The sequence below is a fragment of the Nicotiana tabacum genome, chromosome 17 (assembly GCF_000715075.1).
Source record: "Nicotiana tabacum cultivar K326 chromosome 17, ASM71507v2, whole genome shotgun sequence".
NCBI classification, from domain to species: domain Eukaryota; kingdom Viridiplantae; phylum Streptophyta; class Magnoliopsida; order Solanales; family Solanaceae; genus Nicotiana; species Nicotiana tabacum.
This window is the reverse complement of record NC_134096.1, coordinates 89,940,035-90,003,296: the sequence shown is the minus strand read 5'-3', so window position 1 is coordinate 90,003,296 and position 63,262 is coordinate 89,940,035. Positions and strand designations below refer to the sequence as shown.

The 63,262-nt window shown below is 39.4% G+C and overlaps 2 protein-coding genes and 1 pseudogene across 3 annotated transcripts; 2 read left to right on the top strand and 1 right to left on the bottom strand.

Moving 5' to 3' along the window:
- The first annotated feature begins 6,131 nt into the window (after positions 1-6,131).
- LOC142171965 (secreted RxLR effector protein 161-like) lies at positions 6,132-6,497 on the top strand. Its single transcript, XM_075235696.1, has one exon. It carries the CDS (start codon positions 6,132-6,134, stop codon positions 6,495-6,497), a length of 366 nt encoding a protein of 121 aa, XP_075091797.1.
- Positions 6,498-12,530: 6,033 nt separating this feature from the next.
- Positions 12,531-41,646, bottom strand: LOC107787958 (uncharacterized). 2 transcript variants are annotated; one of them, XR_012701324.1, is made up of 7 exons: positions 41,219-41,645; positions 39,144-39,306; positions 37,259-37,435; positions 36,993-37,076; positions 36,578-36,663; positions 22,699-22,920; positions 12,531-12,708 (listed from the first exon to the last, which is right to left on the bottom strand). XR_012701324.1 is itself a non-coding variant. In XM_016609582.2 (6 exons), the coding sequence occupies exons 2-6, from the start codon at positions 39,213-39,215 to the stop codon at positions 34,320-34,322; spliced, it is 459 nt and encodes a 152-aa protein (XP_016465068.2). In that variant the 5' UTR covers positions 39,216-39,306; positions 41,219-41,646; the 3' UTR covers positions 31,879-34,319. The 2 variants fall into 2 exon arrangements, 1 of the variants encoding a protein (XP_016465068.2); XM_016609582.2 differs by lacking the exons at positions 12,531-12,708; positions 22,699-22,920 and adding an exon at positions 31,879-34,359 and having other exon boundaries at positions 41,219-41,646.
- On the top strand, positions 17,707-22,607 carry LOC107806458 (uncharacterized; annotated as a pseudogene).
- Positions 41,647-63,262: the final 21,616 nt, after the last annotated feature.

The following is a 63,262-nucleotide window of genomic DNA, read 5'->3' as shown; positions in this document are numbered from 1 at the left end:
ATATAATTTACTAAGTACAACTTAGTTGTTTTTATTTTCAATTAAATGCACGAATTGTATTAAAAAGGACAGTATAATTTACCATGTTTACTAGTTTTACTTATTATTATGGATAGTTGTGTGTAGTTATTAGTTAGTTGATCTTAACTAGCAAGTGTATAAATTAAGGTAAAAATGATTCATATGTTATGAATAGAATTGTACTTAGAGTGAATGTCTATCTTTTAGAGAGTTTGTTATTTTGTGGCTAAGTCATTATTCCCCCTATAAATAGAGGGGCTTTACCCCATTGTAAATCATCTGAAATTCAATAAGAATTACCTCTCTCTTTTCCTTGCAATATTCTCCTTTTCTTGATTGTTTTATTCCACGTTATCAGCACGAGACTCTACCGTCTCAAGAAACTCTTTGAGAAGATTAAGCAAATATGGATATCTCACAAAGCAAACTCGGATCAAAGTTCAATTGTAAAAATATTTGTGATAAGTTCTATGTATCCCTGTTGTTATATGTATCCATATTATATTTTGATGATCTAACAAACTTAATGCTAAGAACCAGATAAGGAACCTGTTACACATTCTCAAGTGCTTAAGATCAACAAGTCTCAAAGTCGGGGTTATCATTCAACTCTTCAGAGTCAGAGAAAAAGCAGGGGGAATAGATGGACATCTGTTCCCTTGGTCACCGTACTAGTCAACTTCCCAACAGCTGTAAAGTTATTGTCTGCACACGCAACAGTACAACACAGTGCATCAGTCAACTTCATTGGGAATGCTCTTATACCAAACATGCTTGCATCATTCAAGTGTTATCACCAATATTATATTAACATTAAGCCAAAGACAAAATATTACTTGAACTTTTGAAGAACCCATCAAGCACTCTCGGTAATGATTAATCAATCTGGCAAGTGATTCTCAAGAGCATCAAGAACAAAGAACAACATAACAACGGACCAGTTCTATGTATTGAGTTATTACATGTCCTTAGTTGTATTGCATCTTTGTTAAAGTTCTTTACTTGTAATTCCTACTTAGCTTAGTTAGAAGCATTGTGTAGGAAACCTTTAAAAATTATAAACCCTTGTATTTGTGTCTAGGCTAGGTTTAGTCGAGTTATAAGTCTTTGTAATAGAGTTATTACAAAGTGGCTTGTAACAGAAGTGTTACAAGTTAGTGAGGGATTAAGAGATTAATTCCTGGGTTACAATAGGTTGTAATCTAAAGTTTGCTCAGTAGTAAAGTTGAAATCCTACAAGGGTAGGTCGTGGTTTTTAATCCCGTGAGCTGGGAGTTTTCCACGTAAAACTTCTTTGCGTCATTTACTTACTGAAGTGTGCGTGTGTTCTGTGGGAACTAATACGAACCTGGTTCTCTATATAGTTTGGTGGACCCTTAAATTCTATCAATTAGTATCAGTGCGGGTTCTTTCTATCAGGCTAACACCTAGAAAGGATCCTCATAGCTGCTCCACCAAACTTTGAAGAAGGTCAATCTACCTACAGGCCACCAAGATTTAATGGCCAATACTATGGATGGTGGAAGATAAGAATGCACCACTTCATAATGGCTGAAGACTCAGAGCTCTGGGACGTCATCTGCGATGGAACCTTCATCCCTACAAAAGCCAGTGGTGACTAAGCAGTAACAGTTCCCAAAATAAGAAAAAAATTCAATGATGTTGATCGTAAGGCCATAGAGAAAAACTTTCGAGCAAAGAAAATTCTTGTCTGTGGTATTGGTCCTGATGAATACAACAGGATCTCGGCATGCCAATTTGCTAAGAAAATCTGGGAAGCTCTCCAAACAGCTCATGAAGGGACAACCCAGGTTAAGCAATCAAAGATTGACATGCTTACCACAGAATATGAGTTTTTCAAGATGAAAGACGATGAGTCTATCTAGGACATGCATAATCGGTTCACCTTCATCATCAATGAGCTTCATTCTCTGGGAGAAATCATTCCAAGAAACAAACTTGTCAGGAAAATACTTAGTATTTTACCCAGTTCCTGAGAAAGCAAAGTGAATGTTATCACGGAGGCAAAGGATTTGCAGAAGCTAACCATTGATGAACTTATTGGTTATCTGAAAACTTATGAAATGAAGAAGAAGAAGAAGCATAATGAGAGAAGAGAGCCCAAAAGGTAGAAGAACCTGGTCCTCAAGACGGACAACAATGATTCAGGTGGTAAGGATGCTGATATGGCATACCTGACAAAAAGATTCCAGAAAATGGTTCGCAGAAATGGAGGTTTTCCAAAGAAGGCCAGCTCCAGCAAGCCAAGAGGTTATGACCTATGTCACAAGTGTGGTAAGCTAGGACATTTCATCAAGGATTGTCCCCCCCCCCCCAAGCAAGATCAATACAAACATAACACAGACAAAGCAACGAAGAGGAACCTGGTTCTTGACAAACGTTTCAAGAGGAAAAATATCGCTGGTAATATTGTGAAACAAGCTCTTGCTGCATGGGAGACTCCTCCAGCGAATTCGAAGATGATGATGATCAAGGTGATAGCTCCATGATGGCAGTGGAAAGTGAAGCAGCTGAGTATGTTCTATCTTCGCCTTGATGGCACAGTCTGATGATGATGAAGATAACGACGATGATGATGAGGTAAACTTTCTAGATATTCAAAGAAATATGAAGTCGTATTCTCCTAAAAAACGTATGTCATTTGCAAATGTTTTAATTGATGCCTATCACAGTCTTATATATGATAAAGATGCATTAATTGTGGAACTAGGTGAAGCAGAACAATCGAGAGATGACCTAGTAGTCGTTGTGGTAGATTTAAAGTAAATCATTGAGAGTTTGAAGAAAGAAAAATATGCCTTAACTGAAAAAATTGCAAACATAGAACATGAGAGAGATGATCTAGTAGTTGTTATGGTCGATTTAAAAGAGACCATTGAATATGTTGAAAGAGAAAAAGAAGTCTTAACCGAAAAGATTGCTAACATAGAGCTTGAGAGAGATGACCTATTAGTAGTAGTTGTAGATCTGAAGGATACAATTGAGGAACTAAAAGGAGAAGGTAGGCTTGAGATTCTTCAAAAAGGAAATAAAGTTGCGAATGAAACACATCTTAGGCTTGAAGATAAGATAAAATCAGTGAAATCTAGTTTGTGTGCCGAATTCGAGAAAAACAAATAACTTCAGGAAGAACTAGGTAGAGTCAAGAGTGATCTTGAAAAATCACTCAAGTGGACCGGGTCCTCTGATGCTATCACTGCCATGTACAGGAACAATGGGGGAACATAGGCAGGAAATCGGGTTCCAAAGGGAAAAAACTCCCTACAATCCTCATAACAAGTACGTTACTGTACTTGACAACTGCCTCTGCACTCACTGTAGTAATACTGGGCACTTTAAGGAAACATGTAAGGCCAAGTTTCAATCTCAACAGAAAAATAAAGTTTTTGCTAAAAAGGTAACTACTGCTAGAGAATCTGGTCCCTCGTATAAAAGACGCATAATGCATGCTTGGACCAAAAGAACCCTCATTCATCCCTTTCCTCATTACAAGGGACCCAAACTTGTTTGGGTTTCTAAGTCTAACCCTTAATTTTCTTATACAGGGAGCAGTGAAGAGGAGCAACCAACAATGGTACATGGATAGTGGTTGCTCAAAGCACATAACTGGAAGGACAAACGATTTCCTTTAACTGAAGGCCCTGCAAGGAGGGAGTGTATCCTTTGGAAATGGCAAGAAGGGATACATTATGGGAGTTGGAAGGATTGGGAAGTCTTTTTCTCACTCTATTGAAAATGTGTACTATGTTAAGGGATTCAAGTACAGCTTGCTGAGTATTTCCCAAATATGTGACAAGGAAAACAAAGTGAAATTTGTGTCAAAGATATGCACAGTCACTAATCTTGTGACTGGTAAAGTGGTGTTAGTAGCGAAAAGATATAAAAATATCTATGTTGCTGATTTTGAATCCTTGTAGAGTGGTGATCTCAGATGTCTAAGTATTATTGATGATGATGATGAATTATGGCATAGAAGGCTGGGTCATGCAAGTTTTACGTTGCTGAACAAATTAGTCAAGAAGGACCTGGTTCGTGGTCTGCCCAAGTCAAGCTTCAAGGATCACAAGGTGTGTGATGCATGTGCAAAAGGAAAGCATGTTAGATCTTCTTTCAAGCCTAAAAAGGAAGTGAGTACCTCAAGGCCACTTCATCTTCTCCACATGGATCTATGTGGACCTATGAGGGTGCCAAGTAGATGAGGAAAGAGGTACATCTTCGTTATAGTGGACGACTATTCCAGATTCACCTGGACTCTGTTTCTCAAAACCAAGAATGAAACCTTCCAAGTGTTTGTTGCATTTGTCAAGAAGATCCAGGTGAAGATGAGTAATAATGCAGTATGTATCAGGTCTGGCCATGGGACAGAATTTGATAATGCCAAATTCGACGAATTCTGTGTTGAAAATGGCATCACTCACAATTTTTCAGCTCCAAGAACACCTCAACAAAATGGTGTTGTGGAGAGGGAGAATAGGACTCTTGAATACATGGCAAGGACAATGTTTATTGATAGTGAGATTGCAAAAATTTTATGGGCAGAAACGGTCAACATTGCATGCTACTTGATAAACGGGTGCATGATCAGGTCCCTTCTGAACAAAACACCATATGAACTGTTGAACGGAAGGAAGCCCAAGCTGATAAATTTGAGGACTTTTGGGTGTAAATGTTTTGTTCTCAACAATGGCAAGGAAGCGCTTGGGAAATTTGATACCAAAAGAGATGAAGGAATCTTTCTGGGATATTCATCACAAAGCAAAGCCTACAAAGTATACAACAAAAGAACTCAATGTGTTGAGGAAAGCATACATGTGATCTTTGATGAATCTCACCACTCATGTGAAAAGGACTTGCATGATAGGAATAATCAAGACGGAGAACATTCAATTGTCCTTGGTGAAGTCATTGACATGGCAAATAGAAAGACTGACATGATGAGTCACGTCAAGGAGTCTAATGAGGATGGCGCAACTATATCTCCAACTGATGGAGAGGAACCTGGTCCCGCAATTACAACAATTGAAGCTGAGAACAAAGTTGTCGATGTTGTTCGAGGCACCCCACATGCTGAGATGAGAAGCAGCCAAGGACCACAGTCAAAAATACCTGGATCATCTATCAATGAGATCCAGGTGTCAAATTGGAAGCACAAAGGTTCACACCCTCTTGAAAACACAATCACTCCTCTTGATTCAGGAATTCAAACCAGATCAAAGGCTAGAAACTCACTTGCCTTCTCAGCCTTTCTCTCTCAAATAGATCCCAAAAATATCAAAGAAGCACTAAAAGATGCAGACTGGATTACAGCTATGCAAGAAGAGCTCCATCAATTTGAGAGAAACAAGGTATGGCACCTGGTTCCACGACCTGTGGATCACACTGTTATAGGAACCAGATGGGTATTCAGGAACAAACTTGATGAGTTTGGAAACACAACTAGGAACAAGGCAAGGCTAGTAGTTCAAGGCTACAATCACGAAGAAGAGATTAACTATGACGAAACTTTTGCTATAGTTGTTCGAATGGAGGCAATCAGAATTCTTATTGCCTTTGCATCATATATGGAATTCAAATTATTCCAAATGGATGTCAAAAGTGCATTTCTGAATGGTTATCTAAAAGAAGAAGTCTTCGCCAAGCAACCACCTGGATTTGAAAATCATGAGCATCCTGAGCACGTCTTTAAACTTGACAAGGCTTTATATGGGCTAAAGTAAGCTCCTCGAGCTTAGTATGAAAGGTTATCAAAATTTCTTCTAGAAAATGGCTTTACAAGAGGAAAAATTGACAACACACTTTTTCTAAAGAAACAAGGGAGGAACCTACTCATTATGCAAGTCTATGTTGATGACATCATTTTTGGAGCAACAATCAACTCTGTGTGTGAGGAATTTGCAAAACTCATGGGAAGTGAGTTTGAAATAAGCATGATAGGGGAATTGAATTTCTTCCTAGGATTACAAGTGAAGCAAATTCACAAGGGGAAAATGATAAGCCAACAGAAGTACATTAAGGAGCGGCTGAAGAGATTTGACATGGAAGCATAAAAAATTATTGATACTCCCATTGCCATAACCACTCGACTGGACATGGATGAACCTGGTTCCTCTATGAATGAGACCATGTATAGAGCTATCATAGGTTCACTCTTGTATCTCACAGCAAGTATACCAGATATTGTCTTTAATATGGGTCTTTGTGCCAGGTTCCAATCGAATCCAAAGGAATCTCATCTGAAGGCAGCCAAAAGAATCCTCAGATATCTCAAAGGAACACAGGGCCTAGTTCTCCATTATCCCTCGGGAGATAATTTTGATTTAGTCGGGTATGTTGATGCTGACTATGCAGGGTATCTGGTGGATAGGAAAAGCACTTCTGGCTGCTACCTCTCAACTGTAGAAGCTAAATACGTGGTTGCTACCTCTTGTTGTACTCAACTACTGTGGATTAAGTAACAGCTAGAAGACTTTGGAGTGTTCTCTGATTGCGTACCCTTACTGTGTGACAATACCAGTGCACTCAACATGGCCAAGAATCCAGTTCAACATAAGAGAATAAAGCACATCGATGTGCGACACCATTTTCTCAGAGACAATGTTGAAAAAGGGCTCATCTGTTTAAAATTTTGCAGCACAGAAGATCAAATTGCAGACATATTCACCAAAGCACTGAGCAGAGAACACTTTGAAAGAATCGCTTAGAGCTAGGGTTGATAAAACCAAGCCGAGGACCTGATCCCTCGATGATTGGCTATGAAAGAAATTTATAGGTAAATTAGCTAAAAAGTATTTTCTGGCAAAGTCTAACTCATCTCTATACCGTTATAGGTAGACACGCATGATGATTACAGAGCAAACAAGTAGCTAATGCATTGCACGTTGATCAAAGGATGAAGATTATATTTTGAACTTTTTTTTCATGGAACCTGGTTCCCTCGACACAGGTTAGTAGTTTCTATGCACTCTCATGCATAATTTTTTAAAACAGTTGAAACGGTGCCACGTCATTACGCTGTCAGTTTCTTTTCTTTCCCGATTTGTGAACCCAAACGTCTCACCTGTTATGAAGCGACCCAACTACCTAAATTGCCACCTATTCCTAACCGGTCCCTCACCCCTCGTAAATGCACCCTTTTACAATCATTTTCATCACTGTTTACATCAAAAAATCTAAAATTTCCCTTTTTCTTTCTTCAAACCAAAATCTCTCCTCTTCAACTCACTGGACTCTACCATGTCTGAACACCAGGAAACACAAGATGTTCCTAGTGTCATCCCCACTGAGTCCTCACCTGTTGAAACGCCAGTGATAGAACCCACACACTCAACTTCGACCAGTCCACACCCTAAGATAGAGTCACAACCACCCTCTGCTTCCTCTCCAACCTAATCGAGTACTGGTTCTCATCAGAGTCGCAAAATTTCGACTCCCAAGAAGTTTGTGGTTGTGACCTCTCCTTCTGCCTCGCCGAAAAAAATGGTTGAAGAAGATATAGTAGAAGAAGAAAAGAATCAAGAAATTTCCAATCCACCAATGGAAGAAAGCTCTGGCAAAGATCAAGATGTTGGTCATATCCATGATGAATCGATAATGACAGCCCCTGGCCTTGAGTCTACATGTAATACTCCTCCTACTTTTGGGTTTACCATAGGGTTACAAAAACAAGAGGCCATAGAAAATATATTGTCAATAGCTGCTGAGGGATGTGTTATTGAGGATGGCAAAGGTGTGTCTGAGTCTTAGGGGGAAGAAAATAGTACACTAGTGGAGAATAGGGAACTTGTGCCTGTTGAATCATCAGCACCGGCCAGTACTATTGGGGCACCAACTGAGGGACCTGATCCCTCTAGCCAAGAGGAGCCAACCCTTGGTTCCTCGCAGACAACCCAGGTTAGTACTGACCCTGCTCCCTTTCCTCACTTTTACGTTGAGCCCTTGTCCATGATTGTTCCTGAAATAAGATCTTTATCTTAAGAAGAAAAATGAGGATAATGAAGATGATTATGATAATGTGGCTATTGCTAGCTTTATCAAGGTTAGGAGTAGATATGCTACTACTCAAGTGCCAACTCTTAAGAGACCTACCACTAGGTTGCAAAAGAAGGAGGCCCTTGAGTCTGTTATTAAGAAAAGCCAATAACAACGAAAAAGGAGAAGATTGGTGAAGGATGGGAAGGTTGTGAGTGAGAAAGTAGTGATTGTTGTCAATGTTGATGATGAAGTGGATAAGGAACCTGGTTCCTTAACTCACAAGTTCTCACAGAAGCACGTTTTCCCCAAGTCAAAAAAGGGGGTCCTCTATGAGTACGAAGAGTTTTTCAAAGTTGAAGGTGACAACTCTGGTAAAAAGGTAGTTGGGGAATCTGGAGAAAAAGTGACAGAAGAATCAGTTGAAAAAGTGTCTAAGAAGAGGATGTTTGGGAAATCTGTTGAGAAAGGAAAGAGTGCTCGCAAATCATTAAAAAGGAAGGGTGATGCCAGTGAGGAACCTGGTTCCTCCAAAAAGGCCAAGGTTGATGATACCCAGGATGCTGATAAGGAAAAATTAAAAAATCAAAAGGTGTTGTGGGGACGTACATTTGCCCTGATATTCTGGATTTGGCTGGCATGCGCCAATTGGTAGAGATCTGTGAATTCCAACAGTGGACACACCTGTTCACAGATGATAATCCCAAAGTTTATGAGGAAGAAATGCACAGTTTTTATGCCGATTTCTTTACAGTTGATGATGATCATATTTGTATGATGATAAATGATGTTAATTTTATGATGGACTTTGTTATGCTGGGAACTATTTTGGGAGTGCCTGCTAAGGGTTTGTCTTCTGTTCAGGGAATCTGCTTTTCAAACTTTAGAAATGCTATCTTGAAGGATAAGGTTGTTCAACAAGGGGAACGGGTACACAAGAAGGCCCTCCTTCCTATGTATCAATTGCTGTTTGAATTGGTGAACAAGGTTTTGCTCCCTCGTGCAGAGAGAAGGTCCATTACATATCGAGCAGACCTGGTTCTCATGGAAGCACTAGATGGCTACACAACTATCAACAACCTTCCTGGCATTATGATAGAACACACGCAGAAGGTGGCAGGGTTCAAGGATGGTAATTATGGGTAACCTTACGGATTTCTCCTTACTAAGATTTTTGAGTTCTTCAAAGTCCCTTTGGGAAAACTAAAGTAAGTACTCGTAAGCAAACCTTCTCCAAGACCACCCTCGAGGAATGTGAGTGCATTGATAAGGTTAGAGGGATTGGCAGCACTTCTACTATCTCCCAATTGATCAGCGCCCAAAACAATGCCACTGATGAGATAAGGAAACTGAAGGCAAAGAATGCCATTCTTGAGGGTCAGCTAAGTCAGCTTCAGGAAACACCGGGTTCCAGCAGTTCTCAAAGCACAGAGGTTGCCCGTCTGATCAAGGAAAATATCGACCTCAGGAAACAGGTTGAGGACCTGAAGGAGAAACTGCTCAATGAGCAGATGTCAGCCAATGCTCGAATGGGCATCATTCTTAAAACCCTTGCATCTACATATAAGCCTTCCCCTTCCAGTGCTCCCTAAAAAGTATTCCCTTTCCAGATTCAAGTCTTAGTGTATGTCCCTTGTTTTAGTAATGATGATGTTTATGACTGATACTTGTGTTTTTACTGTTTTTACTTTGTGGATGTGTTAGTACAATGGAACTGCTCCCTGCTTAATATCCAAATGTTAATGAAAGCTTCCTAATTTTGTTATGTATGCCTTGCTCTTATGTTCTGTCTTTAGTCATGATTGTGTGCACATATGTGGCATGAGTTAACCAAGATGGACTTCTTTTTGCTTATTGCTTGATGCTAATCTTTCTATGATGCCAAAAGTGGGAATAATAAACTGAAGGGAACAAGATAGGGAACATATTTAGGGGGAATACAGGTTATGCGTATGTCATTCTGGTTCTCAGAAGAAATTTCAATTATGAGTTTGTCATCATCAAAAATGGGAAAATTGATAAGTTCTATGTATCCCTATTGTTATATGTATCCATGTTATATTTTGATGATCTAACAAACTTAATGCTAAGAACCAGATAAGGAACCTATTACACATTCTCAAGTACTTAAGATCAACAAGTCTCAAAGTCGGGTTATCATTCAACTCTTCAGAGTTAGAGAAATAGCAGGGGGAATAGATGGACATCTGTTCCCTTGGTCACCATACTAGTCAACTTCCCAACAGCTGTAAAGTTGTTGTCTGCACATGCAACAGTATAACACAGTGCATCAGTCAACTTCATTGGGAATGCTCATGTACCAAACATGCTTGCATGATTCAAGTGTTGTCACCAATGTTATATTAACATTAAGCCAAAGACAAAACATTACTGAACTTTTGAAGAATCTATCAAGCACCCTCGGCAGTGATTAATCAATCTGGCAAGCGATTCTCAAGAGCATCAAGAACAAAGAACAACATAACAACGGACCAGTTCTCTGTATTGAGTTATTACATGTCCTTAGTTGTGTTGCATATTTGTTAAAGTTCTTTACTTGTAATTCATACTTAACTTAGTTAGAAGCATTGTGTAGGAAACCTTTGAAAATCATAAACCCTTGTGTTTGTGTCTTGGCTTGGTTTAGTCGTGTTGTAAGTTTTTGTAATAGAGTTATTATAAAGTGGCTTGTAATAGAAGTGTTACAAGTTAGTGAGAGATTAAGAGATTAATTCATAGGTTACAATAGATTGTAATCTAAAGTTTGCTCAGTAGTAAAGTTGAAATCCTACAAGGGTAGGTCATGGTTTTTAATTCCACGAGCTGGGAGTTTTTCACGTAAAACTTCTTTACGTCATTTACTTACTGCAGTGTGCGTGTGTTATGTGGGAACTAATAGCGAACCTGGTTCTCTACATAGTTTGATGGACCCACACAAGGCTCGATCTCAAACAGACTATGTGTTTACTTGTGGAGGCACTGTCGTATCTTGGTAATCGACTAAGCAATCAATCATGGCTATTTCATCTAATCATGCTGAGATAATTGTTATTCACGAAGCAAGTTGAGAATGTGTGTGGTTGAGGTCTATAATACACCTTATTCGAGACAAATATTTTTTGAAATATGACAAACTACCCACGATTTTGTATGAAGACAGTGCAACATGCATAACCCAATTGAAGGGAGGATTCATAAAAGGAGATAGTACAAAGCACATTTCACCGAAGTTATTTTTCACACACGAGCTTCAGAAGAATGATGATATCAATGTGCAACAGATTCGTTAAAGTGATAATATGGTTGATTTGTTCACCAAATCTATACCGACGTCAACCTTCAAGAAATTGGTTTACAAGATTGAGATGCAAAGGCTCAAGGATGTGAATTGATGTTCTCATCAAGGAGAGTTAATACACGTTGTACTCTTTTTCCCTTACAAGGTTTTGTCCCACTGAGTTTTATTTTAGTTAAGATTTTAACGAGGCACACTATCTATTGAGTAGACATTCAAGGGGAGTGTTATGAATAGAATTGTACTTAGAGTGAGTTTCTATTTTTTAAAAAATTTGTTACTTTGTGGCTAAGTCATTATTCCTCTATAAATAGAGGGGATTTACTCCATCGTAAATCATCCGATTCAATAAGAATTACCTCTCTCTTTTCCTTGCAATATTCTCCTTTTCTTTATTGTTTTATTTCATCTTATAAATATACCTCTTCAATCTCGAGTTCGTTACGTTTTACAAGTGCTAATGTATTCATAATGCATAAAAATTCTTAAGGTAAAAAAAACATTAATTATAGTTATAATTTTGTCCAATATATTCTTTTTTTTAAGGATAAAGATGATCTCAATATTACACTTTTTCTCTTTTCTAGAAAAAGAGAAGATCAAATAGTTATATTATGTCGCCAATTTACACAATCACATTTACAAAAAAACAAAAACAAATTAAGCGAAAATGGTTTCAAATTTCAACCATCAAATCCACACGCACTATCCGAGCAACATAACAAATAAATGCCACTGCCAATTCAAGAAAATAATTAAAAATTCAAGGCCTTCGTTTTGCTGCTCCAACGCCAGGCAGTGATAAGACTAGGCTCTTGCGCGAGAATGTTGACGAGTACAAAGGCCTTGGTGATGCTAATTGATTCCATTGTTGAAGGATTAATAAAGAGAGTTGCTGAGATTATGTAAACAAAAATGGATTTTTAAGAGAAAAGGAGATAAAAAAGGAAACAAAAAGAGGCGCTCTGGTGATTTGCACGGATAAGCTATGTTCGTGTCGGTATTTGAAAATTATCCACAAATTTGACACATGCGGAAAAAACTTCCACCGAAAGCATGCGGAAGTGTCACGACCCAAAATCCACCGGTCGTGATGACACTTAATCAATCATGCTAGTTAAGTCAACTAATAATGATTCAATTTCAATAATATTAATAAGACAATTAAACAACGAAATTATCTGAATCTTTACATTTCCCAAGTATTGGTAGTACAAATTATGAGCTTCTAAGAATAGAGTTTACAAAGCAGAAATGAAATAAATACATCGTCTGTTTGAAAAGTACATAAACAGAGTTTTATAGATCTAAGGCTACCATGAACAAGAGACAGCTACAACCGAGACGCAGGTACATCTTCAAATCCAGCTACCATCGAATACAACAACATCAACGGCCAACATCTGCACGCAAGGTGCAAAAGTGTAGTATGAGTATAACCGACCCCATGTACTCAATAAGTAACAAACCTAACCTTAGGTTGAAAGTAGTGACGAGCTAACAGAAAAGTCGGGTCCAATACCAATATCCCACAACAGTTCATAACAGCATAAAACACGTAACAAAAGAGTATCTCGGAATTTAAAAGGCTCAGTCCGTTCACAGTTCCAGAAAATAGGCATTTCTTTTCAAGTATCTCCGTGAAAATTAAAATCTTTTACCGAAAAAGCCAAAATACGAGTAAGTTTGAAAACTGTGATTTTTTTCCAAAATGCCTTTCAACAAATAGTAAGATGTTTTATTTTTAGATAGCATGAGGAAAGTACTTCTCTATGCCTACATACAAATGTCCCCAAAACTGGGTAGTAGAAGAAAATGCACCTCTATGCATGTATCTCAAGTACGCATGTCAAATGCAATGCATCTCGATGATGAGCTCATGTATTCACACTCCCAGAGTACTCAATCTCACTGTCTCACATTCTCTCTTATTATGCTCAGCACACTCAATCATACAACGCTGTATCATACAGTAGGTACCTGCACCAACTAGGGGTGTACAGACTCCGGAGGGGCTCCTACAACCCAAGCGTTATAATTCGCACGGACAACTCACGTGCTGCACGGACAACTCACGTGCCATAATATCAATATCTGGAATCGCATGGACAACTCACGTACCGCACGGATAACTCACGTGCTATAATATCAACATCTGGAATAGCACTGACAACTCACGTGCTATAGTGACAACATCCTCACAAACAGGCCCCTGACCTCACTGAGTCATCAATCTCTCCAATCTCACTCACGGACTCACAGTGTCATGAAACTAGCCCGACAATAATGACATGATGTATCGATAAATAACTCAGACCGAGATATGATACGAAAGCAAGAATATGACTGAGTACGAAATATCAATGAAATCAGTGAGATGACAGTAAGAAACGACCACTATGGGTCCAAACGAGTACGCATGTTGCGCATGTAATCGGTCTCAATGAGTAATATTTTTAAGGAATTATATAAATATTCTATTAAAATACTTTTGCAATTATCGACTTGTTACCTAATTAAAATAAGGACTTTCATGGGCGTTTTGGTCTTTCAACCAAATCCTCCAATTTCCCTCAATATGATTCTGAGGTGCGGATCCCATGCTCACTTTTAACCTTTTTTCAAATTTAATTTATTTTTATCTGCAAGTATTCTTTTTCTAACCTCATTCTATGGGTATTCATGTTTTTCCTCCTAGACACTTGATTCTTATGAAACAGATTAGAAACCCTTTCTGTCTCTTTTCCATAAAATTTTCAACCGTTGGTCCAAAACAGCTGAAGAACTTGATTACCTTCAAAAGAATTTGCTATGTATATATATAACTTGCATAAAAATTACCGGTACCGGCTCTGATACCAGTAATTTAATATATACTACAAAAAATAAAAAGGTAAATTCGTAAGTCGGTAAATATTTAATGTTTTAGAAATTTATTATAAAATCTATCTCTATAATTAATTACTTATATTTTATATTATTGCACTAATTTTTATTTGATTGATATTAATAAGATATTTTATTCTTGTATTTAATGCCTATTTATTTATTATTTAATTTTAACATTATATATGATTGATTATCATTTTTTACTTTTTTATTTTTTTAAAAAAAATACTTTCACTATAGATAGATATATAACATAGATTAAGAAAAAAATTGTGATACTAAAAAAGTAAACAAAAAAAATCTAGACCAAGACTGATAAGATCGAGGATAAATTATGTATTTTAAAAATATAATTGAGTTCGAAGGAGTAGAATGTCTATTGTTTAATGTTGGAAGATGAGTTTGATTTTTAAGACGAAGTTAGGGATCAAAATAATTTTCATCCATATTCTAACATAAAATAATCGATTTTAATGAAAATTTATCTATTGTCGTAAACATCTCTCTTATCCATCGACCTTGATAATTTATTATTTAATTTTTTAATTATCCTGATTTTACAAAAATAAAAAAGTGAATAAAGGTATTTACCTATTTTACTAAAATCTCTCAAACCCATGACTTAGGTTTCTTTCTCGGTTCTACTCTCTTAGCCTCTCCCCGTCTCTCTTCCGCCGCTTACGACTCTACTTTCACATGTAATTTCCTCTATTTGATTTTCCTTCATTTTGAGTTAATTTTAGTGTTACTTTCACAGTTAATTCATGAGTTTCTTTGATAATGTTCATTTTATTAAGAAACATTGAATATATATAAAGGATTCATTTAGCGGAGCAAAACAAGTTTTGGATTAAGCCGTAGTTGATTGATGTATGCTCTACTTAACTGAAAACTCGCCTTGTTGTTTTGTTTTGTATGTGTTCTCTCTATTTTTCATTATGCTCCTTAAGACACAATACTTTATTTTAGCTACTTTAGGTCCAATATCTGTTAGGAGTCTCTTGATTAGAGAAATTATTGAATATTGGACTGCGACCATTCTAAATGGAGCAACATGGGTAGTGAGAGTTCATATAGCTGACCCCAAATAACTTGGAGTTGAGATGTGTGAGCATCTAATTTTTGCCCCACATAGGAATTTACTCCTAAAAATAGTCCAGAATATTTTTAATTGCTTTTATAGTATTTTAGGAACTTTTCTTTTATTTGTTTTGTATTTATTTCCATAAAAGGTCATTCATGTTTTAGAGTTGATTCCATAGAAGGTCATTCATGTTTTATAAATTTCTCACTAAAATTACTTATGTGTTTCCATGGCCACAACTTCAGTTATTTGAGAGAATTGTTCTAGTTCCCATATACAGATTTAACTATAAATACTCCTTCTGTTGTATATATATATATATATATATATATATATATATATATATATATATATTATCGGCTATTATTTTTAGAAGCGGCTAAAATATACTTATATTTCTTCTATTTTAATTGGGTAGTTATTTATTAGACTGAAATAAAAAATAAAAAAACGTAAAATTGTTAATTTTAACCAATTTTTAGAGCTAGCATTTCAGCTTTAATATGACAATCTGTAAATATTTTTTTATATAACCAATTTATCATATATATCTCCTAATAAAACAATAATATTTCTTTTCTTTTGCCAGTAGTATTCTATAACAATATACAACATACCCTAAACCCAGTAGTATTCTAAGAATCCATGTAAGTGACTTTTGCATTCGTTTTCTTCGTCTTTTTTGTTTCCAGCTTCTTCGCCGTCTTGTCTTCTCTTAGGTTCTTTTTTTTCTTTGTCCGTATAGGCTTTACTCTTAGTTATTTATACATTGATTTAAATATCATGTATTTATCTTCTTCTTTTTTGATACAGGAAGTATCCGCAATCAAAATTGTGGGGTCGATCTACTTGATTGCACCTCTTATAATAATGTTGCTCATATTAATTGTGTTCCAGATCTCAAAAAGAATCAAGGAAGACATGTTTATTCTTCTTGTGACCATTAAAGAAGCCCAAGAGTCACCTAATGCGGTGGCTCCTTACAAACATCCTCTTTGCTTGGAACCCAAGAATCCAATTAAACGTTTTCATAAATTTTATCTAACAGGAAAATCCCCTAAAACGGATGTGGCTTTTTATTAGCTGGTGTTTCTTTTTTGCTTATTAGCTGATGTTCCTTTTTGCTCCAACTCAAATCTTTCATGTTTATGTTAGATTCAGTTGAAAATATCATGCAACTTGTATGTCATGCATGATAATGAAACACAGTTACATGGAACATAATAAGGTGGCTCACATGCTAGCAATGGAATGAGCAAAAACTAATTTTTTGAGAAGAACAACAATGCTGAAAGTTCCTCCGGTGTTTGCAAATGAAACCTTTTGGGCAGACATCCTAGGAACTATAGTACCTAGAACTATTTTGGATTATAATAGTGATAGTTCGGAATAATTTATGTGGGGAAAACCAGTACCCCCTAACAATCACAACTCTGTTTACTTATTATTAATATATGATAATCTCTTTTTAAAAATTACTTTCACTATAGATAAATATATAACATAGATTAAGAAAAATATTGTGATACTAAAAAAGTAAACAAAAAAAAATATAGATATTTTAAAAATATAATTGAATTTGAAGGAGCAAAATGTCTATTGTTTAATATTGGAAGAGGAGTTTGATTTTTAAGACGAAGTTAGGGGATCAAAATGATTTTCACCCATATTCTAACATAAAATAATCGATTTTAATGAAAATTTGTCTATTGTTGTAAATATTTCTCTTATCCATCGACCTTGATAATTTATTATTTAATTTTTTAATTATTAATACTTTATTTTAGCTACTTTAGGTCCAATATCTTTTAGGAGTCTCTTGATTAGAGAAATTATTGAATATTGGATTGCGACCATTCTAAATGGAGCAACATGAATAGTGAGAGTTCATATAGGTGACCCCAAATAGCTTGAAATTGAGATGTGTGAGCACTTAATTTTTGCCCCACATATGAATGTACTCCTAAAAATAGTCCAAAATATTTTTAATTGATTTTATAGAATTTTAGAAACTTTTCTTTAATTTGTTTTGCATTTATTTGCATTGTTCATGCATATTTAGGAATGTTTGAAATTATAAAAAAATCATCAAAAATAATTTTTATCTTTCATTTAGTGTATTAATTGCATTTGAGAATTAATCATAGGTTAAAAGGATGAGTAAAACAAAAATCACAAAAAAAATATATACATTAGCTTTGATCAATTAGTTTAATTAATTAGTTAAAATGCTAATTAGGTCGTTTTGGCAAAACAAATTCAATTAGTAGTAATGTGGCTACTTTTGAAAGATCAAATAAAAGAGGAACAAGGTCTTTTGCTTCTTGTTCTAAATTGGCCCAATTCCGGCAGCCCAAAAACCCACCTGCCCGACCCGTCTGGCCCAACCGGATCCCCCTTCTTCGTTAAAACATCCCAGATTCCCCAAAACCTAGACAGAAACGGATACCCCCTTGACTAAACCCTAGCCTCCTCCTCCTCCTCCTCTTTCACTCTCTCAAGAACAAAATTCCCCTCACACCCAAAGAACCCTAGGAGCCTTCTCTTCTTCCTCAACACACGCACACACGAAAAAGAAAAAAAAAATAACAGAGAACGGAAAAGGGAAAAAAGGCTGAAAAAACATAGGGAAAAAGGCAAAGAAACCTTAGAGCTAGAGGTCTTAAAATTTACCGGCAGAAGCCCCAAAAATTCCTTCTTCTTCACCTTAGTTTAGCCTAATGTTCACCACCCATTTTCCTCAATGGAAGCACCCACAAACCTTTTCTAAAACACCTGAAACTACTGCAATACTCAGCTGAAACAAACGCAGCAAAACAGCTTCATCTCAACCCACAAAACACTATTGTGATTTGGAGGTCGCATTCGAGGTCCCGGAGCCGCTGCGCTTCTGTTAGTCGAACTGCGGTTAGCATTTTTGGCTCCGGAATTGTTGTCGGCTTTGGTCGTTGCTAGCTGAACAGTCATCGTTTCTGTACCAAACTTTGCTCGGAAGTTTTCTGTTAAGTAAAGTTTAGTTTGAGGCACTTACAAAGGTCTGTTTCTTTATCTACTGTTTCAATGGTATTATGTTTGCTTTAGTTGGTATCGCTTTAATTAAATGCTTGATTTGTTTTTCTGTTTAGTTTCTTGTAGATATTTTCCTTTTAGCTTTGTGTATTTTATCTGCGTTCAGCTTCATTATTTCTGAGTGCCTTATGTTTGGTTCGTCATTTTCGCTTGGTGTTGTCTCATGTTTGTTACTGCATCTTCTCGTTAATCATGGAAATTGCAAAGATTAATTGAATAATGAGGGGATTAGTAATAATGGGCCATGTGTTTGCTTGTTAGAAATTAAAAGGTTGTGGGGTATAAGTTGATTGTAACGTTATTGGATTGTGGGTGCTGGATAGAGCTAATTGGAATGTGTTAAGTTTGATTATTAATGGGCCGCGGAGTTTAGTTGAAATCTGGAGGTAATCTGGCCATTTATTTGGCCTGACATGAGTGAGTTGGACCATGCTCCTTTCATCCTAACAGATAAGTATCAAACGCTAGCATGTAGTCAACCAAATACACAAGTTTGTCAAAATTATCGACAATCATACATCTTTCTCCACAATAATATTTGATCCATAAGTCATGGCCTCACAATAATCTCAAAGTAGAAAAAAATAATCCATGAATGCGTTAGAATGCTTTAGGTACGCTTTTTTTTTAATTAATCAAATTATCGTGATCATGTATACGTTCACGTGACATAATTACGGGTTACAAAATTAAGATCAAAGTATGCATTCACGCAACTTTGAGCGAAACAATCTTAATAATTAATAAAGCGTGATTAATTGTGTACACATACGCGTGACATGATTTTAGCGCCCCAAATAAAACGGATTTACACACGTGATCCGTTTCAAAGATAAATTCATAAACGCCATAATTAAAAGCGATAAAAGGTAAAAAAACACACAGGTTTTAAAACACATAATTAAACAAATTAATTAAGCCAGGTATGATTAAGCGACCATGCTAAAATCACGGAACCCGGGAATGCCCAACACCTTCTCCCGGGTTAACAGAATTCCTTACCTGATCTTTTGGTTTTCGCGGACTTTAAAACAGAGTCAAATTTCCTCGATTTGGGATTTAAAATAAACCGGTGACTTGGGACACCATATAATTATTCCAAGTGACGACTCTAATTAAATAAATATCCCCATTTCAGATGTCACTTTGATTGGAAAAACTCTCTATTCTTCGGGAAAAAGGTGTGACAAGATGTAGTGTTGTTGTTTGATAACTGAGAAATCCATGGTTTCTAGTTTCAGAACACTGTGGATAATGAGCGTGTCCCTTTATCCTCTCCACGTAAATACCCGTCATGATTTAAAGTTGCAATGTGCGAGTACTATACATATCACATTGTATTACCTTTTCTGTTGGACCAAAGCCTTGTGGCTATTTTTTGTCCCCTGAAACCCATTTTAGGTATGATATCGAAATCTATGCAGCTGGTGGTTATATTTAGGATCAGCCCAAACCATTGCTGTATAATTTGGGTGATACTGGAATTTCATTTAGCATTTGGATAAAGTACTGAAGGTGGCACTTTTTCTTTTTGGCTTTTGAGGTACTAGAACAAAGACGTCGACCTATGTGTGTTGCTGGAGCTTTCAGAACAAGAAATGCTATTATTTGTTTGTTTTTTCTAAAAGAATGCACTTACATGTGTTTGTATATTTACGTGGCCTCAATTTCGAAATGAATGGTTGAACTAAAAAGGAAAGATATTTGGTTCTATCTACGTACAATTTTCTGATGAAGGTTTTCTTTTTTTTCTAAAACAAAGTGAAAAGGAAACATAAAGTTAGATCCTTTTTTACAGCCATAATCACGGTTTTCTCCTTTTTATCTTAAGCTGTTGTCTAAGGAAAGATAGATGATATTAATTAATGGGGAATCTAAAATGTAGGTGATGTTTGAAGTTTTATCTGGTTTTAATTTAAATCTGTTCAAGAAGTGCACTTATTTGTGCTTCTTCTATCCTTGGACTAAAGCCTAAAGGTTACCTGAAAATAAAAGAACTCTTGATCATGGCCACCTTTATATTTCCTTTTCACTTATTTTTTAAGCCATAGCATTGAGATTACTGGAATTAAATTTCCAGTAGCTTGTCCTTGGCGCCTTGCAGCTTCTATGGTAATTTGGAGCCGCAGTACATAAAAGGAATCTCTTACCAACCAGATATGACATTAGACTTTGGTGTTGCAATATATCACATACTTGTTAGGTTGATTTGGTAACTTAAAATTGTTGATGCATATTTCATAATGTTTTGGTCCTTATTATGCTTACTGCTGTCTTGTGTATCTCTTTCCAGCCATGGCACAAGACACAGGCATGTTTACAGTGCATCGAACAATTGGAAGTGTTTTATGCTGCAAATGTGGTATTTCTATGCAACCAAATGCTGCCAATATGTGTGCCAACTGCTTGAGGTCTGAAGTTGACATAACAGAAGGTCTCCAGAAGCATGTTATCATATGTCATTGCCCTGAATGTGATGGCTATTTGCAGCCTCCGAGGACTTGGCTTAAAGCCCAATTAGAATCAAAGGAGCTACTGACATTCTGTGTGAAGAGGTTGAAGAATTTGAATAAAGTTCGTTTAGTACATGCAGAGTTCATTTGGACTGAACCTCACTCCAAGAGAATCAAAGTCAAGCTGAAGGTTCAGAAAGAGGTTCTTCACGGAGCTATCCTTGAGCAGGCCTACACTGTTGAATATGTTATCCAAGACCAAATGTGTGAATCTTGTACGAGGGTTCAGGCTAATCCTGACCAGTGGGTGGCTGCAGTGCAACTGCGACAGCATGTTTCTCACAGGCGGACGTTCTTCTATTTGGAACAGCTTATTCTTAAGCATGATGCCGCTGCTCGTGCTATAAGGATTAAGCAAATGGATCAAGGAATTGATATTTTCTTCTCTAATCGTAGTCATGCTGTGAAATTTGCGGAGTTTATAGGGAAAGTGGTTCCAATTCGGAGCCGTAATGACAAACAACTGGTGTCTCATGATACCAAGAGCAGCATTTACAACTACAAGTATACTTTTTCAGTTGAAATTTGCCCAGTTTGCCGTGAGGACTTGATTTGTCTTCCGCCAAAAGTTAAAGATGGTTTGGGGAATCTAGGGCCACTTGTGATCTGCACCAAGGTGAGTAATAACATTGCTTTACTTGACCCATTTACTCTCAGGAACTGTTTTCTGGACGCGGAACAGTATTGGAGGGCGTCTTTTAAGTCCCTACTTTCGAGTAGGCAGCTTGTGGAATATATAGTTCTAGATGTTGAGAGTGTTTCTTCTGAGGTCAATATTGGTGGATCTAAGTACGCTTTGGCAGATGCCCAAGTAGCTCGTGTATCTGATTTTGGCAAGAATGATACAATTTTCAATGTACGAACACATCTGGGGCATCTTCTAAATCCTGGGGATTATGCACTTGGGTATGACTTATATGCTGCTAATAGTAATGATAATGAGCTGGACAAGTATAAAGGTTTTGTTCTCCCAGATGTGATACTTGTTAAGAAAAGCTATGAAGAGAAATGGCAGAAGAAGTGTGGGAAGCCTCGTTCATGGAAACTGAAATCTCTAAATATGGAGATTGATGACAATGTAAAGGGTAGAGACCATGAAGAGAAGATGAGCTCTGAGTATGAACAATTCTTAAGAGATTTAGAGGAGAATCCTGATTTGAGATTCAACATATCTCTTTATCGCAACAGGGAGTATCAGCCATCAGAAATGGCATCTGTGGCTGATGGGGATGATGCCCCTACTGTCGCATTGGAGGAATTGTTGGCTGATCTTGATTTAAGTGAAGAGGAAGCTGACAATGATAGCATGAGGGAGTGAATCAAATACTTGAACCTGCGCGTTGTTTATTGGATGCTAAATTCTCTGATGAATTTCGTAAAGCTCAAGGAATCAGTTTTGTTTGGAGCAATTAGGTCCGGAGTCCGGTAGGTGTGATTTTGCTCCCTCATGTTTCTTCCTGTTATTCACCTTGAATGCAAACTACATAAATATGGTGACGAGTATCTCTCTTCTTCAGCACACAGCCATCTTTTCCCGAGTAGAAGTGAAGGACTGCTTCTCAATGGAAGGAATGCATTTTGAAAGATTCAGTTAGATTGGCAGACGAAAAACCAAGTTGGAACAAACTATACTTTAAAATTTTCGTTTCTTTTATGGTGTGGATCTATGGCATGTTTAATTGTTGTTCCATGATTTGTTTATATGTTTTCTATAAACTACTTCTGTGTTGATGCTAAAAGCTTAAAATCTCTCTCTCTCTCTCTCTCTCTCTCTCTCTCTCTCACACACACACACACACACACACACACACACACACACAGAAAGAGAGAGAGAGCACCTGCTGGAGTTGATTGACTGATTGGTCATGTTTGTCACAGTGAATGGAAATTGATAAAGGAACTGAAAATGGATGGTCGTGGCAATTTCCATTTATTGTTTCTTGCTTCCCTTGTGTTAGAGGCTGGATCCGTAATTTAATTCATCTACTGAGCTGACGCCTGAGGAGATGTGAGATATGAAGAGGGAGATTGCGGAGTCCTTCGCCATGAATATTGTGCTTCTACAGGGAGATAGATCGGGAAAAGGAGGATACTATTAATTAGAATTTAATATTAAAGAAAAATAAAAGATCAAGGTTTGAACGATTTTCAGACTTTATGTAAGATTTGATTCAATCAGTCATATTCATACTTGATATTATCAAGTGTAAAGAAACATTGTCTCAGCATATGTCTTTCCACATAAAACCGACTCAAATGGAACCAAACACCATCCCTAGTAAACTCATAAGCTAGGTTTGAATCGCATAAAGAATAAGTGGAGAACACTAGGATAAGCGACCGACCCATAAGAATCAAAATGTTAGACATAAAATAAAATATTTATGCCAAGAGTTGAAAGTAATTTCACAATGCCTGGTTGTGTGCACGAAAGCTTTAGTGTAAAACAATAAAGAATAATAGCATAATAACAAAGTCGTATTGCTACAAATAGTTGCTGGCTACTAGGGGTGTTAATGAATATTTAAAAATCAACTAAATCAACTGAACCGTGCCGTACCGAATCGATTTTTAAGTTACTTGTAATAAAATCATAGGTTTTTTACATAATCTATAACCATACCGATAATTAGGGTATGCCTTTTATTTTATGAAAATAAATCGAAAAAATATCGAACCGTACCGAATAAATTTACAATGTGAAAAATATATTTATATATTAAGTTTAAAAATAATAAAACATCAACTTTTTTTCTTAGGCCTTGGAATTATGAAACAATTACAAGCCAACAAATAATTAACCCAAAATCCTAATTCCCAAACCTATTATGCTACTTCTATTCAAACTAAATTATTTTCAGCATATTTGTGTACGGTCAAAACCGATTCTCAGTCATAAAGACCGGTCGAGACAATGACGTTTCAATCGAAGGGTATCCGCATAGCGAGTTCTGATGAATTCCGAAGTAGAGACGTCGAGCTTCGAGCTATAAGACCAATCAACCGCAAAACTCGATATCATCATCGAGCCCGCGTCCGAATCGGACTACGGGGTAACGACGACCGACACAGGCCCCGAATATCGATGCTAGCTCCAAGGCAGAACCAAGCTCGAACTAAGACTGGGGATTCGATCTAGCACCAAGCTCGAGTCAGTGTCAAGCTCGCAGACAAGAGCCGTTACAACCGCACCAAGGGAGAGAATCTTGGCGAGAATCAAGGGAGAGACAAACCATCATGGGTTCTCCACTATATGCATTATTTTATGTTATTACAAATAAAGTAGTGACCCCTACTATAAAAAGGGAGATAGACTGCAATAGGGGGAGGAAGATTTTATTGTACTTGTTCTTCTAATATTTTTTAGTCTTCCCGTCTATCATTTTCCCATTTCATAGCAAAAAATACCTGTATCGTCATTTTGTATCAAAGAAATTTGCATACCCTTAGAACAATATCTAAATTTAACGTTATCCGATTTTTCGGGTAAACAATTTGGCGCCCACCGTGGGGCTAAGGGTAACGGTGATTGTTTGATATAAATCTACAGTACACTCCATCTTACAACTTCGAATCACCAATGGCTCTACCTATCGACTTCGAAGCCGGCCTTCAAGATGAAACCAACAACTTGGTGCCCGGGGCCGGAAGGCTACCTGACAACGGCAACGAGGCTCGAATCGAAGAGCCCGAAATTCGAGCCGAAGTACCACTGGATATCAATTCGCAAATAGCTCTAGAAGCGAATCATCGTTCTGAACCGGAGATGAGCGTTCAGGGCGGTGCTCGATCCATAGCCCGAGACATCTACAGCACGGGGGAAATCGGGGTCATCTTGCGTATGATTTTCGAAATGTTGCAAGCCCAACAAGCAGCGATAGCTCAGTTGCAGAGCCAAACTCATATGCAAAGCGGACCGAACTCCAATCCGCTTCTTCGAGAAGTCACCCTAGAACGGAATCCGCCGTAGTGAAATCAAACGAGCAGGAATCGGGGACTGCTCCTGAAATTGCTAAATTGCTCCAGGAACTCACAAAGCGAGTCGAAGCCAACGACAAAAAAGTGGAAACGTATAACGCTAGGGTCGATCAAATTCCGGGGGCTCCGCCAATGATAAAAGGGCTCGATTCGAAAAAATTCATACAAAAGCCTTTTCCCTCGAGCGCGGCCCCAAAACCAATTCCCAAAAAATTCTGTATGCCCAAAATTCCCAAATATAACTATACGACCGATCCTAATGAACACGTCACCTCCTACACATGCGCCATCAAAGGCAACGATTTGGAGGATGATGAAATCGAATCCGTGTTGTTGAAAAAGTTCGGAGAGACCCTCGCAAAATGAGCGATGATATGGTATCACAACTTACCACCGAATTCCATTGATTCTTTCGCCATGTTAGCAGACTCGTTCGTAAAAGCACATGCTGGTGCCATAAAGGTTGTAACAAGGAAATCAGATCTCTTCAAAGTAAAGCAAAGGGGTAACGAGATGCTGAGGGAATTTGTATCCCGATTTCAAATAGAGCGTATGGACTTGCCACAGATCATAGACGATTGGGCCGTACAAGCTTTCACCCAAGGACTGCACGGGCTAAGCTCGACAGCATCACATCGACTGAAACAAAATTTGATCGAGTACCCAACAATAACTTGGGCAGATGTACACAACCGGTACCAATCAAAAATCAGGGTCGAAGATGATCAATTGGGAGCTCTGTATGGGACCGTATGTCAGAACCACACAACCACTAAAAATCAAAGGGAAACCAACAGAGAACGAAGGTCGAACAGAGATCGATACCAACCGTACGACACAGATCGGATGAACAACGGTTCAGCACGTGACACAGTTCGGAACAACCGAAGGATTGATCGGGGGCAAAATTCTTGGGGACTTATGATCAAGAGCGGCTTTGATAAATATATAGATCCTATAGAAATCCCTCGACTATCGGAGTATAACTTCAACATTGGTACATCCACCATCGTATCGGCCATCGGACGCATCAAAGATACCAGATGGCCTCGACCCATGCAAACCGATCCTGCCCAAAGGAATCCCAATCAAATGTGCGAATATCATGGCACCCATGGTCACAAGACGGAAGATTGCAGGCAACTAAGAGAGGAAGTGGCCCGCTTATTTAACAAAGGGCACCTTCGGGAATTTCTGAGCGATAGGGCGAAGAACCATTTTAGAGACAAGGAATTCGGTAAGTGAAACGAGCCAGAAGAACCGCAACACGTCATTCACATGATCGTCGGCGGCGTCGATGCCCCCCAGGGATCGATGCTTAAACACGCTAAAACGTCGATTGTGAAGCGATCTCGAACTCAAGATCATACACCCACAGGGACTTTATCCTTCAGTGATGAAGATACAGAGGGAATCATCCAACCCTATAACAACGCGCTGGTAATATCCGTACTCATGAATAAAACTAAGATTAAGCGTGTGTTAATTGATCCAGGTAGCTCGGCCAATATCATCAGATCGAGGGTCGTAGAACAGCTCGGCCTGCAGGATCAGGTCGTACCTGCAACTTTGGTTCTAAACGGATTTAATATGGCATGTGAAACCACTAAAGGTGAGATTACCCTACCGATAAACGTGGCCGGAACCATCCATCAAACAAAGTTTCATGTGATCGAAGGTGATATGAGATATAACGCCCTCTTCGGAAGGCCGTGGATCCACAGAATGAGAGCCGTACCCTCGACCCTACACCATGTCCTCAAATTCCCAACATCGGGAGGTGTCAAAATAGTGTACGGGGAACAACCGGCCGCAAAGGAAATGTTCTCCGTCGAAGAAGCAAAATCAATATCCTCACCTTCACCAATAAAAGGATCAAGTTCAAAGCAGAGCGCCAAATAGCAATCACAGACATCGGCTTCGACCCGGCCAGGTAAGCAAAACGTTGAAGAGGACGATGATGATCGATGGATCCCTCGATCCTTCGTATCCCCCGATGATTTCAATACCACCAAATCAACAATTGAGGAACGGGAGCAAATCGTACTGATCGAACACTGGCCCGAACAAAAGGTATACCTGGGAACGGGTTTGAGCCCCGAACTCATGAAGAAACTCATTCAATTTCTTATCAATAACATCGATTATTTTTCCTGGTCCCATCTAGATATAACAGGGATCTCGCCGGACATAACGGTGAACCAATTAAGCTTGAACCCTATGTTGAGACCGGTGAAGCAAAAAAGAAGGCCCCAGTCGGAGGAAAAGCATGCATTCATAAAGGACGAGGTAACCAAACTTCTCAAGATAGGGTCCATTCGGGAAGTAAAATACCCAGAATGGTTAGCCAATGTGGTTGTTCAACCTAAAAAAGGAAACAAACTTAGAATGTGTGTGGACTATAAGGATTTGAACAAAGCATGCCCCAAAGATTCCTTTCCACTGCCCAACATCGATCGTATGATCGATGCCACGACCGGCCACGAGATTCTCACCTTTCTCGACGTCTATTCCGGGTATAATCAAATTTAGATGAACCCGGACGATCGGGAAAAGACTTCATTTGTGACCCGATATGGAACATATTGTTATAACGTAATGCCCTTCGGGCTAAAAAATGCAGGAGCTACTTATCAACGCCTAGTAAACAGAATGTTCGAAGAACAAATAGGTAAAACGATGGAAGTCTATATTGATGACATGCTAGTTAAGTCCCTGTGCGCAGAGGACCATTTGGCCCATTTGCAGGAAACGTTCAAGATTCTAAGGAAATTCAACATGAAACTCAACCCCGAAAAATATGCTTTCGGGGTCGGATCGGGCAAGTTCCTCGGCTTCATGATCTCAAATCAAGGAATTGAGATCAACCCCGACAAAATCAAGGCCATCGAAGACATCACCATCGTGGACAATGTGAAAGCTATACAAAGGTTAAAGGGAAGAATTGCAGCCTTAGGCCGGTTCATTTCAAGATCATCGGATCGAAGTCACAAATTTTTCTCCCTACTCAAAAAGAAGAGCGATTTCGCCTGGATGCCGGAATGCCAACAAGCGTTACATGAATTGAAACGATATCTCTCGAGCCCGCCACTGCTTCATACTCCGAAAGCGGACGAGCAGCTCTACCTGTACTTGGCGGTATCGGAATTCACCGTAAGCATCGTCCTAGTTCGAGAAGAGCAAGGTACGCAATTTCCCGTTTATTACATGAGTCGGACCTTAGGAGAAGCGGAAACTAGGTATCTGCACTTAGAAAAATTGGCACTTGCCTTGGTAAGCGCATCTAGAAAGTTAAGGCCGTATTTCCAATGTCACCCCATAAGCGTATTAACCACCTGCCCACTCCGAAATATTTTACATAGGCCCGAACTATCAGGCCGATTGGCCAAATGGGCCATCGAACTTAGTGGGTACGATATCGAATATCAACCCCCCACGACCATCAAGTCTCAAATTTTGGCAGATTTCGTGGCCGACTTCATGCCAACCCTCATACCCGAAGTCGAAAGGGAACTCCTTTTGAAATCAGGTATATCGACCGGGGTATGGATCCTTTTTACGGACGGTGCTTCGAATATAAAGGGGTCCGGGTTAGGCATAGTTTTAAAACCCCCCACGGGTAACATTATTAGGCAAGCTATTCAAACTATCAGGTTAACTAACAACGAGGCCGAGTATGAAGCCATGATTGCAGGTCTCGAACTAGCTAGAAACTTAGGAGCAGAAGTCATTGAGGTGCACTGTGACTCTTTCCTGGTGGTGAGTCAAGTAAACAAAACCTTCGAAGTCCGAGAAGGTAGGATGCAAAGCTATCTGGACAAACTGCTTATCACCTTACACCATTTCAAAAAATGGACCCTACGGCATGTCCCACGAGAACGGAATAATGAGGCCGATGCTCTAGCAAATTTGGGATCGTCGGTCGAGGTAGGTGATTTGAGCTCGAGGACTGTCGTCCAACTTTCAAGATCAGTAATCGAAGAAGGGCACACCGAAATGAATTCTACTAGCTTAACCTGGGATTGGAGAAACAAGTATATTGAGTACTTAAAAAACGTAAAGCTCCCTTCAGACCCTAAAGATTCCAGGGCCCTAAAGCTGCTCGATTTACGTTGGCTGCGGACGGAACACTATATCGAAGAACATTCGATGGAACGATGGCGGTATGTGTGGGTCCGGGAGATACCAATTATATCCTCCGGTAAGTACACAAGGGCACTTGTGGCAATCACTCCGGCGCCGACACATTAGTCCGAAAAGTGATCAGAGCGGGGTATTATTGGATCAATATGGGCAAAGATGCGAAAGAATTTGTTCGTAAATGTGATAAATGTCAGAGGTTTGTGCCAATGATCCATCAAGCCGGGGAGCAACTTCACTCGGTCCTATCCCCGTGGCCATTTATGAAATGGGGGATGGACATCGTCGGCCCTCTGCCGTCGACCCCAAGTAAAGCCAAATTTATTTTATTTATTACTGACTATTTTTCTAAGTGGGTTGAAGCGCAGGCGTTCGAGAAAATAAGTGAGAAAGAAGTCATAGACTTTATTTGGGATCATATCATATGCCGATTCGGGATACCCGCCGAAATAGTATGCGACAATGGGAAGCAATTCGTTGGCAGCAAAATCACAAAATTCCTCGAAGATCACAAAATAAGAAGGATATTATCAACACCATACCACCCCAGTGGGAACAGTCAAGCCGAATCAATGAACAAGACTATTCTTCAAAACCTGAAGAAGAGATTGAACGACGCGAAAGGAAAATGGAGAGAAATCCTGCTCGAAGTCCTTTGGGCATACCGAACAACGTCAAAATCCAGTACGGGGGCGACCCCGTTCTCCTTAGTATATGGTTCCGAAGCATTGATACCAGTCGAAGTCGGTGAACCTAGTCCCAGATTTTGATTCATGACAGAAGAATCAAATAACGAGGCCATGAACACCAGCCTTGAATTATCGAACGAAGGACGAGAAACTGCCCTCATCTGACTGGCCGCCCAAAAGCAATGAATCGAAAGGTACTATAATCAAAGAACTAAACTCCGCCATTTCAAGCCCGGGGGACTTAGTGTTAAGAAAGGTCACCATCAATACTCGGAATCTAAACGAAGGAAAATTGGGAAGGACCATACCAGGTGCTCGAGAACGTTGGAAAAGGATCATATAGGCTCGGCATCATAAACGGCAAACAGCTATCAAGCAGTTGGAATGTATCACATCTAAAACGGTACTACTGCTAAGGCACGACCTTTCCATACTCATCTAACTAACCCATGCAGAAGTCCGAACAAGAGCTGAAGAAGATCTTCCGATCAAGAGCACGCGTTGCACTCTTTTTTCCTTAGACCGGTTTTTTCCCAAATGGGTTTTTCGGCAAGGTTTTTAATGAGGCAACCATCGATCGTGCTGCACTTTTAACAATATCCGAGGCCTCTTTTCGATAGACCTCGAATACCGGGGGAGCATCAGGGCCCTCAAATACATCGAGTTCAGATGCAAGATAGTCATCTCACAACAAGGTTCCAACAGGAAAAATTGTAAGAGCCAAATGGTCAAAATGAACCATGCTCATGTAGATCGGCCCAAACATAAACACATGTGCAATGACTTGAGATTTATTGTGGAACTAGAATTAAGATTCACTCGACTATTAAGCCTATGGGCTACTATTATTCTGAGTTCGAGCAAAGCACTCACTCTACCATTTAAGCCTATGGGCTACTTACATTTCGAGTTCGAAACATTCACTCGACTAGTAAGCCTACGGGCTACTGTTATTCTGAGTTTGAGCGAAGCACTCACTCTACCATTTAAGCCTACGGGCCACTTAAATTTCGAGTTCGAAACATTCACTCGATTGTTAAGCCTACGGGCTACTGTTATTCTGAGTTCGAGCAAAGCACTCACTCTACCATTTAAGCCTACGGGCCACTTAAATTTCGAGTTCGAAACATTCACTCGACTATTAAGCCTACGGGCTACTATTATTCTAAGTTCGAGCAAGCACGTACTCGACCATTACGCCTACGGGCTACAATATTTCAAGTTCCAAACATTCACTCGACGGCTAATAAGCTACTTTTTACATCTACGGATTATGTTCCTTCAAAGTGTGAATCATCGACTCAACAAGCGAACTCAGGGGCTACAAACCTGATCGATCAGAGAGACTACAAGGTCAACATTCAATTAAAAGTCTTCACAGAACAAAAACAAGTCGACCTGATTATACATATATATAAGAAAATTGCCTACAAGATTAATGTACAAACATGAAGAATTCGAAACTAAGCTTCCTGGTCGAGCTCTTCCGCATCCTCGGATCCGCTTTCGCTACCATCATCATCATCGTCATCATAAGCCAAGGCTTCAGCTTCCACTTCGAGCTTTTTTGCCTTTTTCACCTCTTCGGTAAGGTTAAAACCTCGAGCGTGTATCTCCTCGAGGGTCTCCCTCCGAGACATACACTTAGAAAGTTCGGCAACCCAATGAGCTCGAGTATCGGCGACCTTCGACGCTACACATGCCTCTATCTGAGCAGCCTCTGCATCAGCCTAATATCCAACAATGGACTTATCCGCCAAGACTTTCGATGACTCGACCTCCGCCTTAGCCTCAGCAAGTCGTATTTCAAGCTCCTCAATCTTCTTAGTTTGAACCGACCCCTTTTGCTTGACACTTTGAAGTTGAACGTCGGCCGATAATAATTTTGTCAAAATGGTCTCTTTTTCCGCTGCCAGGCGGTCGAGGGTCTCCTTCCACCGATTGCATTCAACTCGGATTTGATCGACTTCTTCTCGAAGTAACCCGATCTTTTCTATCTTCTGCTGCAACTGAGACAACGAAGGGTTAACTTCCACGGGTTAATCAGACCCATACTTTAACAGAACGAGGCTCACCTGCTTATCGACCTCGACCCCTTCTTCACAGACCTTAGCCAAATCCGCTTGGAGGTCCTTTATAGCCTCGTTCTTTTGGCTGCAAAGAAGCCGTAGGGCATCTCTCTCACCTGAGACCTTCCGGAGCTCGGCCTCACACTGGCTAAGATCGACTCGAAACCTACTAATGGCATGCATAGTAAGAAATACGAGTCAAGTATGGAAAAAAACAAATAAACGAAGTATGGAAGAATCATTACCCGAGTAATGAAACGCTGAGCCTCCTCTAATAAAAGAGAAGCATCACCGATATCGGAACCATCGTCGACTCCAGTAAAACAATCCCTGAAAGGATCCCCTACACCAGAGCCTGCGCTGATATCGGGAGTCTTCAATTCTCGAGCTTCCTTCAGCGCCTCCTAAAAAAAGATGGAAGAGAAGGTGAATCACCCATTGTCATAGCCCCGAGCAAATCGCTCGGAGTACTCCGGTCTAGATTCTGGTCTTCGGGAACAACCCCGACATGTACAACCGCCATCGGCTCGGGAGCTCTGGCAACCTCGATGGCCTTTATAGACCGAACTACCAAAGCCGAGGAGCTATTTTCTTCTTCTTCTTCTTCTCTCAGTCGTTGGACCGAGTCAATCGAAAGGGCAATTATTTTTCTCTTCACCGTGCGAGTTTTGGGCTTTGGGTCCTCTAACCGAGAGGAAGCTTTTCGCTTCTTATCTTCCCCCTGTTTAGGGACCAGGGACTTGTTTCTTTCCTCGCCGCTCGAAGGCCTAAAAGCGGCATCCCTGGTTACACCTGCACTGTAGTGGAATCGAAGAAGGGAGATGGACAGTTATCTGCATGCGAGGTCACGCTTACTCACTATGAAGATATGGGCATCCCTAAATTGGGAGTTCGACATGGAATGTGGGGAACTGTCAAGAAATTGCACAACGGCTTCAGAGCATACCAGAATGCAAGAAAATCAGAAGCAGCAGTTTCTAGGTGTGCAATGATGGCACGAATCACTACAAAAATCTCTCTTGATGAAGGCGTTGATGCGTTGGAGCGAGTTTCTGCTGAAGAAGGTAGAGTTGTGGAAATCCAAGGCCAGAGAGGAGATGGTGGGATAGATTGGAAATGGGTAGCTATTGGAGCAACAGTTGCTGTAGTCTACGGCCTTCGTAACGGAATGCTAGGAAAAGCGGTGTTATTTGGAGCAGGGAAAGGATTGCTCGGAGAGGCAGAAATGCATGGTGAGGAGTGGTAGCTAGTAGGGGTGTCAATAGTTCGGTTCGGCCGGTTATTTTATAAAATTTGTACCATATCAATTTTTTGATTATTTTATTATATATAACTAAAATTAGACTTTTCGAAACCGTCTCAATTATGTCAGTTTTTCTTCGGATCGGTACAGTTTGGTTAATTTTCGGTAATTTTTTTAAATGTCATGCAAAAGTCACTAAGTAGAAGTAGAATGCAATAACATACATACTTTTATAAGACTTAGCAAAACTCTTTAGTGTACTTTTACAGTTTAAAAGGTGAATTAAGAAAATATGAAAGATGGCTAGAGTATAGATCCATCAACTATACTACACCAGCGTAAAATAAACTAAGCAAATACAAAAAATATATAAATCACACGAGTGAAAAGATATTAACCAAGTTGGATTTCAAGAATAAAGTCTATAAAAGATAAAACATTCAAAAAGATAAATCAAATCATACGAAAGAAAAATATATTCAATACATTGTAGTTGGTGTTGCTCCCAAACGCACACGCAAGTATACGCAGTCGACAAGTAATATAGTATTGTAAATTCAGATATCGTACCCACAAGGACTTGTGATAAACTATCAACTAAATCAAACTAAGACAATTAATCTATTCAAGCGATTTTCTAAAGTGTGATTATTTAACTACAACTAATCTAGAGTAACAAACTAAGAGATTAAAGGAAACAATCTGGCGAATATTAGAGACGATATTCTAGAGCTATGGGTTGACTAACAATCTCGTTGAGTTTTTTACTTAAATTGTCTAATTAATTTATCTAGTTTATTGATTGGCAGGGTTAATATTACTCGTAGCCTTCTCCCGAAGTACTACTCGTCTATTCAAGCTAACCTAACGCCTATATTCCTATGGAATTAGAATTAACAAGAACGAGTTTATAATTCCTGTATAGTAACCAAGCAGCGATTAGGTATATTCCTATCCTAACTGCGAATTTGTTCCCGATGCTCGAGTTCAAGATCTCGCTCTATTCAATCTTATATGCAATCTAGAATTCCCTCTCTCGAGTTCAATCCTAGATTCATAGATAGTATTCAATTGGTGATCAAGCAATCAAATAATTAAGGTAGGATGCAACCGCAGCATCCAAAGCCCGCGTTGGCCCTGGCGCTGAATCCAGTGGGTCTGCCGCCTCCTCTTCTAAGAAATTAACTTGTTCTTTTATACTAAGTACATAATGCTTGGGACAAAACAATTAAGTTAGGAGTCAAAGTTGCCTTGTCAGATGCTTGTTTCTTCCTTAACGCCATATGCATCAACTTCAACATCAAAGTTGCTTACGTCTCGCCCAACAACACCTAGAATTTTCAACTTTCCTTTTGTCTCGAATTTTGACATTCTTTATTCCTAAAAATATTACATCAACACTCAATTAGTGTATAATTAAATTCTTAACTTAGTTGGGCATATATAGTATAAAATACAATCAAAAAAGGGTAAAAATATAGAGTAAATATTATCAAAACATATGAAAATATACCCAATATCAGTTTGCTACTCATAATCGTTACAATACCTTGTGTCTTGCTAGTGAATATTGTTTACCCGAAAAATCGGATAACGTTAGATTTAGATATGGTTCTAAGGGTATGCAAATTTCTTTGATACAAAATGACGATACAGGTATTTTTTGCTTTGAAATGGAAAAATGATGGACGGGAAGACTGAAAAATATTAGAAGAACAAGTACAATGAAATCTTCCTCCCCCTATTGCAGTCTATCTCTCTTTTTATAGTAGAGGATCACTACTTTATTTGTAACAACATAAAATAATACATATAGTAGAGAACCCATGATGGTTTGTCTCTCCCTTGATTCTCGCCAAGATTCTCTCCCTTGGTGCGGTTGTAACGGCTCTTGTCTGCGAGCTTGGCACTGACTCGAGCTTGGTGCTAGATCGAATCCCCAGTCTTAGTTCGAGCTCGGTTTTGCCTTGGAGCATTGATATTCGGGGCCTGTGTCGGTCGTCGTTACCCCGTAGTCCGATTCGGACGCGGGCTCGATGATGATATCGAGTTTTGCGATTGATTGGTCTTATAGCTCGAAGCTCGACTTCTCTACTTCGGAATTCATCCGAGCTCGCCATGCGGATACCCTTCGATTGAAACGTCATTGTCTCGACCGATCTTTATGACTGAGAATCGGTTTTGACCGTACACAGATAGTCCCCTCATTTCTCGAAGAGGATGTGGCGAGGAATGATATGATTTCCCTGCGGCTCGATCAAATTTATGCCGACGTTTCTATCGAACCCGATCTCGACGTATGTGATGGTTGTCCCATCGACTCGGTTTTACCGAGGCATTTAATGTATGTCAGACGGTGGTCGGCCACCGCTGATACCGAATCATCAGGCCTTAGTCTATAAATAATCTTTTCACACAACTTTTACCATTTTTACGCCTTCTCTTCTTCCAGACTTTCCTATTTATCCTCTCTACTTTGCTGCTACGGGGCTGTTCATACCAGAATCTTGGTGCTGTCTATTTCTTCCTTTGCACTCTTTCCTTTCATATCAATGGCGAAAACTTCCAAAACTGTACATCAGAAGGAAAAAACCTCTTCCTCACGGCCATCTGATGATAAGGCGCCGGTGGAGCCGTTAGTTCATGACTACGTTCTTGGCCCGTGCATTTTGAAAACCGATTTTACGGTGGAGAACCCTTCCTCTGTTTCGGGTCGATGTGAACATGTATCGATGTATACATGCTCTATAACGGAGGATCACCTCGAGGCCATCCGAAAAGACTGCAACTGGGGTTCCAAGGTCGTGCTGCAAATTCCGTCTTCCGATGAGGATGTTACCACTTACATGGAGGGGTTTTTAAGTGTTTACACTTATCCCTTCACACTGGGACCCGTCGACCCGGTGATTATTGATTTCTGCAAAAGGTATCAAGTCACCCTTGGCCAAATCCATCCCTCTTTATAGCGTATAGTGATCTTATTGCGCTTCTTCTCTATCAAAGCCGGAGGGTTGGATTTTTCTCTGAACCACTTCATTCGACTGTATCGGCCTCAGATCTTTCGAGGACTAATCAGACTTCATCGTCGGGCATCGAAGGCATTGATGTCGAGCATCGATGAAGACAAGAATCGAGGTTGGATGGGTCGTTATATCCGAGTGAGGACCCGTGATCTCATTGCGGAAGAGAAGATGTCGTTCCCTGAAGAATGGAATTTTGACCGTAAGTGATTTTTGTTCACTTTTCAGGTGCTTTTCCGATTTTTTCTTATGTCCTTCCCTGATGTTCAGCTGCCCCTTGGATGCCACAAGCGGTGCCCGACCTCGAGGACTGGGTTTGGAAGTTAGCCTCGACCTCCTCTTACGTCGAGCGCGCTTGGCGTGATTTGGCAAAAGGCAGATGGGAGGCCAAGAACCATGGTGAGGTTTACTTCTTGTTTCCTACGAAGTATTCTTTGCATTCTATTCGTTATTGATTTCCTCTTCCATTTTAGCAGTGTAAACTTGAGTAAAAATCAACTTAAGTAACAGGCAATTGGAAATTTTGCAAAGTTAATCCTTGTTGAACACCCAGACCCAGTGTTAATGGCGTTACTTACCTACTCGGCTTAACAATCCAACTTGAGAAGTACAGGTCCACACGCCTTGGCTTGTCACGTCTTTGCAGAGCTGGGTATGGTACACTCTGTGGAAGATCATGTTAAAAATATGAGCATAATGTGTAATTACATGGTTTCTGAAAAATAGAGTTGTTAACAAACCAACTAAACAAGCCACCATGAGAAAGTGTAATATTGGAGAACTTTGTCCAAGTGCAGATAAATAAATATATGAACTTCATGGAAACTATTAAAGGGTTTTAGACACGGAAGCCTCGCAACTCCAAGAAGGCCTGAAATATGCTAGGTGGAAGCAGTAATAAAAAGAATCACTGTATGCACAGATCAATCACTTAAAACTTGTATTTGAAGCATCCAGAACAACCAAATTTACACGTGGTGCTGTAGCGCTTACCTTTGTCACACAGTAGTATTTTTTGCCAGATTCCCATATTCTTCTACCGATGATATATTCACGATCACTGCAGAAGAACGGGAACTGTAGCAGCAAAAACAATTTTTGTGAGTGCAGAAGCGATGGAAGAAATGAACCATAAGGAGTTCTCATAGCAATACTAACACACTTTGATGATTAACAAACCTTTTTTTTTTTGGTAACAACTGTGAATATTACCATGAATAACAACAATTGAACAATACACCTACAAAGCACCTACAAACCTTTTTAATCCAGTGGATAATCATAGATCCTGTATGTGGGGATTCCTGCAATATCTTGAAATAAGCAAGCGTAGGATCCCATTTTGGCTTGAACTCATCATCCCAGAAGAAATCTCTGACTAACTCCGGAGTTGCATCCTCGAAAACAGTTTTGGTTCGGTAGATTGTTGGTCCCATCTGACAAATAGACTGGTTCTGTTAGAATCACTAAGAGAGAACAGAGAAGCTTAAAAGAAAATCCAAATTAACTGTACGGATAGAAAAATACATGGTCATAGACAAAGCCACCAAGCAAATCATGCAGCAAAACAAGCAATTATGGCTTGGGAAATACAGATCAAAATTTTAAAAAAGAATAGTTTATACTTACTCCAGCGACACAATATTGGATATTAGTATTTAGATGAAGAGCATAGAAACAGTCTTGGTTAATGGAGGATTAAAAGAGCTAAAAAAACATTTTTTGTACTTTTCATAATTTCCCAGTAACATAACTGTAATATCTCAAATTAATATGATGATTTGAAAGTAGCAAAAGGAATTAATCTATCATAAAAGCCATAAAGATCATGCAGTGATACACCTACAAAAACATAAATAGAAAAAGGAGCAAAAAGCAGGCACGTATCCTCAAGCTAGGCCCCTGATGTTATTTTCCCATATCAAAATAATAATATGGATAGAGTAGAAATAGAACACAAACAGGTGCTCCCCATTTCCAAGGAGGAAGAAAGAACATATTATAAATCAAAGATGAAAGAAGTTAACCTAAAAGATCTTCCCCCTGTTTTTATTTAGGAAACAGTACCTAAGATGTATCCAAATGAAAGCAAAGATGATAATATATTCCGAGGTTGCTAAAATGAGCATCTAAACTGCGTCAGCAAGAAGACTCATTGCTTAAGAGCAGCGACTCTATTACAAGAGACCGTCCAATTATATGAAATACGGGAAATTATGTTACTAATTCATGCATCTAAAAGTTGCAGGAAGAAGGAAAACTGATATAAAGTCATTTATCAGACGACATCTTCAGTTTGCCCCAGAAACAAGAACCCCTACCTATGTAACCTGACCCTTAATAGAAAAAATAACCTGATCCTTGAATTGGAAAAAGTTTAGGATAATTTGAAACATCAACACATCAAATGAAAATTGAGCTGACAAAAGAACATAGCTTAGACATGAGTCATACTAAAGTACTAAACATATAAATAGCTCAAGGAAGATTATGTTGTGCTCACTGACGTCAAAGGCGCGCTAAAGCCCTGAAGCGAGGCTCAAAATATGTTGAGCGCTTTGCCTCGCTTTGTGGGCGCTTCAGTGTCACATTAAGGCTCTAAGGCATACTTTTCCTTGCCAGTAAGTATAATCCTGAAAAAGCGATACTAAACAATTGATATTTCACTTTATCGTAATTATTTTCAATTTCTTTGTCTATATATTTGTTATTCATGCTTATAATTATTAGTCTTGGATTACATATACATATTTTTACTTTTCTCCAGTTGTGCCTTTTTTCATTAAAGTCCACTTTTTAATTGCGCTTTGCGCTTAAAGCCCCAACGGACCTTAGAGCCATTTTGCGCTTTTCTCCTTTGATAACATTGATTGTGCTATGGAAATGTTTAAACTGTAACTATCTAGAAGCTGGACTAAATGCTCTCATATACCAGCCGCATCACATGTCAAAAAGGAGATAATAGTTTCTGAGGAAACATAATGCTTCTCCTGCAGGTATGTGCCACGCACTTGCGGTCTTAGACTTATAGCTTATTAAGTTTCGTAATATAAGTAAAAAATGGGGTCAAGCAATTCTCAAGAAAATGGTTCTAGAAATCAGAAATGTTGGAGAAAACCATATCACAAGTTAGGTAAACATTACCTCAGGTTCATGCCGCCAAGCTTGATATGTGAAGTTTGAAGTAGAGCGGTCCATCATGGTTTGCCATGCCATCTCTCCATCTTTACCATCTAGAAGATGCAGAAAATGCTCCAGATCTTTCTCTGTCACAATGTCCTCATTTTTCGAGGTTCCAGTAATATGCCTGCAGGAACGAAGTAGATGCTTTAATGTCTTACCAAATAAAGGGACCAAAATCATCTAAAAGGGTGATGATAATTTGTGCCAGAAAGAAAGTACTGCGGAGTTGAAATTTTCATTCAACACTCATTAGGAACACATATTACTAGGAGTCCGTTAATTAGTTTTTATAGCATTCTCATTAATTTGTGCCAGCCTAGTAATCCTCCTATAGCCTTACATGACTTTTACACAACTACTCTCCTACCTGGTTAAATACTGTAGATAAGTTATTCAATGCAGAAAGAGAAACTTTTTATTCTTTGCGAATACTTGAGAACCATGATTTGCACATGAAGATGGTACCTAATTGGAAAAGAAGAGATGGTAATTAATGTACCACGAATGTTATACTGAACTACAGGTGAAGTGAACGGTTCCATGTATGGCAAAAATTGAATAGTGTCAGTTGCTGATCACAATTTATTCCCATATGAATATAATTCCAAATTACTTATTGCATCATACAATGAAGAAAAGCTACATATGCTACAAACAGAAAATGTTATCTATTTGTACTGCAAGTTAGCTGCCCCAACCTCAATTGTTCCTCAAGTTTGAAACTTTGGGAAGAAGTATGGGCACGCACCTCTACCCAGCTCCCACTTAAATACCAAGCTTCATTTGGTGGCAGGGTGAAAACTTGTGACATGCCCCCTACCAACACATAAAGCGTTGTCTTTCCCCTGGACCAAAGCCCTGGCAGCGACACATTATTTCTATTTTTTTTTCCGTAACTATGTTGGGAAAAATTTGTGTACAATCAGTCTCCAACACAGAACTTCTTCATGAGATGTATTCTCAACCTTAGTAAGGTATATGTGGAGAAGCAGGTATGCGTTAAATCCGGAAGGACGATAGCACAGATCAAAACTAAGTCATCCAATGAAGGTACTGGTTCCTTGGACTTAGTATCTGGTGAATAAGAGAAACGTCAGACTACGGATATTCAGGGAGAGAGATAAGGCAGAGAGATTGACAAGAAAAAGATCATTATTGACGGAATCATATTTGTCAGTACTGGGCATCATACAGGAGTAATAGAAGATGTTTGCACTTGGAGCAGGCAAAAGAGTTGCTAAGATCTAGAAACTCAGAGATGAGTGTAATGATAGTGTTTGCATAGCACAACCACTTCACCAGAAGTTTGAACTACTTCTGATTAATGTATGTCCTTATCTTCAATTTTCAATAGTCCTTCTGAGCTAGCTAATGCTTTTACCTATATATCCAAAAGCAAAATGTAATGGAAATTCCAGACTTGTATCTCATGGTCAACTCAAGTCAAATCAACATTAATTAGTCAGAGTTCGTACAAACTTTTAAACATATGCTTTAAAAAGATGAAATGCAGATCCACATGGCATAAATGGATATCAAGCATCATACGACATTGAAAAATTGTTTGAGCAACATCTATAAAAGCTAGTACTAGTATTTACTGTCACATAAAAGGTATGCCATGATTAATGCACTATGTACAAGATGATGATAAGGCGTTGAAAGCACTGCAATCAGCTAAGATCAGCTCAAAGGCAATGTTAAGAAACTTCATCTTAGCCGTTTTGTCCTTCTTCAACGACCATCATAGACCACAGTGTAATGTAATCGATCCCCAAATTTAACTCTATATTCGAAATGATTTTTCATTTAATCTTTCCAGTTTATCCATTGCAGTGCCTACCAACTAATGTCCTACCATTCCCCTAAAAATTCTACTGGTTGAATCCACCTACACTTACAAGCAACAGCATACAAAATTCAAAGTATCAATGAATCAGTAAATGCAACCGCAATTAAGGATCGAAGCCCTAGAAATAAAAACATGCATATGTATCTGTTATATGAAAAATGATACTATCAAATTTAAAACATACCTGGTGATGGAATCATTGTTCCCTTCACCGGGAACCGGACCCCAAACCGCTGAAGAAGATCCAAATTCATCCACCGACACCTGACCCGAATCCGCCCTGGAAATTAAACCAAAGTTTCCTACCAACAGAGAATGCTGAAAGAGCAGTAAAGGCCAACCAAAGGCGGCGAGCACCAAAACCGGGAGGAACGGTCCAAACTAAGCGATTGAGTTTAGACCGGAGTTCTAAAACTATGTCACACCTCTCGTGCCCAAGATGGCCTCAAAGTTGGTCATATCAAGCAGAAGATCCTAGTCTCGTAACCACCCGCGCTAGTCTCGTAACCACAGAATGTGACAATGCAGGACCGATAGATCCGATCCACAATAACAGAATCACCCACTGTAGTGGACACATAAACATGAGTACCCAAGTACTCGCGAGGAACATCCAGGAAATGAGCAAACAGAGATGACACATATGAATATGTAGACCCTAGATCAAATAATACCGAAACATCCCTACCGCAGATAAAAATAATACCTGTGATCACGGCATCTAAGGCCACTATATCTGGTCTGGTCGGAAAAGCATAAAATCTACCTGGAGCGCTACCTGCCTGGCCTCCACCTGCTTGGCCTCACTCTAGGACGACCCCTACCCACCTGCCCTCCGCCTCTAGGGCCGGACGACTGGTGCGACTGCTGGTGGTGCGGCTGCTGGTGCTGTAATCATAGGCTGAGAACTCTGCTGTACTGCCTTGCCCCGAAGTCTGGGACAAAACCTCTTCATGTGGCCAGGGTCCCCACACTCGTAACAACCCCTCTGAGCGGTGGGCTGCTAACCTGAAGTCTGACCGTGATGGCCTAAATACCCACCGGGAGAACCCTCAATAGCTGGTGGGCGGTAGGAACTCTCTGGCATAGCGCTGAAATAAGGCAGCACTTGAGCAGCCCGAGGAGGCAAAGGTGCTGGATATGTGGGTTTGCTAGGCTGACCACTCCAAAACTAACCTCTGCCCTCAGACGGAGCACCATTGAACCCTTCGGAATAACGGAACCGCTTGTCCCGCGACATCTGCTCTCGGCTCCGCTGATGGACATCCTCGATCCTCTGAGCTATCTCTACAACTGTCACGCCCCGAAATCGAGGAGTGCGACCGGTGCTCAATTGAGTAAACCTAGTCGAGCAAGCCTAATTTACATTAACCTCTCATCATTACTCATACATGATTTACCATAACATAATAAGATCTTGACTTTCATATTAAATACGTTTGGCTTAATGGCCCATATTTTCTTTCTCGTGGTGGTTACACAGCTCTATAAACAATTGTAAATACTGTGATCATAAATACATGACAAAACTCAAATCTTTAATTACATGATCCACAGTGTACATGGAGCTTCCATAACAATAGATACCTAAATACATAAAATGAACTAGACCCAAACACCCACTAGAACTGTAGCGGGCTCACCATAAGCTGAGTAGTGAAGAAGATCCTTATCAAAGATCCATATCATCCTGTAGAAATATACATGCATCCATTACAAGATGCAGCGTCCCCGGCAAAAGGAACGTGAGTACATGTGGAATAGTACTCGTATGTAAGGCAGTCAAAATAACATATGAAAATACGGTAACTCAAAAGAGAGGCAAATAAAGTACATCTAGTAACTACGAAACACCCCATAGAATCACATTTCAAGTCTTATTATACTTGCATCATTCTAAACTTCTTTTAGGATCAACTGAGCCATATGAACTATACATGGAATACATAATATAATGTAATTGTAACAACATGTACAAACAAGGCCAATGACAGTGGCACCTTACTCCCTTATTTTACACATATACATTTCATAGACCGTCCTTAGCGTTCACATATCATATTATGCACCTATGCGTCTCATAAACCGTTCATAGTGTTTACTTACACAATACAAATACACCTATTCAAGGGCTTGAAATTCAATATGAATATGATGAATTATGGTAACAATAAAAGGACTTAGATAACCGTCAACGTCGAGCTTCTATTAATCATTTATAGATATTAATTCAGGATCTTCTATAACTACCTTCACTCAAAGCGGCCCTCCGCCTTACCCCAATAAATGCGGGTGGAGGTGTATCACGATACCATAATTCCAACACCAAGCGGCCCTACCGCCTCAACCCAATATATACGGGTTGAGGTATGTCACAATACCACAATCCCTACACAAAGCGGCCCTACCACCTCACCCCAATATATATGCGGGTGGAGATGTATAACAATATCACAATCCCTACACAAAGCGGCCCTACCGCCTTACCCTAATATATACGGGTGGAGGTGTATCACAATACTACAATCCCAACACAAAGCGGCCCTACTGCCTCACCCCAATATATGCGCGGGTGGAGGTGTATCACAATACCACAATCCCTACACAAAGCGGCCCTACCGCCTCACCCCAATATATGCGGGTGGAGGTGTATCACAATATCACAATTCCAGCACAAAGCGGACCTACCGCCTCACCCCAATATATGCGGACGGAGGTATATCACAATACCACAATCCCAATATAAAGAGGCCCTACCGCCTCACCCCAATATATGCGGGTGGAGGTGTATCACAATACCACATTCCCTACACAAAGCGGCCCTACCGCCTCACCCCAATATATGTGGGTGGAGGTGTATCACAATACCATAATCCCAACACAAAGCGACCCTACCACCTCACCCCAATATATGCGGGTGAAGGTGTAATCCCAATCACAATACCATATATAAACTCAAAGCGACATAGTTTGTCATTACATTTAAGGTAGTAATTTCTCATATCATTGGAATGCTTCATGCTCATGCTCATGCTCATCATAGAGAAATGCAGCTCATTACATTAGCACATGCATAGTAAATCAATAAGTCGATTTCAATGGCACATGAGCCCAATTTATTTCCTTAAGGTTCATCATCATTTAGCATCGGGCATCTTCCTTTCATCTCATTATTCACTCACTTGACATCTTGAGGCCATTATCTATATTCATGACTCTTGGGGACTTAACAATTGAAGTCATTTACACACATCATTTCAGAAGTATACACCTATAGTTGAAACCATTGGGACATACAACACCTCATAATTCTCATTTAGGCAACGACCACATTTCATGTTCATACTATCACTTCACAATTACTTTCAACTACTTACAACATCATTATTTCATTGGCTCTCTTGGCCATTCATATGATTCTTATTTCATGGCACAATGGCCGTATTTCATATTCCACACTTTCATATCTTTCCTTTCATGGATCATCATCATAAATATCAACATATACAACATTCCAGAAATCACAACTTTAGGTTCATTAGTAATGAAGACTTTAAATACAATGGATTTCTTTCGAGGAAATGGAGTAAAATGATTGGCAATCGAAGCACAAGTTAAAATCATAAACAAGTAGCACATCATTTATTCTTGAAATACTTTTTTCCAAAAAGGACAATACACAATTTTCACTCACGAATATGTAAGAATGCAAAACACATTGAAAATACTCACTAAATATAGCATTAGCTAAAACAACCACATATGGGAATCACTTGAGTTCATAAGCTTTTAGGCAATTCTATTTTCAAAGTCAATTTTAGAATAGTTGAATCAAAGCTCATTTCATAATCTTTCTCACATCATCTCATTTCATTGGTACCATTGGCCACACTTTATATCCTCAATTCACTTATTTCACTTCCAACTATCTTCATAGGTTATCAACAATAAGACATTTTCAATCAACACTTTAGGTATACATTTGAGCAATTAAGAGTCTTATGCACATTGAGACTTCTTACACAATTTTGCATAATAGCCTTCACTTGAAACACTACTTGGAGTCATAATATTTTTATACCCAACTCATGCTTTGAACACATTCCCGAAGGATAACATCATATGATAAGAACATCCGGAACACATTTTGAACATATACCTTTCAACACAAAGCTTATTCGAAATAGTTGATTTATAAAGAATAACTCGGGACTTACAAGAACAATATGAAATTCAATTCTAGGAAAGAAGTTTAGCCAACATACCTCGCTTTGAGCTTTCATTAAATTACTACAGTATTCCGAAAATTCTAGCAATCCCAATCTATTTTGAGACATAACAAAATTGAACCATAATTAGAAATATATTCATGGTCTCAGCTCATTCGAGCATTTTATCAAACACTATGCGTGCAAATTTAACTACAAGGTTCTTCTACAAGATTTCTTTCACTCCACAACCCAATCCTTACTTATTTGAGCTAAACAATCTTCCCACAAACCTTAATAGTACAGGCATAAATAAATAATACTCTTACATCTAAGAATCATACTCCTAATCAACCATCTTCTACGAAAATCCGAAATTGAAAACTAGGGTATGAAACCTTACCTCTTAGATGGAGAACTTGAGAGATTTCTTGTTGGATTTCAAAGCTTGAGAAAGATTTGATGAACAAGACACTTGAGATTCTTCCTCTCTCTAGAACACTTTCACTTCTCTCTAAAAATATCAGGTTTTAGCTCAAAAATAACTTAACCCTTCTCTTTACCCAGCCTTGGGGGTATTAAATGAGTTCCTATGTGTGTGGCCGCGCACTTGGGCACGTGGCCACGCACCTGAGGCAGAAACTCTCAAATATGCGCGGCTGCACATCTAGGTGCGCATATGACACATGTCCAGTAAAATGGTCATAACTTTCTGTAGCAATATCCAAATGACAAACGGTTTAATGCGTTGAAAACTAGACTCAAAGTGCTTTAATTGGATAGTAGATAACCACCTAAGTCATTATATTGATGGAGTTCTATTCATGTGAAATCGGGTCTTGTGCCAATTGAAACATCCTTTCTACTTAATGTGTCCAACTTGTTCCACACAAGTTCTTGACAATTCCAAAACTCCTTAGTATGTTCTAACACACCTTAAACATACACTATCAATTCAACATGATGTGGCTCTATCCCATAGGTCTCCTTTAATACTCAAATACGTTATTCCCAAATACCGTTGGCGCACTTTAAAATCTTAAATCATTAGAAATTTTTTACATGGCCTTACATTCTCCCCCACTTAAGATCATTCGTCCTCTAATGAGGGTTAGAGTATACCATAGATACCTAATGTGACTTAAATCTTTATCTACATACCAAAAGCTCCATAATTTGGCAAACTCCCCAAAGTTTCAGAAATTTTGCCAGAGTCTCCCCTGTAATTGGGGCCTATCCACCTACTAAAGACTCTCAAAAATCAATCCTAAACAACATATAGATAACACCACATTTCTCCATATACATGAAAACAACCACCATGACTCTCGAGACCAACTATATGACCTTGCTTACCTTGGTCGTATCCTTGAATTTTCCTTCCTCCATTACGAGGACAATTGGGCACCTCACACATTATGCCTATTATGTGCATCATTCCTTTAATACTTAGGCCTTTCTCATTTCATAGCCATATATGCAAATATTCCTTGATATTAACAAGGGAACTCTGAGACTAACTCGGAACCTTAACGCACGATCGGGGATAGAAGAAGAGAAACATTTCCTAAATGTCGTTGTAGCCTCCCTATTATAAGTGTGGCCAGCAACATACCGATAAGAGGGACTCTACTGACACAGCTCCATGACACCTTAGGACTCCTAAACCATGCTCTGATACCAAGTTTGTCACGCCCCAAAATCGAAGAGCGCGGTCGGCGCTTAATCGAGTAAACCAAGTCGAGCAAGCCTAATTTACATTAACCTCTCATCATTACTCATGCATGATTTACCATAACATAATAAGATCTTGACTTTCATATTAAATACGCTTGGCTCAATGGCCTATATTTTCTTTCTCGTGGTGGTTACACAACTCTATAAATAACTGTAAATACTGTGATCATAAATACATGACAAAACTCAAATCTTTAATTACATGACCCACAGTGTACATGGAGCTTCTATGACAATAGATACCTAAATACATAAAATGAACTAGACCCAAACACCCACTAGAACTGTAGCGGGCTCACCATAAGCTGAGTAGTGAAGAAGATCCCTATCAAAGATCCATATCATCCTGTAGAAGTATACATGCATCCATTAAAAGATGCAGCGCCCCCGACAAAAGGGACATGAGCACATGTGGAATAGTACTCGTATGTAAGGTATACAAAACAACATATGAAACTATGCACTCAAAATAGAGGCAAATAAAGTACATCCAGTAACTATGAAACATCCCATAGAATCACATTTCAAGTCTTATTATACTTGCATCATTCTAAACTTCTTTTAGGATAAACTGAGCTATATGAACTATACGTGGAATACATAATATAATGTAATTGTAACAACATGTACAAATAAGGCCAATGACAGTGGCACCTTCCTCCCTTATTTTACACATATACATTTCATAGACCGTTCTTAGTGTTCACATATCATATTATACACCTATGCGTCTCATAGACCGTTCATATTGTTTACTTACACAATACAAATACACCAATTCAAGGGCTTGAAATTCAACATGACTATGATGAATCATGGTAACAGTAAAAGAGCTTAGATAACCGTCAACGTCGAGCCAATTTACTAAGAGCTTCCATTAATCATTTATAGATATTAATTCGGGGATCCTCTATAACCACCTTCACACAAAGCGGCCTTCCTCCCCACCCCAATAAATGCGGGTGGAGGTGTATCACGATACCACAATCCCGACACAAAGCGGCCCTACCGCCTCACCCCAATATATGCGCGGGTGGAGGTGTATCACAATACCACAATCCCTACACAAAGCGGCCCTACCGCCTCACCTTAATATATGCGGGTGAAGGTGTATCACAATACCACAATTCCAACATAAAATGGCCCTACCGCCTCACCCCAATATATGCGGGTAGAGATGTATCACAATACCACAATCCCAACACAAAGTGGCCCTACCGCCTCACCCCAATATATGCGGGTGGAGGTGTATCACAATACCACAATTCCTACACAAAGCGGCCCCACCCTCGGGACCGTGATGGTTCCTAATATTACACTTGCTAGGCAAGCCAACGTTAGAATAGTTTTGTTACAACCCAAATTCGCATACCATAGATTACGCCGTAAGTTAGTCGACGTAAATCCAAGAAGAGATTATCTTTGAGATGATAAGAAGTTAATCCTATTGGTCTTAAACGATACAAGGGTGTATAAGAGTGGTTAACAAGTATTTGAAGTTAAACGAATCAAGGATGTTGTAACCCATATTTTCGGGTAACACTAGAGGTGATTAATTGTCCCAAGAGGTCTTGTTTTAATGTATTTGAATCATATAATATCCGCATCATAAGTCTTGAAGTCAAGCGAGTTATGAAACAAAAGTCGATAAAAGTTGTCGCAACTTAGGTTTATAATTTTACTTAAACTTTAGGTCAAATGTTACTGCATTTTTCTCCCAATGTGCTTGGAATTATGGGGTGATCTACCTATCAAATTGAATATCTATGAGTCTAGTTTCCAACGCATTAACCCATTCATCGATACGATCTCGGAATAGAGAGCTATTTGCATTTTTGCGAGAGTGCGCCAAGCTGCTCTCTATGGGGCCCACAAAGGCGGTTTAAGACATATGGACATATATAAGATACCTCAACCCCCTTTTAAATCATTATTTTTCAGTATATTCAGACCTTATAACCCTAAAAACAGTCTCTCAGGGTTCTCTCATGATCCAAGACCCAAACAAAGGGCAAACAACACAAATCAAATGTCGGGAATCCCGTGGCGCTAGTAAGTTTCTTGTTCTTCTTGTTGTTGCCGATTTTTGTGTTGTTCCAGCTTGTGTGGGAGGTTGTTTTAAGTGTTTTATGTCCTGTAAATACACCTTCAAGTTTTTAATATCAACCCTAGGTGATTTCAAGTCTTCTAAAGTAATTCTAGTGCCGAAAAACCCGAATTAATTGCTAGTTTCGCTTCCTTGTTCTTGTGGCAGAATTGAAGGGATATTTCGTGGAAAATTAAGGTCAAACTGGAGTTGTTCTTTCTATTTAAAGGTAAGTAAACTCTTACTCTATATATATTTAAGATTATCCAAGTTGCAGCTAAGTCGTTGAAGCTAGAACTTGTGAAATATATATCGAAAGGCTTGGTAGTAATGTTGTTGGTTGGTGGACTATTTTGGAGGCTCAATATGATTATTAATGATGTTGTTTGGGCTGTTTGGTGATTGTATTGACTTGTGGGAAGTCATATAAATAGGGGAGGTGCTGTCCGTTTCATCGTAAAATAGGTTGTGGTCGATACATAATAGTTACGACGCTTAAACGATAATGATAGTGTCATTTGTCTTATTGTAGACTAAGGAGTCGTGACATTTGCATAGCTTGAGGTTGGGCAGTATATACAAGGTATGTGAGGCTATCCCCTTCATTCTTTTGCATGACTCCGATTGTACATAATGTAATGAACGAGCTCCCAAAGATACTCTACTCTTAGAAGCTAGCAGTACTTACATTGCTGCCCTTCTTATGAAACGATTGATATTGATGTTACTTCTCTTATTCTTATATTATCAATGTTGTTGGTAGTTCCTGATTCTTATAAGATTCTTGATGAAGAGTTAATCCTAATAACGTGTACAAAGGATACCAACCTTATGTCACTCCGAAAGGTTCAAAATGTGATTCCAATGAGTCCAGCATGCATCATATATATGTATCTATTTTACTCTACCGAGCCGCGCTATAGTCGGCCGGGTATGGCACCTATTATGCAACCACTGATCAGTTGGGTTTTACCGAGCTCCACGTGGCCGGGTACGATTTTACCGAGCCCTATGATTGCCGGGTACGTTTTATCGAGCCTATTATGGCCGGGTACGATATGATGATGGTGATGCCCACAAAGGCGTATGTTTTAAAAGTTTATGTATATATATATGTATGTATCATGTATTTCATGTCAGTAGCCCTCAGAGGTACCCAGATGTCACAGGTTGTATATTCTCTATCCCTGTTTACATTACTGTTCTTACTTATGCTTTCTTGCCTCACATACTCAGTACTTTATTCGTACTGACGTCCTTTTTATTTGTGGACGCTGCATGTCGTGCTGCAGGTCCTGATAGACAGGTAGACGTAGCTCCCCCACCACAGTAGGCTGTCCAGTTCAGCGGTTATTGGCGAGATCCCTTCTCCGGACTTGCCGTGGTCTTGGTATGCATTTTTGTTATAGACATTATGGGTATGTCGGGGCCCTATTCCGGCAATGTTGTAGCACTTATGTTCCTTTAGAGGCTCATAGACAGGTGTCGACTTATGTATGGTTTAGAATGCCTTTTCGACTGATTTTTATTGTATAGTCTTTCATGGCATCATGATAGCTCGTACCTTATATATAGTTTCTTGACAGTCTTGTCGTCCCATGTTATGTATGTTAATGACATTATCTTTCAATGTTGGATGTTCATGATCCATGTCTACTATTTATATTGATCTTGTCGGCCCTTAAAGATAATAAGGAAGGTTAGATAAAATGTACGTTGGTGCTCGGCAAGTATGGCCCGGGTGCTAGTCATGACCCTCCAGTTGGGTCGTGACAAACTTGGTATCAGAGCAAGTCTGTCCTAGGGGATGTCTATGAGCCGTGTCTAGTAGAGTTTTGATTATGGATGTGTAGCGCGCCACATTTATAATCAGGAGGCTACGTGACATCTAGGGTTGTTACCTTCTTCCTGAATCTAGATCGTGCGTAGAGTTGAGTAGTAAGTGTTCATATCTAATATTCACCTTGTTTTCTTTCAGCGATGCCTTCGACTAGGAAGCAAGCAATTAGTAAACGGCTTGATACAGCTGTGGAAGAGGGTAACATTCAGGTGCCTCCAGCCAGAGCAGGCCAAAGTGAGGCTCAGAGTGAGATGCCGTCTCATACCTCTCCGTCTCCTCCAGAGGATATTAGGAGGCACCCAGTACATCCAGTTCCTCCGTCTAGCACTACAGACCACGATATGCGCAGTGCGGTGCAATTGTTGACTAGCTTGGTAGCTGCTCAGGCTCAGAGGCAGAATACCGGTGCTGCTGATAAACCGGTTAGTGCGAGAGTTCGTGATTTTATTAATCTAGACCCTCCAGTGTTTACCGGATCAGACCCCAAGGAGGACCCACAAACATTTATTGATCAGATTCATCGTACATTGCGGGTTATGCATGCTAGTGATATGGAGGCAGTAGAATTGGCTTCTTATCGGTTACAGGATTTAGTGGTTTTCTGGTATGATAGTTGGGAGAGATCTAGGGGTCCGAACGCTCCTCCAGCCGTGTGGAAGGAATTTTCTGAGGCCTTTCTTCGTCACTACTTGCCAGTTGAGATACGGCGAGCTAGAGCTGATAAGTTCTTGAACCTTCGACAGGGTAATATGAGTGTACGAGAGTATAGTATACAGTTTGATTCTTTAGCAAGGTATGCTCCCCATATGGTGGCCGAGATGAGTGATAGGGTGCATCTGTTCGTGAACGGGTTGGGACCACATCTGATAAATGAGTGCACAACAGCCTCCTTGGTAGAGGGCATGGATATTTCCCATATTTAGGCTTATGCCCAGACCCTAGAGGATCGTAAGCGCCAGCAAAGGGCAGATAGGGAGCAGGATAGGGGCCAGCATAAGAGGGCGAGATTTGCAGGGTATTCTGATGAGTTCAGAGGCAGTATCAGGCCCCAATCTTCGAGGAGTTCGGCGCCACCTGTAGCTAGTGCTCCTCCAAAGTTTCAGAGGCCTCGGTATGATCAATTTACCTATTCTGGTTCAGGTCAGAGTTTGAGGGCATCAGGCTCACAATTTCATAGAGATACTAGTCAGACGAGACCCCCAACACCTCGTTGTGATCAGTGCGGCAAGGCCCACTTTGGACTGTGCCGTCGAGGTTCCGATGTGTGCTATTCTTGCGGACAGCGTGGCCATATGATGCGGGATTGTCCTAACAGAGGAGGTGGTGGTATGGCTCAACCGACTGGATCTGTGTCTGGTTCTTCCTCATCAGTTCGACCTCCAGCACAAGGTTTTCAACAGTCGACAGGTCGTGGTAGAGGTAGAGGTTCAGTGCTGAGTTTGAGTGGTGCTCAAAATCGAACCTATGCTCTAATAGGTCGACAAGATCTCGAGTCATCTCCGGATGTTGTTACAGGTATATTGTCTGTGTTTTCTTATGATGTATATGCGCTAATTGATCCAGGATCTACCTTATCATATGTTACACCCTTTGTGGCTAATAAGTTTGGCATTGAACCTGAATTGATAAGTAAACCACTTGCGGTATCCACTCCGATAGGAGATTCTGTGATTGCTAGAAGGGTATATAAAGGTTGCACTGTGATGATTTGTAGTCGTCAAACCTCGGCAAATTTATTTGAGTTAGAAATGGTTGATTTCGATGTGATAATGGGAATGGACTGGTTGGCCTCACGCTATGCAAATGTTGACTGTCGTACGAAGATGGTTAGGTTTCAATTTCCTTGTGAACCCGCCATTGAATGGAAGGGGAACATTGCTACGCCGAAAGGTAGGTTTATTTCCTATCTTAAGGCAAGGAAGATGATCTCAAAAGGTTACATTTATCATCTTGTTCGCGTTAGGGATGCGAAGACGAAGCCGCCTACTCTACAATTAATCCCCGTGGTCAATGAATTTCCAGATGTTTTCCCAGATGAACTCCCAGGACTTCCTCTTGAAAGGGAGATTGAGTTTAGCATTGATGCATTGCCTGACACTCAACCGATCTCTATCCCTCCATACAGGATGGCCCCGGCAGAGTTGCGAGAGTTGAAGGCACAGTTGAAGGACTTGCTGGATAAGGGTTTCATTAGGCCTAGCACTTCACCTTGGGGTGCGCCAGTCTTGTTCGTGCGGAAGAAAGATGGGTCATTAAGGATGTGTATCGATTATCGACAGTTGAATAAGTTTACAATAAAGAACAAGTATCCACTTCCAAGAATTGATGACCTGTTTGACCAACTCCAGGGTGCCAAGTATTTCTCCAAGATTGACTTGTGTTCAGGGTATCATCAGGTGAGGGTTAAGGAGAAGGATATTCCAAAGACGGCCTTCCGGACAAGATATGGGCATTTTGAGTTCTTGGTGATGTCGTTCGGGCTAACAAATGCCCCAGCAGCTTTTATGGATCTCATGAATAGTGTATTCAGGCCCTATCTTGATGTGTTCGTGATCGTATTCATTGATGACATTCTGGTGTATTCTCGTTCGGAGGCGGAACATGCGGGCCACTTGCGGATAGTATTATAGACCCTTCAGGATCATAAGTTATATGCTAAGCTCTCTAAATGTGAATTCTGGCTGAACTCAGTAGCATTCCTTGGCCATGTGATATCTGATGAGGGTATTAGTGTCGACACTCAGAAGATCGATGCAGTGAAGAATTGGCCGAGACCTACAACACCGTCAGAAGTTCGCAGCTTCCTGGGGCTAGCAGGATATTATAGGCGGTTTGTAGAAGGGTTTTCCTCTATATCAGCACCATTGACTAAGTTAACAAAGAAAGCTACCAAGTTCCAGTGGTCTGATGCTTCTGAATATAGTTTTCAGGAGCTAAAGAATCGATTGACATCCGCGCCAGTGCTCACTCTTCCAGAAGGAACAGAAGGTTATGTGGTATATTGTGATGCCTCAGGTATAGGTTTGGGGTGCGTATTGATGCAACATGGGAAGGTGATTGCTTATGCATCAAGACAATTGAAGAAGCATGAAAAGAATTACCCGACTCATGATTTGGAATTGGCTGCAGTAATATATGCTTTGAAGATATGGCGGCACTACTTATATGGCGTCCATGTTGACATCTACACAGATCACAAGAGTTTACAATACATCTTCAAGCAGAAGGAGTTGAATTTGAGGCAGCGTAGGTGGCTTGAATTACTGAAAGACTACGATGTCGAGATATTGTACCATCCCGGTAAAGCTAATGTTGTGGCAGACGCTCTCAGCCGTAAGTCAATGGGAAGCTTAATACATATTGAGGCAGGTAGACAAGGGTTGACCAAAGAGCTTCACCAGCTGGCCAATATGAGAATCAGATTGTTGGACCCTGATGACGGAGGTGTTACTGTACAGAATACAACAGAATCATCTTTGGTAGCCGAGGTAAAAGCACGGCAATATGAAGATCCTACCTTAGTAAGATTGAGAGAGGGAATTCAACAGTGTAAGATTACAGCTTTCAAGATCGGAGGAGATGGGACACTGAGATACCAGGGCCGATTATGTGTACCTAGTGTGGCAGGGTTGCGAGAGAAGATTATGATTGAGATTCACCAGTCCCGATATTCTATCCATCCTGGCTCGACAAAGATGTATCATGACGTTAAGGAGCAGTATTGGTGGGATAACATGAAGAAGTCTATTGCAGAATTTGTAGCCCAGTGTCCTAATTGTCAACAAGTAAAGATCGAGCATCAGAAACCTAGTGGATTGATTCAGAATATAGAGATTCCGACCTGGAAATGGGAGGTGATTAATATGGACTTCATTATTGGATTACCTCGCTCTTATCATAAGTTTGACTCCATCTGGGTGATAGTTGATCGACTTACAAAATTTTCCCATTTTCTGCCAGTTAAGACAACTTACACGGCTGAAGATTATGCGAAGTTGTATATCAAGGAGATTGTTAGGCTTCATGGTGTGCCGGTATCTATTATATCAGACCGAGGAGCTCAATTTACGGCTAACTTTTGGAGGTCTTTTCAGAAGGGTTTAGGCACACAAGTAAATCTCAGCACTGCATTCCATCCGCAGACTGACGGACAAGCTGAACGTACCATCCAGATGCTTGAAGATATGCTACGAGCATGTGTTCTAGATTTCAAGGGGAATTGGGATGACCATCTGGCACTTATAGAATTTGCCTACAATAATAGCTACCATTCCAGTATTAAAATGGCCCCGTATGAGGCACTGTACGGGAGAAGATGTAGATCACCAGTTGGATGGTTCGAAGTCGGTGAGACAGAATTATATGGGCCAGATTTGATTCACCAAGCCATTGAGAAGGTGAAAGTGATACAAGAGCGACTGAGGACGGCACAAAGCAGGCAAAAGTCTTATTCCGACGTCCGACGTCGTGATCTGGAATTTGAGGTTGGTGATTGGGTTTTCCTGAAGATCTCGCCGATGAAGGGTGTTATGCGTTTTGGGAAGAAGGGTAAGTTGAGTCCGCGGTATATTGGGCCGTACAAAATTCTTCGACGAATTGGACAGGTTGCTTACGAGTTAGAATTGCCATCTGAATTGGAATTTGTCCACCCGGTATTCCATGTATCTATGTTGAGGAAATGTATTGGAGACCCTTCTCGGGTCGTCCCTATCAAAGATGTACAAGTTACAAAGGATCTATCATATGATGAAGTGCCAGTGGCTATATTAGATCGACAAGTCCGCAAGCTGAGAACAAAGGATGTAGCTTCCGTGAAAGTATTATGGAGGAACAAGAATATAGAAGAAATGACATGGGAAGCAGAAGAGGAGATGAAGTCTAAATACCCTTACCTATTCCAGAGTGAAGATAACGAGGATGCCGAGGGAAAGAAGGACGCATTATAAGGTGAAACGGCTCTATGAGGTAAGCAATAGCTTGTGAATACTCTTTTTAAATACAAAATGGTAATATGCAGATAATGTACATATCCATAATGCTTTGTATAGTCTTGTAAGGCCATAGGTTAGGTTTAACTGCTTGCAAGTTTGGCTAGTGTCCATTTTATAGGGGAAACTCAGCCGTAAATCTCCGTCGGAATCCACAATGAGTTAGACACCCCATAAACCCTTACATTCGAGGACGAATGTTCCTAAGGGGGAGAGGGTGTTACAACCCATATTCGCATACCATAGATCACGCCGTAAGTTAGTCGACGTAAATCCAAGAAGAGATTATCTTTGAGATGATAAGAAGTTAATCCTATTGGTCTTAAACGATACAAGGGTGTATAAGAGTGGTTAACAAGTATTTGAAGTTAAATGAATCAAGGATGTTGTAACCCATATTTTCGGGTAACACTAGAGGTGATTAATTGTCCCAAGAGGTCTTGTTTTAATGTATTTGAATCATATAATATCCGCATCATAAGTCTTGAAGTCAAGCGAGTTATGAAACAAAAGTCGATAAAAGTTGTCGCAACTTAGGTTTATAATTTTACTTAAACTTTAGGTCAAATGTTACTGCATTTTTCTCCCAATGTGCTTGGAATTATGGGGTGATCTACCTATCAAATTAAATATCTATGAGTCTAGTTTCCAACGCATTAAACCATTCATCGATAGGATCTCGGAATAGAGAGATATTCGCATTTTCGCGAGAGTGCGCCAAGCTGCTCTCTATGGGGCCCACAAAGGCGGTTTAAGACATATGGACATATATAAGATACCTCAACCCCGTTTTAAGTCATTATTTTTCAGTATATTCAGACCTTATAACCCTAAAAACAGTCTCTCAGGGTTCTCTCATGATCCAAGACCCAAACAAAGGGCAAACAACACAAATCAAATGTCGGGAATCCCGTGGCGCTAGTAAGTTTCTTGTTCTTCTTGTTGTTGCTGATTTTTGTGTTATTCCAGCTTGTGTGGGAGGTTGTTTTAAGTGTTTTATGTCCTGTAAATACACCTTCAAGTTTTTAATATCAACCCTAGGTGATTTCAAGTCTTCTAAAGTAATTCTAGTGCCGAAAAACCCGAATTAATTGCTAGTTTCGCTTCCTTGTTCTTGTGGCAGAATTGAAGGGATATTTCGTGGAAAATTAAGGTCAAATTGGAGTTGTTCTTTCTGTTTAAAGGTAAGGAACCTCTTACTCTATATATATTTAAGATTATCCAAGTTGCAGCTAAGTCGTTGAAGCTAGAACTTGTGAAATATATATCGAAAGGCTTGGTAGTAATGTTGTTGGTTGGTGGACTGTTTTGGAGGCTCAATATGATTATTAATGATGTTGTTTGGGCTGTTTGGTGATTGTATTGACTTGTGGGAAGTCATATAAATAGGGGAGGTGCTGTCCGTTTCATCGTAAAATAGGTTGTGGTCGATACATAATAGTTACGACGCTTAAACGATAATGATAGTGTCATTTGTCTTATTGTAGACTAAGGAGTCGTGACATTTGCATAGCTTGAGGTTGGGCAGTATATACAAGGTATGTGAGGCTATCCCCTTCATTCTTTTGCATGACTCCGATTGTACATAATGTAATGAACGAGCTCCCAAAGATACTCTACTCTTAGAAGCTAGCAGTACTTACATTGCTGCCCTTCTTATGAAACGATTGATATTGATGTTACTTCTCTTATTCTTATATTATCAATGTTGTTGGTAGTTCCTGATTCTTATAAGATTCTTGATGAAGAGTTAATCCTAATAACGTGTACTAAGGATACCAACCTTATGTCACTCCGAAAGGTTCAAAATGTGATTCTAATGAGTCCAACATGCATCATATATATGTATCTATTTTACTCTACCGAGCCGCGCTATAGTCGGCCGGGTATGGCACCTATTGTGCAACCACTGATCAGTTGGGTTTTACCGAGCTCCACGTGGCCGGGTACGATTCTACCGAGCCCTATGATTGCCGGGTACATTTTACCGAGCCTATTATGGCCGGGTACGATATGATGATGGTGATGCCCACAAAGGCGTATGTTTTAAAAGTTTATGTATATATATGTATGTATCATGTATTTCATGTCAGTAGCCCTCAGAGGTACCCAGATGTCACAGGTTGTATATTCTCTATCCCTGTTTACATTACTGTTCTTACTTATGCTTTCTTGCCTCACATACTCAGTACTTTATTCGTACTGACGTCCTTTTTATTTGTGGACGCTGCATGTCGTGCTGCAGGTCCTGATAGACAGGTAGACGTAGCTCCCCCACCACAGTAGGCTGTCCAGTTCAGCGGTTATTGGCGAGATCCCTTCTCCGGACTTGCCGTGGTCTTGGTATGAATTTTTGTTATAGACATTATGGGTATGTCGGGGCCCTGTTCCGGCAATGTTGTGGCACTTATGTTTCTTTAGAGGCTCATAGACAGGTGTCGACTTATGTATGGTTTAGAATGCCTTTTCGGCTGATTTTTGTTGTATAGTCTTTCATGGCATCATGATAGCTCGTACCTTATATATAGTTTCTTGACAGTCTTGTCGTCCCATGTTATGTATGTTCATGACATTATCTTTCATTGTTGGATGTTCATGATCCATGTCTACTATTTATATTGATCTTGTCAGCCCTTAAAGATAATAAGGAAGGTTAGATAAAATGTACGTTGGTGCTCGGCAAGTATGGCCCGGGTGCTAGTCATGACCCTCCAGTTGGGTCGTGACAAACTTGGTATCAGAGCAAGTCTGTCCTAGGGGATGTCTATGAGCCGTGTCTAGTAGAGTTTTGATTATGGATGTGTAGCGCGCCACATTTATAATCAGGAGGCTACGTGACATCTAGGGTTGTTACCTTCTTCCTGAATCTAGATCGTGCGTAGAGTTGAGTCGTAAGTGTTCATATCTAATATTCACCTTGTTTTCTTTTAGCGATGCCTTCGACTAGGAAGCAAGCGATTAGTAAACGGCTTGATACATAACAATCAAAGTCATTTACACACATTAATTCAGAAGCATACAACTATAGTTGAAACCATTGGGACATACAACACCTTATAATTCTCATTTAGGCAACGACCACATTTCGTGTTCATACTATCACTTCACAATTACTGTCAACTACTTACAATATCATTATTTCATTGGCTCTCTTGGCCAATCATATGATTCTTATTTCATGGCACAATGACCGCATTTCATATTTCACACTTTCATATCTTTCCTTTCATGGATCATCATCATAAATATCAACATATACAATATTCCGGAAATCACAACTTTAGGTTCATTAGTAATGAAGACTTTAAATACTATGGATTTCTTTCGAGGAAATGGAGTAAAATGATTGGCAATCGAAGCACAAGTTAAAATCATAAACAAGTAGCACATCATTTATTCTTGAAATACTTTTTCCCAAAAAGGACAATACACAATTTCCATTCACGAATATGTAAGAATGCAAAACACATTGAAAATACTCACTAAACATAGCATTATCTAAAACAACCACATATGGGCATTACTTGAGTTCATAAGCTTTTAGGTAATTCTATTTTCAAAGTCAATTTTAGAATAGTTGAATCGAAACTCATTTCATTATCTTTCTCACATCATCTCATTTCATTGGCACCATTGGCCACACTTTATATCCCCAATTCACTTATTTCACTTCCAACCATCTTCATAGGTTATCAACAATATGATATTTCCAATAAACACTTTAGGTACACATTTGAGCAATTAAGAGTCTTATGCACATTGAGACTTCTTACACAATTTGGCATAATAACCTTCACTTGAAACACTACTTGGAGTCATAACATTTTTATACCCAACTCATGCTTTGAACACATTCTCGAAGGATAATATCATATGATAAGAGTATTCGGAATACATTTTGAACATATACCTTTCAACACAAAGCTTATTCGGAATAGTTGATTTATAAAGAATAACTCGGGACTTACAAGAGCATCATGGAATTCAATTCTAGGAAAGAAGTTTAGCCAATATACCTCGCTTTGAGCTTTCATTAAATTACTACAACATTTCGAAAATTCTAGCAATCCCAATCTATTTTGAGACATAACAAAATTGAACCATAGTTAGGAATATATTCATGGTCTCAGCTCATTTGAGCATTTTATCAAACACTAGGTGTGCAAATTTAACTACAAGGTTCTTCTACAAGATTTCTTTCACTCCACAACCCAATCCTTACTTATTTGAGCTCAACAATCTTCCCACAAACCTTATTGGTACAAGCATATATAAATAATACTCTTACACCCAAGAATTATACTCCTAATCAATCATCTTCTACCCAAATCCGAAATTGAAAACTAGGGTATGAAACCTTACCTCTTAGATGGAGAACATGAGAGATTTCTTGTTGGAGTTCAAGGCTTGAGCAAGATTTGATGAGCAAGACACTTGAGCTTCTTTCTCTCTCTAGAACACTCTCACTTCTCTCTAAAAATATCAGGTTTTAGCTCAAAAATAAATTAACCCTTCTCTTTACCCGGCCTTGGGGGTATTAAATGAGCTCCTACGTGCGAGGCCGTGCACCTGGGCAAGTGGCCGCGCACCTGAGGCAGAAACTCTCAAATATGCGCGGACGCACATCTGGCGTGCATATGATACAGGTCCAGTAAAATGGTCATAACGTTCTGTAGCAATATCCAAATGACGAACAGTTTGATGCGTTGGAAACTATACTCAAATGGTTTTAATTTGATAGGTATATCACCACCTAAGTCATTATATTGAGGGAATTCTATTCATTTGAAGTTGGGTCTTGTGCTAATTGAAACATCCTTTCCACTTAATATGTCCAACTTGTTCCACATAAGTTCTTGCCAATTCCAAAACTCCTTAGTATATTCCAACACACCTTAAACATACATTATCAATTCAACATGATGTGGATATATCCCATAGGTCTCCTTTAATACTCAAATACGTTATTCCCAAATACCGTTGGCGCAATTTTAAATCTTAAATCATAAGAAAACTTTTACGGGGCCTTACAACAACTAGCTCGTAAGAAGTCCCCATCTCAACCTCTCGGGCCATGGTGGCATGGATACTAGAGTGCAACCATGCAAAAAACCTCCACACTCTCTCTCTTCATCAGTAAGAAGTATCATAAGTGCATGGCGAGACAATTCAGAGAATATCGCCTCATAGTCGGTCACTAATATCTGACCCTGGTGGAGCTGCTCAAACATAAACCATAACTCTTCCCTCTGAGATGGTAGAATATACCTATCCAATAAAAGTCATGTAAACTAATCCCAAGTCATGGGAGGAGAACCTGCTGGTCTGCTGAGAATATAGGACTTCTACCATCTACGGGCCCTGCCCTACAGCTGGAAAGCAATGAATTCCACCCTGTGGGACTCTAATATACTCATGTTGTGCAGTCTGTCCCTGTACCGATCAATAAAGTCCTGTGGGTCCTCATTTTGCTCACCTCCGAAGACTAGGGGGTGTAGCCTAGTCCATCTGTCCAATAGCTTCTTGACGAGCGCAAAACACGCACTTAAATATGCTCGCTAGTCGAATATAGTATAATATAATATTGTATCCACAAGGAATAGATTTAAACAGCATTCTTGTAGTTTATAGCTTGATTGTTATCCAAGATGATCAACAGTTGAGATTTATGTGATTAAACTAAAATTAACTATGAGTCTAAACTATTGACTAATGATAATTGACACAAGTAATGAGCAAAGAAGGTTATCAATAAGAGAAGATAGGGTTTAGAGGATAGGTGCAAGACATATGTTTGGGATTTAACTCTAGATAATTCACTTCTAATATTCAAGTGAGTCTATCGAATCTTGGTTATTAGTTCAATTGTTTAGTAGAAACTCCTCTCTCGATTAAGTCTCAACCTCACAAGATGAACCAATTTTAAGTACGTAAAGATATATATGAATTCGTAGTGGATTTGTCTTTAGGAGAACCTCTCTCGATGTTACACCCCATATTTTCGTACGTGAAAGTACGCCATAAGTAAATTGATGGAAGCTCAAAAATGAGATATTACATCCCGCATTTTCGTGTGTCAAAGTTTCATCGTAAGTTAATCGACGTAAGTTCGGGGATGAGATTTTTTTGAGATTATAAGTATTATGCTATTTCAAACATATGGTGAGTAAATTCGTAAAGGAGAGAAGGTAAGCAAATAGAAGAAAATGAGTTTCATTAAAGGTTGTCGATTTGGGATCAAATACGGGCCGAGCGATAATACCCGATATTTATGGACTAGTACCATACAAGGTACCATATGGCTATGATAGTAAGGTGTATAAAGTGTATTAAAAGTGAGTAGTATTTTATGTAATTTGAGATAATTCTTAATTATATGAATAATCAGATAATTATTAATTTTAGTGGGAGATTAATAATTAGTGAATACTTAATTAGGATCTTGGATTGGATAAGCCTAAGAGGCAAAAACGTGGCAGCAAGTAAGGATTAAATAATGACTAAGCAAGTCTTGAATGCTATTGGATAAGATTATTAAGCCAAGAACATGGCAGTAAAGAGTTAAGTCATTGTGACTCATTGGTCTTGACAAATAGGTGGACGTGGATGCTTGACAACATAATGGATCTAAATTATAACACGTGTCAACAAGAGTTACACGTAATCATGGAAATTGAAAACAAGTAAAACTATCTCATTTTCTATACTACTACCAGAATATTAGTATAATTCATTCAATTATCAATAACCTTACATCATAAAAAGCAAAATAATATTAACCACCTTTGAAAATGTTCTAGCACTATGCTCTAAAGCCTCTAAATAACTTTTGTTACAACGCTTTACCAAAATAGCCGGCATGCTATGTGATTATGATTGAGGCGTGGAAGAGATTGTTCATGGATTCAAGTAGAAAGTTGGCCTTAAAGGTATGTTAAGGCTATCCCTTCTTTCTTTTTGGCATGACCCAAATGATACTGAAAGAAACGAGCAAACGCACAGTTTCCATAAACGACTCTATTCATAGAAATATTAGGGGTGTCTATATTCTTGATTCCCCATGTGAATTATTATTATATCTTCTGTTCATGGGTTTCAGAAAAATACGTATTTGATAAAATTTATCCGACAAGCATATTATTTTTATGACATTCCGAGAAAATCTTATTAAAGTATTTCTTAAGGCATATTATTTTTATGACATTCCGAGAAAATATTATTAACGTATTTCTTATGCATTTCATGCATTTATACATGTACATTGACCCATGACCATATGGCATTATATACACGTATATTATACGCATATGGGATATGAGAAAAGATTATGGCGTTATATACGCACCACCACCTGATCAGCTGGTATACG

What these genes read in the sequence shown, in the direction of transcription:
- LOC142171965 (XM_075235696.1), top strand. Translation starts at nt 6,132, where the DNA reads ATGGATGAACCTGGTTCCTCTATGAATGAGACCATGTATAGAGCTATC.
- LOC107787958 (XM_016609582.2), bottom strand. Translation starts at nt 39,215, where the DNA reads ATGGCATGGCAAACCATGATGGACCGCTCTACTTCAAACTTCACATAT. An exon ending in CTTGGCGGCATGAACCTGAG is followed by an intron (nt 37,436 to 39,143) that starts GTAATGTTTACC and finishes TCTATTTGTCAG; the next exon opens with ATGGGACCAACAATCTACCG. An exon ending in TTATCCACTGGATTAAAAAG is followed by an intron (nt 37,077 to 37,258) that starts GTTTGTAGGTGC and finishes TTGCTGCTACAG; the next exon opens with TTCCCGTTCTTCTGCAGTGA.